This window comes from Oncorhynchus clarkii, unplaced genomic scaffold, assembly GCF_045791955.1.
Source record: "Oncorhynchus clarkii lewisi isolate Uvic-CL-2024 unplaced genomic scaffold, UVic_Ocla_1.0 unplaced_contig_2148_pilon_pilon, whole genome shotgun sequence".
Taxonomy (NCBI): Eukaryota; Metazoa; Chordata; class Actinopteri; order Salmoniformes; family Salmonidae; genus Oncorhynchus; species Oncorhynchus clarkii.
The window spans coordinates 1-58,626 of NW_027258700.1; the positions used below are offsets into that span (position 1 = coordinate 1).

General features: G+C 47.8%; 2 protein-coding genes across 3 annotated transcripts; both read left to right on the forward strand.

The window, feature by feature from the left end:
* Nucleotides 1-585: 585 nt before the first annotated feature.
* LOC139398207 (phosphofurin acidic cluster sorting protein 2-like) lies at nucleotides 586-25,961 on the forward strand (the record flags this gene model as incomplete). Its single annotated transcript, XM_071144330.1, has 16 exons — nucleotides 586-737; nucleotides 2,311-2,374; nucleotides 8,700-8,771; nucleotides 9,852-9,982; nucleotides 11,260-11,392; nucleotides 11,537-11,641; nucleotides 11,862-11,968; nucleotides 12,281-12,435; nucleotides 12,720-12,830; nucleotides 13,135-13,243; nucleotides 21,740-21,782; nucleotides 21,876-21,918; nucleotides 22,256-22,391; nucleotides 24,490-24,710; nucleotides 25,029-25,142; nucleotides 25,386-25,961. Coding segments are annotated over 16 exons (1,815 nt in total), but the record flags the coding sequence as incomplete, so codon positions are not given.
* Nucleotides 25,962-30,687: 4,726 nt separating this feature from the next.
* LOC139398206 (DDB1- and CUL4-associated factor 5-like) lies at nucleotides 30,688-56,435 on the forward strand. Of its 2 annotated transcripts, none has more exons than XM_071144328.1 (10): nucleotides 30,688-31,115; nucleotides 32,526-32,672; nucleotides 38,423-38,459; nucleotides 39,410-39,549; nucleotides 45,236-45,365; nucleotides 45,759-45,972; nucleotides 50,862-50,928; nucleotides 52,481-52,608; nucleotides 54,031-54,177; nucleotides 54,282-56,435. In XM_071144328.1, the coding sequence occupies exons 1-10, from the start codon at nucleotides 30,908-30,910 to the stop codon at nucleotides 55,449-55,451; spliced, it is 2,388 nt and encodes a 795-aa protein (XP_071000429.1). In that variant the 5' UTR covers nucleotides 30,688-30,907; the 3' UTR covers nucleotides 55,452-56,435. The 2 variants fall into 2 exon arrangements, with proteins under 2 accessions (XP_071000429.1, XP_071000430.1); XM_071144329.1 differs by having other exon boundaries at nucleotides 54,291-56,435.
* The last annotated feature ends 2,191 nt before the right edge of the window (nucleotides 56,436-58,626 follow it).

The window sequence follows — 58,626 nt, forward strand, 5'->3', positions numbered from 1 at the left end:
TCTCTCACTCTCTCTCTGACTCTCTATCTCTCTCTCCCCCTCTGACTCTACTCTCTGACTCTCACTCTCTCTCTGACTCTCTATCTCTCTCACTCTCCCCCTCTCTGACTCTCTATCTCTCTCTCTGACTCTCTCTCTGACTCTCTATCTCTACTGACTCTCCCTCTCTCTACTCTGTCTCTCACTCTCTCTCTGACTCTCTACTCTCTACTGACTCTCTATCTCTCTCTCTACTCCTGTCTCTCACTCTCTCTCTGACTCTCTATCTCTACACCTCCCCCTCTCCATCTCTACACCTGTCTCTCACCTCTCTCTCTGACTCTCTCTCTCTACACCTCCCACCTGTCTCTCTCTCTCTCTCTCTCCCTCCCACCTGTCTCTCTCTCTCTGACTCTCTATCTCTACACCTCCCCCTCTCCATCTCCACCCCCCCTCTCCATCTCCACCCCCCCTCTACTTCTCTACCTCCCCACCTGTCTCTCTCCCTCCCTCTCCCTCCCCACCTGTCTCTCTCTCTCTCTCTCTCCCTCCCTCCCACCTGTCTCTCTCTCTCTCTCTGTGCGTGTGTCTCTCTGAATGTTCCAGGTGTTGGACTCGGAGCAGGACCCGGCAGAACCCCCTCCAGAGGTAGAGGAGGATCTGGACCTAGAGAGTCTGGAGTTTGAAAACCCCAGTGACAGTGGACCAGAAGTAGACGATGACGACAGTGTCCTCAGCACCCCAAAACCCAAGCTCAAGTGAGTCGGACTCGTTTTCAGTTTGTACTTACACTATATACAAAGTATGTGGACACCCCTTAAAATTTGTGGATTCGGCTATTTCAGCCACATCCATTGCTGAGAGGTGTATAAAATCGAACACACCGCCATGCAATCTCCATAGACAAATATTGGCAGTAGAATAGCCTTACTGAAGAGCTCAGTGACTTTCAACGTGGCACCGTCATAGGATGCCACCTTTCCAACAAGTCAGTTGGTCAGAATACTGCCCTGCTAGAGCTGCCCCGGCCAACTGTAAGTGCTGTTATCATGAAGTGGAAATGTCTAGGAGCAACAGCGGCTCAGCCACGAAGTGGTAGGCCACACAAGCTCACAGAACGGGACCGGCGTGTGCTGAAGCGCGTAAAAATCATCTGTCCTCGGTTGCAACACTCACTACAGAGTTCCAAACTGCCTCTGGAAGCAACGTCAGCACAAGAACTGTTCATCAGGAGCTTCATGTAATGGATTTCCATGGCAGAGCAGCCGCACACAAGCCTAAGATCACCATGTGCAATGCCAAGCATCGGTTGGAGTGGTGTAAAGCTCGCCGCCATTGGACTCTGGAGCTGTGGAAACTCTCTCTGTGGGTTGATGAATCACGCTTCAACATATGGCAGTCTGACAGAGGAATCTGGGTTTGGTGGATACCAGGAGAACTCTACCTGCACAACTGCTAATTGCCAACTGTAAAGTTTGGTGGAGGAGGAATAAAGGTCTGGAGCTGTTTTTCATGGTTCAGGCCCCTTAGTTCCACTGAAGGGAAATCTTAATGCTACAGCATACAATGACATTCTAGACGATTCTGTGCTTCCAACTTTGTGGCAACAGTTTTAGGAAGGCCGTTTCCTGTTTCAGCATGGCAAGGCCCCCGTGCACAAAGCGAGGTCTGTACAGAAATGGTTTGTCGAGATCGGTGTGGAAGAACTTGACTGGCCTGCACAGAGCCCTGAACTCAACCCCATCAAACACCTTTAGGATGAATTAGAACGCCGACTGTGAGCCAGGCCTTAATGCCCAACATCAGTGCCCAATCTCACTAATACCGTGTGGCTGTATGGGAAACAAGTCCCCGCAGAAATGTTCCTACATCTAATGGAAAGCCTTCCCAGAAGAGTGGAGGTTGTTATAGCAGCAATGTTCCAACATCTAGTGGAAAGCCTTCCCAGAAGAGTGGAGGCTGTTATGACAACAATGTACCAACATCTAGTGGAAAGCCTTCCCAGAAGAGTGGAGACTGTTATAGCAGCAATGTTCCTACATCTACTGGAAAGCCTTCCCAGAAGAGTGGAGGCTGTTATAGCAGCGAAGGGGGGGACCAACTCCATATTGATGCCCATGATTTTGGAAAGAGATGTTCGACAAGCAGGTGTCCACATACTTTTGGTCATGTTGTGTATATGCCTGTGTTTTCAGTTGCTATCACTCAGATTTGTAAGATGCTTTTTTTAAATCAGCTCCAACTGTTACTTTTACAGCATTTAAACATTTATTTTATACATTCATGATGTTTTCACTTGTGTTATTAAAGACATTCTTTTTGTTATTGCAGGCCATATTTCGAGGGCCTTTCTCTCTCCAGTTCTCAGACAGAGATCGGCATCCACACCAGCCCGGTTAGTAACACATAACCACCCAGCCCGGTCCGTAACACAGAACCACCCAGCCCGGTTAGTAACAAGCAGAACCACCCAGCCCGGTTAGTAACAGACAGAACCACCCAGCCCGGTCCGTAACACAGAACCACCCAGCCCGGTTAGTAACAAGCAGAACCACCCAGCCCGGTTAGTAACAGACAGAACCACCCAGCCCGGTTAGTAACACAGAACCACCCAGCCCGGTCCGTAACACAGAACCACCCAGCCCGGTTAGTAACAAACAGAACCACCCAGCCCGGTTAGTAACAAACAGAACCACCCAGCCCGGTTAGTAACAGACAGAACCACCCAGCCCGGTTAGTAACACAGAACCACCCAGCCCGGTCCGTAACACAGAACCACCCAGCCCGGTCCGTAACACAGAACCACCCAGCCCGGTTAGTAACAAACAGAACCACCCAGCCCGGTTAGTAACACAGAACCACCCAGCCCGGTCCGTAACACAGAACCACCCAGCCCGGTTAGTAACAAACAGAACCACCCAGCCCGGTCAGTAACAGACAGAACCACCCAGCCCGGTCAGTAACAGACAGAACCACCCAGCCCGGTTAGTAACAAACAGAACCACCCAGCCCGGTCCGTAACACAGAACCACCCAGCCCGGTCAGTAACACAGAACCACCCACCCCGGTCAGTAACACAGAACCACCCAGCCCGGTCAGTAACAGACAGAACCACCCAGCCCGGTTAGTAACACAGTTCCACCCAGCCCGGTCAGTAACAGACAGAACCACCCAGCCCGGTCCGTAACACAGAACCACCCAGCCCGGTCAGTAACAGACAGAACCACCCAGCCCGGTCAGTAACAGACAACCACCCAGCCCAGTCAGTAACACAGAACCACCCAGCCCAGTCAGTAACACAGAACCACCCAGCCCGGTCAGTAACAGACATAATCACCCAGCCCGGTCAGTAACAGACAGAACCACCCAGCCCGGTCAGTAACAGAGAACCACCCAGCCCGGTCAGTAACAGAGAACCACCCAGCCCGGTCAGTAACAGACAGAACCACCCAGCCCGGTCAGTAACACAGAACCACCCAGCCCGGTCAGTAACAGACAGAACCACCCAGCCTGGTCAGTAACAGAGAACCACCCAGACCAGTCAGTAACAGACAGAACCACCCAGACCAGTCAGTAACAGACAGAACCACCCAGCCCGGTCAGTAACAGACAGAACCACCCAGCCCAGTCAGTAACAGAGAACCACCCAGCCCGGTCAGTAACAGAGAACCACCCAGCCCGGTCAGTAACAGAGAACCACCCAGCCCGGTCAGTAACAGAGAACCACCCAGCCCGGTCAGTAACAGACAGAACCACCCAGCCCGGTCAGTAACACAGAACCACCCAGCCCGGTCAGTAACACAGAACCACCCAGCCCGGTCAGTAACAGAGAACCACCCAGCCCGGTCAGTAACAGACAGAACCACCCAGACCAGTCAGTAACAGACAGAACCACCCAGCCCGGTCAGTAACAGACAGAACCACCCAGCCCGGTCAGTAACACAGAACCAGCCAGCCCAGTCAGTAACACAGAACCACCCAGCCCGGTCAGTAACAGACAGAACCACCCAGCCCGGTCAGTAACACAGAACCAGCCAGCCCAGTCAGTAACACAGAACCACCCAGCCCGGTCAGTAACAGACAGAACCACCCAGCCCGGTCAGTAACAGACAGAACCACCCAGCCCGGTCAGTAACACAGAACCAGCCAGCCCAGTCAGTAACAGACAGAACCACCCAGCCCGGTCAGTAACAGACAGAACCACCCAGCCCGGTCAGTAACACAGAACCAGCCAGCCCAGTCAGTAACACAGAACCACCCAGCCCGGTCAGTAACAGACAGAACCACCCAGCCCGGTCAGTAACACAGAACCAGCCAGCCCAGTCAGTAACACAGAACCACCCAGCCCGGTCAGTAACACAGAACCACCCAGCCCGGTCAGTAACAGACAGAACCACCCAGCCCGGTCAGTAACAGACAGAACCTCCCAGCCCGGTCAGTAACACAGAACCAGCCAGCCCAGTCAGTAACAGACAGAACCACCCAGCCCGGTCAGTAACAGACAGAACCACCCAGCCCGGTCAGTAACACAGAACCAGCCAGCCCAGTCAGTAACACAGAACCACCCAGCCCGGTCAGTAACAGACAGAACCACCCAGCCCGGTCAGTAACAGACAGAACCACCCAGCCCGGTCAGTAACACAGAACCAGCCAGCCCAGTCAGTAACACAGAACCACCCAGCCCGGTCAGTAACACAGAACCACCCAGCCCGGTCAGTAACACAGAACCACCCAGCCCGGTCAGTAACAGACAGAACCACCCAGCCCGGTCAGTAACACAGAACCACCCAGCCCGGTTAGTAACAAGCAGAACCACCCAGCCCGGTCAGTAACAGACAGAACCACCCAGCCCGGTCAGTAACACAGAACCACCCAGCCCAGTCAGTAACACAGAACCACCCAGCCCGGTCAGTAACACAGAACCACCCAGCCCGGTCAGTAACAGACAGAACCACCCAGCCCTGTCAGTAACACAGAACCAGCCATCCCAGTCAGTAACACAGAACCACCCAGCCCGGTCAGTAACACAGAACCACCCAGCCCGGTCAGTAACACAGAACCACCCAGCCCGGTCAGTAACAGACAGAACCACCCAGCCCGGTCAGTAACACAGAACCACCCAGCCCGGTCCGTAACAGACAGAACCACCCAGCCCGGTCAGTAACAGACAGAACCACCCAGCCCGGTCAGTAACACAGAACCACCCAGCCCAGTCAGTAACACAGAACCACCCAGCCCGGTCAGTAACACAGAACCACCCAGCCCGGTCAGTAACAGAGAACCACCCAGCCCGGTCAGTAACAGACAGATCCACCCAGACCAGTCAGTAACAGACAGAACCACCCAGCCCGGTCAGTAACAGACAGAACCACCCAGCCCGGTCAGTAACACAGAACCAGCCAGCCCAGTCAGTAACACAGAACCACCCAGCCCGGTCAGTAACAGACAGAACCACCCAGCCCGGTCAGTAACACAGAACCAGCCAGCCCAGTCAGTAACACAGAACCACCCAGCCCGGTCAGTAACAGACAGAACCACCCAGCCCGGTCAGTAACAGACAGAACCACCCAGCCCGGTCAGTAACAGACAGAACCACCCAGCCCGGTCAGTAACACAGAACCAGCCAGCCCAGTCAGTAACAGACAGAACCACCCAGCCCGGTTAGTAACAAGCAGAACCACCCAGCCCGGTCAGTAACAGACAGAACCACCCAGCCCGGTCAGTAACACAGAACCACCCAGCCCAGTCAGTAACACAGAACCACCCAGCCCGGTCAGTAACACAGAACCACCCAGCCCGGTCAGTAACAGACAGAACCACCCAGCCCGGTCAGTAACACAGAACCAGCCATCCCAGTCAGTAACACAGAACCACCCAGCCCGGTCAGTAACACAGAACCACCCAGCCCGGTCAGTAACACAGAACCACCCAGCCCGGTCAGTAACAGACAGAACCACCCAGCCCGGTCAGTAACACAGAACCACCCAGCCCGGTCAGTAACAGACAGAACCACCCAGCCCGGTCAGTAACAGACAGAACCACCCAGCCCGGTCAGTAACACAGAACCACCCAGCCCAGTCAGTAACACAGAACCACCCAGCCCGGTCAGTAACACAGAACCACCCAGCCCGGTCAGTAACAGAGAACCACCCAGCCCGGTCAGTAACAGACAGAACCACCCAGACCAGTCAGTAACAGACAGAACCACCCAGCCCGGTCAGTAACAGACAGAACCACCCAGCCCGGTCAGTAACACAGAACCAGCCAGCCCAGTCAGTAACACAGAACCACCCAGCCCGGTCAGTAACAGACAGAACCACCCAGCCCGGTCAGTAACACAGAACCAGCCAGCCCAGTCAGTAACACAGAACCACCCAGCCCGGTCAGTAACAGACAGAACCACCCAGCCCGGTCAGTAACAGACAGAACCACCCAGCCCGGTCAGTAACAGACAGAACCACCCAGCCCGGTCAGTAACACAGAACCAGCCAGCCCAGTCAGTAACAGACAGAACCACCCAGCCCGGTCAGTAACAGACAGAACCACCCAGCCCGGTCAGTAACACAGAACCAGCCAGCCCAGTCAGTAACAGACAGAACCACCCAGCCCGGTCAGTAAGAGACAGAACCACCCAGCCGGGTCAGTAACAGACAGAACCACCCAGCCCGGTCAGTAACACAGAACCAGCCAGCCCAGTCAGTAACACAGAACCACCCAGCCCGGTCAGTAACACAGAACCACCCAGCCCGGTCAGTAACACAGAACCACCCAGCCCGGTCAGTAACAGACAGAACCACCCAGCCCGGTCAGTAACACAGAACCACCCAGCCCGGTCCGTAACAGACAGAACCACCCAGCCCGGTCAGTAACAGACAGAACCACCCAGCCCGGTCAGTAACACAGAACCACCCAGCCCAGTCAGTAACACAGAACCACCCAGCCCGGTCAGTAACACAGAACCACCCAGCCCGGTCAGTAACAGACAGAACCACCCAGCCCGGTCAGTAACACAGAACCAGCCATCCCAGTCAGTAACACAGAACCACCCAGCCCGGTCAGTAACACAGAACCACCCAGCCCGGTCAGTAACACAGAACCACCCAGCCCGGTCAGTAACAGACAGAACCACCCAGCCCGGTCAGTAACAGACAGAACCACCCACCCCGGTCAGTAACAGACAGAACCACCCACCCCGGTCAGTAACAGAGAACCACCCAGCCGGGTCAGTAACAGACAGAACCGCCCAGCCCAGTCAGTAACAGACAGAACCGCCCAGCCCGGTCAGTAACAGACAGAACCACCCAGCCCGGTCAGTAACACAGAACCACCCAGCCCGGTCAGTAACACAGAACCACCCAGCCCGGTCAGTAACAGACAGAACCACCCAGCCCGGTCAGTAACAGACAGAACCACCCACCCCGGTCAGTAACAGACAGAACCACCCACCCCGGTCAGTAACAGAGAACCACCCAGCCGGGTCAGTAACAGACAGAACCGCCCAGCCCAGTCAGTAACAGACAGAACCGCCCAGCCCGGTCAGTAACAGACAGAACCACCCAGCCGGGCAGTAACACAGAACCACCCAGCCCGGTCCGTAACACAGAACCACCCAGCCCGGTCAGTAACAGACAGAACCACCCAGCCCAGTCCGTAACACAGAACCACCCAGCCCAGTCAGTAACAGACAGAACCACCCAGCCCAGTCAGTAACAGACAGAACCACCCAGCCCAGTCAGTAACAGAGAACCACCCAGCCCGGTCAGTAACAGAGAACCACCCAGCCCGGTCAGTAACAGAGAACCACCCAGCCCGGTCAGTAACACAGAACCAGCCAGCCCGGTCAGTAACACAGAACCACCCAGCCCGGTCAGTAACACAGAACCACCCAGCCCGGTCAGTAACAGAGAACCACCCAGCCCGGTCAGTAACAGACAGAACCACCCAGCCCGGTCAGTAACAGACAGAACCACCCAGCCCGGTCAGTAACAGACAGAACCACCCAGCCCGGTCAGTAACAGAGAACCACCCAGCCCGGTCAGTAACAGACAGAACCACCCAGCCCGGTCAGTAACAGACAGAACCACCCAGCCCGGTTAGTAACAGACAGAACCACCCAGCCCGGTCAGTAACAGACAGAACCACCCAGCCCGGTCAGTAACAGACAGAACCACCCAGCCCGGTCCGTAACACAGAACCACCCAGCCCGGTCCGTAACAGACAGAACCACCCAGCCCGGTCAGTAACAGACAGAACCACCCAGCCCGGTCAGTAACAGACAGAACCACCCAGCCCGGTCCGTAACACAGAACCACCCAGCCCGGTCAGTAAACCCCATCAGTAATAGGTGGTAACTATTCTCCTTCATTGTTGTCCCTCTGTTCTCCCTCCCTCTGTTCTCCCTCCCTCTGTTCTACCTCCCTCTGTTCTCCCTCCCTCTGTTCTCCCTCCCTCTGTTCACCCTCCCTCTGTTCTCCCTCCCTCTGTTCTCCCTCCCTCTGTTCTCCCTCCCTCTGTTCTCCCTCCCTCTGTTCTCCCTCCCTCTGTTCTCCCTCCCTCTGTTCTCCCTCCCTTTGTTCTCCCTCCCTCTGTTCTCCCTCCCTCTGTTCTCCCTCCCTCTGTTCTCCCTCCCTCTGTTCTCCCTCCCTCTGTTCTCCCTCCCTCTGTTCACCCTCCCTCTGTTCTCCCTCCCTCTGTTCTCCCTCCCTGTGTTCTCCCTCCAGGTGGAACCAGACCCGACTGAGAGCAGCGAGGCCACGTTCCAGGTGGACAGTGTCTCAGAGAAGGGCTCATATGTAGGTATTATGTTATCCTAGAAAACGCTGGTCTTTGTTTTCATTTAAATTCATTTCAATACAACTTTATTTTGTTCCTCAGGGGCAATTAAAGACCCAGTCAGTTTACAAATATCACCCCCTCAGGGGTAATTAAAGACCCAGTCAGTTTACAAATATCACCCCCTCAGGGGCAATTAAAGACCCAGTCAGTTTACAAATATCACCTCCTCAGGGGCAATTAAAGACCCAGTCAGTTTACAAATATCACCCCCTCAGGGGCAATTAAAGACCCAGTCAGTTTACAAATATCACCCCCTCAGGGGCAATTAAAGACCCAGTCAGTTTACAAATATCACCTCCTCAGGGGCAATTAAAGACCCAGTCAGTTTACAAATATCACCCCCTCAGGGGCAATTAAAGACCCAGTCAGTTTACAAATATCACCCCCTCAGGGGCAGTTAAAGACCCAGTCAGTTTACAAATATCACCCCCTCAGGGGCAATTAAAGACCCAGTCAGTTTACAAATATCACCCCCTCAGGGGCAATTAAAGACCCAGTCAGTTTACAAATATCACCTCCTCAGGGGCAATTAAAGACCCAGTCAGTTTACAAATATCACCCCCTCAGGGGCAATTAAAGACCCAGTCAGTTTACAAATATCACCTCCTCAGGGGCAATTAAAGACCCAGTCAGTTTACAAATATCACCCCCTCAGGGGCAATTAAAGACCCAGTCAGTTTACAAATATCACCCCCTCAGGGGCAATTAAAGACCCAGTCAGTTTACAAATATCACCTCCTCAGGGGCAATTAAAGACCCAGTCAGTTTACAAATATCACCCCCTCAGGGGCAATTAAAGACCCAGTCAGTTTACAAATATCACCTCCTCAGGGGCAATTAAAGACCCAGTCAGTTTACAAATATCACCCCCTCAGGGGCAATTAAAGACCCAGTCAGTTTACAAATATCACCCCCTCAGGGGCAATTAAAGACCCAGTCAGTTTACAAATATCAACATGCTCCAAGTATACAGTGTACAAACAGACATCACATCCCCAATACAACACATTGTCCCTGTCTTTGCTCCGTCCCAGCAGGAAGGGCAACCAGAGGCAGTGACCCCCACTACAGAGCTGGAGATGGACAACATGGACACCTTCCTGGAGAAGCTGCCCCCTACTGGCAAGATGAAGAAGACCGAGTCCCTCATCATCCCTTCCAACAGATGGTAAATACTGTCCGACTCTCTCAGTTCATCTTCACGCCATTTCCCACAACGCATCCCGTCTCCTCGCCTCCTCATTGGAGGAGAAAGGTCCATCTTTAAAACCTTCTTCTCCAATGTGTTTTGAAAAGGAAGTGAGAAGACCGGATGCAAGGAATCTGGGAAAGATGAATTGCTGAGTGTCTTCTCAACTTCAGCTTGTTTCCATCCATGGTTCAGTTTGTAGGAAACCAGTCTGCCCATTCAAATGTTGGGAGCATACCCCTTTACCCCTACCTACATGTAAAAATTACCCTCCCCTCCCACCCCCTACCTACATGTAAAAATTACCCTCCCCTCCCACTCCCTACCTACATGTAAAAATTACCCTCCCCTCCCACTCCCTACCTACATGTAAAAATTACCCTCCCCTCCCACTCCCTACCTACATGTAAAAATTACCTTCCCCTCCCACTCCCTACCTACATGTAAAAATTACCCTCCCCTCCCACCCCCTACATGTAAAAATTACCCTCCCCTCCCACTCCCTACCTACATGTAAAAATTACCCTCCCCTCCCACTCCCTACCTACATGTAAAAATTACCCTCCCCTCCCACCCCCTACATGTAAAAATTACCCTCCCCTCCCACTCCCTACCTACATGTAAAAATTACCCTCCCCTCCCACTCCCTACCTACATGTAAAAATTACCCTCCCCTCCCACTCCCTACCTACATGTAAAAATTACCCTCCCCTCCCACTCCCTACCTACATGTAAAAATTACCCTCCCCTCCCACTCCCTACCTACATGTAAAAATTACCCTCCCCTCCCACTCCCTACCTACATGTAAAAATTACCCTCCCCTCCCACTCCCTACCTACATGTAAAAATTACCCTCCCCTCCCACTCCCTACCTACATGTAAAAATTACCCTCCCCTCCCACTCCCTACCTACATGTAAAAATTACCCTCCCCTCCCACTCCCTACCTACATGTAAAAATTACCTCCCCTCCCACTCCCTACCTACATGTAAAAATTACCCTCCCCTCCCACTCCCTACCTACATGTAAAAATTACCTTCCCCTCCCACTCCCTACCTACATGTTAAAATTACCCTCCCCTCCCACCCCCTACATGTTAAAATTACCGCCCCTCTGTCCCATTGTAGTGTCCCACCCCCAACCGCCCTGCTCTGTCCTCATTGTAGTGTCCCACTCCCTACCTCCTACCCTGCATTCCCCTCAAGCTGGCCCTGCTCTGTCCTCATTGTAGTGTGCGTTCTCACGTCTTCCCCAGGCAGGAACCTAAGTTGGCGGGGAGGAGAGGGAGGAGTACATCCCTAAAGGAGCGCCAGCCCAACAGACCACAGAACGAGAGAGCCAACAGCCTGGATAACGAACGCTCCCTCGACACACACTGCCATCTACAGGTAGGAGGAGGAGCAGACTGACCGATCAAGTCAGAATTCCCGAGTCTGTAACTTTAATATATAGATGTTTCTAGTGATTGTGTCTTAGATGTGAGATGAATTTCTTTTCGATGTTCTTCCATAAGTATATTCCCCCTTCCCCAGATCCCCAGGAAGACCGTGTATGACCAGCTGAACCACATCCTGGTGTCTGACCACCAGCTACCTGACAGCATCATCCTCATCAACACATCTGATTGGCAGGGCCAGGTAAGAGACAGGAAATGACATAGACTGAAGTGAAAAACGTTGGGTGACCACTCGTCGTCTCCATGACGACCAAAAGAGCGGTTTTTAAATATATATTTTTTTTTTTACATTTAAACCTTTTCTTTCTCTTTAACAAACACTTATTCTCACATTACATTTCCTCTTTCGGCATCTCTCGTTTTTATATATTCTCTGTTTTCTCTGTTTCTATTCTCTTCAGTATCTGTCAGGCGTTCTCCAGAACCAGCACCTCCCGGTGGTGTGTACCTGTACTACAGCAGACATCCAGGCCGCCTTCAACACCATCGTCTCACGCATACAGAGATTGTAAGCCTCCTCTTTCACATTCTCATTGTAATCATAATAATAATAATAATAATATACACTACTTAGCAGAATGATTTTTCTCCCAAAAAACAACTCACTTGTTCGTACATTATCAGTGTGTGTCTGTGAATCCCTGAAAGACTTGGAACACAACATTGGCGCTGCTAGCAGCGCCACGCACTCTTGTCGTCGTAGTTACCGAGCCGATCCTCTCCCGTACGCGTTATTGATTTAGTATTGTAGCTATAGGTCTTCCGTTACAGGTTGTTAATATGTTTGTCTCCTTGCTGTAACACGATGCTTCCTATGTAGCTGTAACTGTAACAGCCAGACGCCCATCCCCATAAAGATAGCTGTGGCTGGAGCCCAGCACTACCTCGGTGCAGTCCTCAGGCTCTTTGTAGACCACCTCTCTTACAAGACCCCTGATTGGCTGGGCTACATGAGGTTCCTCATCATACCACTAGGTGAGAGATAAGGGGGGGGGGGTGGACAGTCATTCAGACCACACCTTGTAGTTGGAATATAACCAAATGTTTGTTCGTTTTAGGGTTACAAAATTCTCTACAAGTTTCTCTACACTTGTGAGTCATGGGAAAAAAAACCCTGTGAATGTTGTCTGGGGATTTTGCAACCCTAGTTTGTTTTAAAGATAGTATGATACTTTTTTTATTATGCCTTTTACTTCTAGAGAGTTCTTACTTGTCGTTATCAGTGATTTGACGTTTCTCTTCCTTTTGATTGTGGACAGGATCTCACCCAGTCTCCAAGTACCTGGGCACCATCGACTATCGATACAACAGTTTATTCCAGGACACTGCGTGGAGGGACCTCTTTCACAAGCCCGACGCTCCAGTCATAGGTAGGACAGGGTTAAACACACACACACGAGGGTTGCAAAAAATCTCTTTAAGTTTATCGGAAATTCCCAGGTTGGAGGATTCTTGGATTTCCTGCTTGTTTCCCTTTCCAGACGGTATTTCACAACCCTAACACACATCTAAGATGTATCTATACTACATGTGTGTGTGTGTGTGTGTGTGTGTGTGTGTGTGTGTGTGTGTGTGTGTGTGTGTGTGTGTGTGTGTGTGTGTGAGCTGTGGAAAGAATTTACTCTTGAAGACATTAAAACAACCAATCAGTCACTCCTGTCATGTGGTGTACAGTGCAGGAGAGTCCAGATGTGGTTTCCAGGGTAACCCAGTATATGGTCGGGGCCAACGGAGTTCACCAGCTCCCCATCGCTGAGGCCATGCTCACATACAAACAGAAGAGGTAAGAAAGGACACGCACACATACACACGCACACATACACACACACACACACTCACTCACACACTCTCACACACACACACACTCTCACTCTCATTCACACACACACTCACTCTCACTCACACACACTCTCACTCTCACACACACACACACACACACTCTGACTCACACACACACACACACACACCGTGGTGCCATTTAGCTAACTCACAACTTTATAGGCAACATTTATAGAGTGCAAAAGCAGTTATAATCTGGCAGCGGGATTTCATTTGAAACATTTCTTCAACAATGTGGATTATGAAAGATGTGTTTCTCAGTTTACTAAACCGTAGTTAAATATCTGCCTCCTTTTAACATTGGTGAAGAAAAGCTGCAGGTTAAAATCACGCTGACAGATTATCATGAGGGTTTAAGGTATTTTTTCGGCACAAATTTTTGCAGTATGAAAATGCATCCCTTTGTGTTTAACTGCTTAATTAACAGCTAATAGCATTCCTGATAAGTGTTATAATAATTAATAGCATTCCTGATAAGTGTTATAATCATTAATAGCATTCCTGATAAGTGCTATAATAATTAATAGCATTCCTGATAAGTGTTATAATCATTAATAGCATTCCTGATAAGTGTTATAATAATTAATAGCATTCCTGATAAGTGTTATAATAATTAATAGCATTCCTGGTGTTATAATAATTAATAGCATTCCTGATAAGTGTTATAATAATTAATAGCATTCCTGATAAGTGTTATAATAATTAATAGCATTCCTGAAAAGTGTTATAATAATTAATAGCATTCCTGATAAGTGCTATAATAATTAATAGCATTCCTGATAAGTGTTATAATAATTAATAGCATTCCTGGTGTTATAATAATTAATAGCATTCCTGATAAGTGTTATAATAATTCATAGCATTAATGATAAGTGTTATAATAATTAATAGCATTCCTGGTGTTATAATAATTAATAGCATTCCTGATAAGTGTTATGATAATTAATAGCATTAATGCTAAGTGTTTTAATAATTCATAGCATTCACATTCAGCATTCATATATTGTCCACTTCATTTCAGTCAAGGGGAGGAATTTTTACTTGTCAAATGCGTCTTCTGAAAATGTTTGGGGATTAGACCGAGTCCCAAGAATACCCCTCTTACGTGCCTTTAGCCTATGTTCAGTTTGAGAAGGAGAGCGTTGAGGAGGACGGAGGTGTTTGAAAAGGAGAGCGTTGAGGAGGACGGAGGTGTTTGAGAAGGAGCGCATTGAGGAGGATGGAGGTGTTTGAGAAGGAGAGCGTTAAGATGAGGAGGACCGGAGGTGTTTGAGAAGGAGAGCGTTAAGATGAGGAGGACCGGAGGTGTTTGAGAAGGAGAGCGTTGAGGAGGACGGAGGTGTTTGAGAAGGAGAGCGTTGAGGAGGACCGGAGGTGTTTGAGAAGGAGAGCGTTGAGGAGGACGGAGGTGTTTGAGAAGGAGCGCATTGAGGAGGATGGAGGTGTTTGAGAAGGAGAGCGTTAAGATGAGGAGGACAGGAGGTGTTTGCGAAGGAGAGCGTTGAGGAGGACGGAGGTGTTTGAGAAGGAGAGCGTTGAGGAGGACGGAGGTGTTTGAGAAGGAGAGCGTTGAGGAGGACGGAGGTGTTTGAGAAGGAGAGCGTTGAAGAGGACGGAGGTGTTTGAGAAGGAGAGCGTTGAGGAGGACGGAGGTGTTTGAGAAGGAGAGCGTTGAGGAGGATGGAGGTGTTTGAGAAGGAGAGCGTTGAGGAGGACGGAGGTGTTTGAGAAGGAGAGCGTTAAGATGAGAAGGACGGAGGTGTTTGAGAAGGAGAGGGTTGAGATGAGGAGGACCGGAGGTGTTTGAGAAGGAGAGCGTTGAGGAGGACGGAGGTGTTTGAGAAGGAGAGCGTTGAGGAGGACGGAGGTGTTTGAGAAGGAGAGCGTTGAGGAGGACGGAGGTGTTTGAGAAGGAGAGCGTTAAGATGAGAAGGACGGAGGTGTTTGAGAAGGAGAGGGTTAAGATGAGGAGGACGGAGGTGTTTGAGAAGGAGAGCGTTAAGATGAGGACCGGAGGTGTTTGCGAAGGAGAGCGTTGAGGAGGACGGAGGTGTTTGAGAAGGAGAGCGTTGAGGAGGACGGAGGTGTTTGAGAAGGAGAGCGTTGAGGAGGATGGAGGTGTTTGAGAAGGAGAGCGTTAAGATGAGAAGGACGGAGGTGTTTGAGAAGGAGAGGGTTGAGATGAGGAGGACCGGAGGTGTTTGAGAAGGAGAGGGTTGAGGAGGACGGAGGTGTTTGAGAAGGAGAGCGTTGAGGAGGACGGAGGTGTTTGAGAAGGAGAGCGTTGAGGAGGACGGAGGTGTTTGAGAAGGAGAGCGTTAAGATGAGAAGGACGGAGGTGTTTGAGAAGGAGAGGGTTAAGATGAGGAGGACGGAGGTGTTTGAGAAGGAGAGCGTTGAGATGAGGACGGAGGTGTTTGCGAAGGAGAGCGTTGAGGAGGACGGAGGTGTTTGAGAAGGAGAGCGTTGAGGAGGACGGAGGTGTTTGAGAAGGAGAGCGTTAAGATGAGAAGGACGGAGGTGTTTGAGAAGGAGAGGGTTGAGATGAGGAGGACCGGAGGTGTTTGAGAAGGAGAGGGTTGAGGAGGACGGAGGTGTTTGAGAAGGAGAGCGTTGAGGAGGATGGAGGTGTTTGAGAAGGAGAGCGTTGAGGAGGACGGAGGTGTTTGAGAAGGAGAGCGTTAAGATGAGGAGGACGGAGGTGTTTGAGAAGGAGAGGGTTGAGATGAGGAGGACCGGAGGTGTTTGAGAAGGAGAGCGTTGAGGAGGACGGAGGTGTTTGAGAAGGAGAGCGTTAAGATGAGGAGGACCGGAGGTGTTTGAGAAGGAGAGCGTTGAGGAGGACGGAGGTGTTTGAGAAGGAGAGCGTTGAGGAGGACGGAGGTGTTTGAGAAGGAGAGCGTTAAGGAGGACGGAGGTGTTTGAGAAGGAGAGCGTTGAGGAGGACGGAGGTGTTTGAGAAGGAGAGCGTTAAGATGAGGAGGACCGGAGGTGTTTGAGAAGGAGAGCGTTGAGGAGGACGGAGGTGTTTGAGAAGGAGAGCGTTGAGGACGGAGGTGTTTGAGAAGGAGAGCGTTAAGATGAGGAGGACCGGAGGTGTTTGAGAAGGAGAGCGTTAAGATGAGGAGGACCGGAGGTGTTTGAGAAGGAGAGCGTTGAGGAGGATGGAGGTGTTTGAGAAGGAGAGCGTTGAAGAGGACGGAGGTGTTTGAGAAGGAGAGCGTTGAGGAGGACAGGAGGTGTTTGAGAAGGAGAGCGTTGAGGAGGACGGAGGTGTTTGAGAAGGAGAGCGTTGAGGAGGACGGAGGTGTTTGAGAAGGAGAGCGTTGAGGACGACAGGAGGTGTTTGAGAAGGAGAGCGTTGAGGAGGATGGAGGTGTTTGAGAAGGAGAGCGTTAAGATGAGGACCGGAGGTGTTTGAGAAGGAGAGCGTTGAGGAGGATGGAGGTGTTTGAGAAGGAGAGCGTTGAGGAGGATGGAGGTGTTTGAGAAGGAGAGCGTTGAGTACGGAGGTGTTTGAGAAGGAGAGCGTTGAGGAGGACAGGAGGTGTTTGAGAAGGAGAGCGTTGAGGAGGACGGAGGTGTTTGAGAAGGAGAGCGTTGAGGAGGACAGGAGGTGTTTGAGAAGGAGAGCGTTAAGATGAGGAGGTGAACTTTGTTAGCTTGCTACTACTATAATAGATTGTTATTCAAAAATAACACGTTTCATACCCATGATGCATTTAGGCACAACCAATCAGAAATGACCAGCTCGTGATGCTGAATGTAGGCACAACCAATCAGAAATGACCAGCTCGTGATGCTGAATGTAGACAAATTTGAGCAGGTGTAATTCAACGGTCTTCATTTTAAATTAGAGACTTTACTAAAACAACAAGAGGTCTTTGTTGGAGCCTATTTCTTCCTATTTTAAGAAATAAGAGAGGTACCTGTTTGACAGACACAAATCAGGCTATAGGCTGTTATCGATAGGATTTATCGGCCAATTCCTCTACCCACAATGCGCTCTTTAAATAGCCTGCCTCCGTGTCAGTGTCAGACTTCTGGAAGTACCATGCTCAGATTCCTAATGATGTCTCAGATTTCATTATTTGCAAACAAGACACACTGATTTGGCATTAGTGGAAATATAAGACAAAAACACAGGTCTCTCTGTCCATTCTTAGCCTGTAATTTTGGTCATTTGTGTGGTATTGAAAAAGATATGTAAAATGATGTAGAATTGCATGACATTTTTATAAAATAAAAATGCTCTCAGACCCCGCACATAAGATTCATGCAATGCGTTTACTCTAAAGGAGATGTTTCCACCCCTATTCTTGTCCACGGTGGTCTGTGAACCCACAACCTTCTGGCTCGCAGCCCTGTGCACTATAAAAATTCCTGCGTTGCCATGTAATGCTTACAGGACGAAGAACAGTTTCTAAAAACTGCATATCTAACGCTCTGGTCTGTCCAAGAAGTGAGGGTAGACATGTTGGTAGACAAAATGGAAGACATGTTTTCTGTTATCCACTATTATTTTGGGTATAAGGGTCACTTGTTTCAGGTAGGGTTTAGGTCAAATATACAGTGTATCACAAAAGTGAGTACACCCCTCACATTTTTTGTCAATATTTGAGTATATCTTTTCATGTGACAACACTGAAGAAATGACACTTTGCTACAATGTAAAGTAGTGAGTGTACAGCTTGTATAACAGTGTAAATTTGCTGTCCCCTCAAAATGACTCAACCATTAATGTCTAAACCGCTGGCCACAAAAGTGAGTACACCCCTAAGTGAAAATGTCCAAATTAGGCCCAATTAGCCATTTTTCCTCCCCGGTGTCATGTGACTCGTTAGTGTTACAAGGTCTCAGGTGTGAATGTGAATATTAGTAAGTCATATATTATATGATCCATTTTCATTTCAGGGAAGTCCGAGGTCCATGTAACTCTCATTATAAACAGTTCCCTTACTGGAATGGTAGCGATCCTACAGATTACTCGTCTGTCTGTCTTGTCTGTCTGTCTGTCTTGTCTGTCTGTCTGTCTGTCTCTCTCTGTCTCTCTCTCTGTCTCTCTCTCTGTCTCTCTCTCTCTGTGTCTCTCTCTCTCTCTCCTTGCTTTCTGTGTAACCTGGCCTGACCAGGTTACACAGCTAACAGTAGTTCTGGGGCCTGACCAGGTTACACAGCTAACATTAGTGGTTGGGGCCTGGCCAGGTTACATAGCTAACAGTAGTGGTTGGGGCCTGACCAGGTTACACAGCTAACAGTAGTGGTTGGGGCCTGACCAGGTTACACAGCTCACAGTAGTGGTTGGGGCCTGACCAGGTTACACAGCTAACTGTAGTGGTTGTAGTTCTGGGGCCTGACCAGGTTACACAGCTAACAGTAGTTCTGGGGCCTGACCAGGTTACACAGCTAACTGGTCAGTCTGGGCCCTGACCAGGTTACACAGCTAACAGTAGTGGTTGGGGCCTGAACAGGTTACACAGCTAACAGTAGTTCTGGGGCCTGACCAGGTTACACAGCTAACTGGTCAGTCTGGGCCCTGACCAGGTTACACAGCTCACAGTAGTGGTTGGGGCCTGACCAGGTTACACAGCTAACAGTAGTTCTGGGGCCTGACCAGGTTACACAGCTCACTGGTCAGTCTGGGCCCTGACCAGGTTACACAGCTAACAGTAGTTCTGGGCCCTGACCAGGTTACACAGCTCACTGGTCAGTCTGGGCCCTGACCAGGTTACACAGCTCACTGGTCAGTCTGGGCCCTGACCAGGTTACACAGCTCACTGGTCAGTCTGGGCCCTGACCAGGTTACACAGCTCACTGGTCAGTCTGGGCCCTGACCAGGTTACACAGCTCACTGGTCAGTCTGGGCCCTGACCAGGTTACACAGCTAACAGTAGTGGTTGGGGCCTGACCAGGTTACACAGCTAACAGTAGTGGTTGGGGCCTGACCAGGTTACACAGCTAACAGTAGTGGTTGGGGCCTGACCAGGTTACACAGCTAACAGTAGTGGTTGGGGCCTGACCAGGTTACACAGCTAACTGTAGTGGTTGGGGGCCCTGACCAGGTTACACAGCTCACTGGTCAGTCTGGCCAATCTGCAGCGACAAGGCCGTTGTCCTTCCTGTAGGACTGGCTGGGTATCGGGGCTGTGTGGCAGATGTGCCAACGAAGACCCCTTGACTAACTGTGATGTTTTCTCAGCCTGAATGAGGGATACTGCAGTCGTGGAATGGTTGGTTGTCTGGTTGTGAAGGACAGTCTGTGAAAGGGTTGTCACAAACAGACCTGCCCGTAGATCTTTCCAACAGCAATGTTTTTTTCTCGTAATTTTGATTGTGGTGTATAGTACTGCAGGTCATATCCTACACATTGCTTTATATTCCTTCGGATGTCAGGTAGGAGGATATTAACTATGGACGGTTGGCATTGATTCCGGTCTGGCCACAACATGTGTAACTGAAATACTGGGGCGGCAGGTATCCTAGTGGTTAGATCGTTGGGCCAGTAACCGAAAGGTCGCTAGATCGAATCCCCGAGCTGACAAGGTAAAAAAAAAGTCTGTCGTTCTGCCCCCTGAACAAGGCAGTTTACCCCACCGATCCTGTTATTGTAAATAATAATTTGTTCTTAACTGACTTGCCTAGTTAAAAGGTTACATAAAGATTAAAAATTAAATGTATTTAGGTGCCCCCCCCTCCCCCTCCAGGCATTATTATATACTGTTTGAGTTTAGGGGGTGCCCTCCCCCTCCAGGCATTATTATATACTGTTTGAGTTTAGGGGGTGCCCCCCCCCTCCCCCTCCAGGCATTATTATATACTGTTTGAGTTTAGGGGGTGCCCCCCCCCCCTCCCCCTCCAGGCATTATTATATACTGTTTGAGTTTAGGGGGTGCCCCCCCCCCCCTCCCCCTCCAGGCATTATTATATACTGTTTGAGTTTAGGGGGTGCCCCCCCCCCCTCCCCCTCCAGGCATTATTATATACTGTTTGAGTTTAGGGGGTGCCCCCCCCCCCTCCCCCTCCAGGCATTATTATATACTGTTTGAGTTTAGGGGGTGCCCCCCCCCCCTCCCCCTCCAGGCATTATTATATTCTGTTTGAGTTTAGGGGGTGCCCCCCCCTCCCCCTCCAGGCATTATTATATACTGTTTGAGTTTAGGGGTGCCCCCCCTTCTCCCTCCCCCTCCCGGCATTATTATATACTGTTTGAGTTTAGGGGGTGCCCCCCCCTCCCCCTCCAGGCATTATTATTTACTGTTTGTGTTTATGGGGTGCCCCCCCTTCTCCCTCCCCCTCCCGGCATTATTATATACTGTTCGAGTTTAGGGGGTGCCCCCCCCTCCCCCTCCAGGCATTATTATATACTGTTTGAGTTTAGGGGGTGCCCCCCCCCTCCCCCTCCAGGCATTATTATATACTGTTCGAGTTTAGGGGGTGCCCCCCCCCTCCCCCTCCAGGCATTATTATATACTGTTCGAGTTTAGGGGGTGCCCCCCCCCTCCCCCTCCAGGCATTATTATATACTGTTCGAGTTTAGGGGGGGCCCCCCCCTCCCCCTCCAGGCATTATTATATACAGTTTGAGTTTAGGGGGGGCCCCCCCCCTCCCCCTCCAGGCATCATTATATACAGTTTGAGTTTAGGGGGTGCCCCCCCTCCCCCTCCAGGCATTATTATATACAGTTTGAGTTTAGGGGGTGCCCCCCCCCCCCTCCCCCTCCAGGCATTATTATATACAGTTTGAGTTTAGGGGGTGCCCCCCCCCTCCCCCTCCAGGCATTATTATATACAGTTTGAGTTTAGGGGGTGCCCCCCCTCCCCCTCCAGGCATTATTATATACAGTTTGAGTTTAGGGGGTGCCCCCCCCCCCCCTCCCCCTCCAGGCATCATTATATACAGTTTGAGTTTAGGGGGTGCCCCCCCCCTCCCCCTCCAGGCATTATTATATACAGTTTGAGTTTAGGGGGTGCCCCCCCCTCCCCCTCCAGGCATTATTATATATTGTTTGAGTTTAGGGGGTGCCCCCCCTCCCCCTCCAGGCATTATTATATACAGTTTGAGTTTAGGGGGTGCCCCCCCCTCCCCCTCCAGGCATTATTATATACAGTTTGAGTTTAGGGGGTGTGTCACAATAGCGATCAGTTTTGCAGTAAAATATTTTTACACAAACATCCATTTCATAAAATGGGAGACATAAGAGATGTGAAAAAAGCAAGGTTGTTCTACCTCAGATAGGGGTGTCTCAACAACTGAAGCCCTTTCTTGAGGATTGGCCACTAGCCTACTACCCATCATGGGGTTGTTAAAGCCTCTGGTCTCAGTAGATAAGACACGAGACAATCCCCTCCTCCATCCTGATAGGTTGGAACTTCTACACATGCTCACTCTGTGCCTGTGCCCCCCCCCCCCCCCCCTGTCTGTCTGTCCCCTGGTACTACAGCCCAGACGAGGACTCTTGTCAGAAGTTCATCCCCTTTATCGGGGTAAGTGGCTTTTCCCTAAAGGATACGTCCTTATCCTTGAACCTGATCGTTGTGTCCATACTTTTCACCCTGACCTCTGACCTCCCTCCCCAGATGGTGAATGTTGGACTGGTGGAACAGTCATCAGCAACATCAGGTTAGTCGTGAGGTGTGGGGGGTTTTCACGCTAATATATAATAAAGTAACCAATGCCATATGTACCAACAACATGCTGTTGTACGCACTGCTTTCATGTCAAGTTTAGGGGACAAAGACAACTTTTTGGATGTGATACTGTAGTTACACAGTACTTATAGGGGTGATTTCCTGAGCACCAATTAAACCTAATCCTTGTATATTTAATCTAGGTGTAGGTTTACTCTGTGTCCAGGCATCTGACCCCTAATCCTAATCTGTCAGTCTATCACTTGTTGTAATTGTACCCTCTGTCTATTGTGTAGCCCGATGATGATAATCCCTGTGTATTTTGTCAGGTGACTCAGACGATGCAGCTCCCATGGCGACAGCCCTCCTCTCCTTCACCCCTCCTCAGGTGTCCCCCGCCCTGAAGGAAGCCACGCCCACCCCTCCCTCCTCCCCCTCTGTCAACACAAGCTTCAGCTCATACAGGTACAGCTAACACACAGACACAACACCTGGTTCAGGTGTACAGGTACAGCTAACACACAGACACAACACCTGGTTCAGGTGTACAGCTAACACACAGACAAAACCTGGTTCAGGTGTACAGCTAACACACAGACACAACACCTGGTTCAGCTCATACAGGTACAGCTAACACACAGACACAACACCTGGTTCAGGTGTACAGGTACAGCTAACACACAGACACAACACCTGGTTCAGGTGTACAGGTACAGCTAACACACAGACACAACACCTGGTTCAGGTGTACAGGTACAGCTAACACACAGACACAACACCTGGTTCAGGTGTACAGGTACAGCTAACACACAGACACAACACCTGGTTCAGCTGTACAGGTACAGCTAACACACAGACACAACACCTGGTTCAGCTGTACAGGTACAGCTAACACACAGACACAACACCTGGTTCAGCTGTACAGGTACAGCTAACACACAGACACAACACCTGGTTCAGGTGTACAGGTACAGCTAACACACAGACACAACACCTGGTTCAGGTGTACAGCTAACACACAGACACAACACCTGGTTCAGGTGTACAGGTACAGCTAACACACAGACACAACACCTGGTTCAGGTGTACAGCTAACACACAGACACAACACCTGGTTCAGGGTACAGGTACAGCTAACACACAGACACAACACCTGGTTCAGGTGTACAGGTACAGCTAACACACAGACACAACACCTGGTTCAGCTGTACAGGTACAGCTAACACACAGACACAACACCTGGTTCAGCTGTACAGGTACAGCTAACACAGACACAACACCTGGTTCAGGTGTACAGCTAACACACAGACACAACACCTGGTTCAGGTGTACAGGTACAGCTAACACACAGACACAACACCTGGTTCAGGTGTACAGCTAACACACAGACACAACACCTGGTTCAGGTGTACAGGTACAGCTAACACACGGGCACAACACCTGGTTCAGCTGTACAGGTACAGCTAACACACAGACACAACACCTGGTTCAGCTGTACAGGTACAGCTAACACACAGACACAACACCTGGTTCAGCTGTACAGGTACAGCTAACACACAGACACAACACCTGGTTCAGGTGTACAGGTACAGCTAACACACAGACACAACACCTGGTTCAGGTGTACAGCTAACACACAGACACAACACCTGGTTCAGGTGTACAGGTACAGCTAACACACAGACACAACACCTGGTTCAGGTGTACAGCTAACACACAGACACAACACCTGGTTCAGGTGTACAGGTACAGCTAACACACAGACACAACACCTGGTTCAGGTGTACAGGTACAGCTAACACACAGACACAACACCTGGTTCAGCTGTACAGGTACAGCTAACACACAGACACAACACCTGGTTCAGCTGTACAGGTACAGCTAACACAGACACAACACCTGGTTCAGGTGTACAGCTAACACACAGACACAACACCTGGTTCAGGTGTACAGGTACAGCTAACACACAGACACAACACCTGGTTCAGGTGTACAGCTAACACACAGACACAACACCTGGTTCAGGTGTACAGGTACAGCTAACACACGGGCACAACACCTGGTTCAGCTCATACAGGTACAGCTAACACACAGACACAACACCTGGTTCAGCTGTACAGGTACAGCTAACACACAGACACAACACCTGGTTCAGCTGTACAGCTAACACACAGACACAACACCTGGTTCAGGTGTACAGGTACAGCTAACACACAGACACAACATCTGGTTCAGCTCATACAGGTACAGCTAACACACAGACACAACACCTGGTTCAGGTGTACAGGTACAGCTAACACACAGACACAACACCTGGTTCAGCTCATACAGGTACAGCTAACACACAGACACAACACCTGGTTCAGGTGTACAGGTACAGCTAACACCTGGACACAGGTACATCATCACGACTCCTTCTTGAGGAGTAGAGAAGGTAACTGTCTGGGGGTTTAATAGACTGATTATGGCTTCCATATTGTTCATTTAGCTAACATTTGATTTTCTAACTTTTTCATCTCGTACTATTCTCTTCATGTCTCTCTTCCTCTGCTGGGTATTGTAGTTCTCCCCAGGGGGAGCTGATGGGACTACAGGTGGACTACTGGGTGGCTCCCTCCCCGGCTGACAGGAAGAGAGACGTGGAGAAAAGGGACTCGTCCTCCTCTAAGAACACTCTGAAGTGTACGTTCCGCTCGCTGCAGGTCAGCAGGCTCCCCCAGGCCGGGGCCCAGCCACAGCCCGCCATGTCCATGACCGTGGTCATGAAGGAGAAGAACAAGAAGGGTGAGGGCACATTTTAAAATGGTTATATTGTATCTTTATGAAGTTCTGCTGCACTCACAGACGTTACTAGTGTCGGGTCTCTCTGTAACACTCCCTTTAATGAATGGACTCACTCCTGTATATATTATTATCCTGATAGTGAAGCTATTGGAAAGACCGAAATGTAAAGCCTAAATCCTAAAACTTGAGTTTAGGCCGAATTCCTAACTTTGCTAAAAACTTGTCCGTCGACATCGTTGATTGTGATGATTAGCGTTTTCCTTTATGACATCATAAAGTTAGGAATCCTGACTCTTCAGTTCTCTCTCTCCTTCTCAGTAATATTCCTGCCAAAGAAGACTAAAGACAAGGATGTGGAGTCTAAGAGCCAGGTGATCGATGGCATCAGTCGACTGATCTGCACTGCCAAGCACCAGCAGACCATGCTGAGGGGTAAGACTCCTCATCTCTGGACACGAAGACCGCCAACTCTCTTGTTACATTAGTGTGGGTTTACATCTGTCTGGCTGTAAGACCATCTTGTCTTTTAACAGATGCTTATCTGATCCAGGTATTACATCGATAATCATGAACTAGGTTTAGTATAACAATTTGTAAATTGTAAGGTAATTTCATTGTGTGATTTGGGATTATTTCTAGATGATTTTTTATTTTGAATCTGTTATTTTCTTCCAGTGCTGATTGACGGCGTGGAGTGGAACGACGTTAAGTTTTTCCAGTTGGCGGCACAGTGGTCGTCACACGTCAAACATTTCCCCATCGGGATCTTTGAACACAGTAAAGGGCCTTACTGACAAGCGACGCGTTGCCATAGTAGCGGGCAACCGTTACCATAGAGACTCATCTGGAACGGAGGACAACGTCCCCTCCCTCATGTGCCAATAGCTTTTATAATAGCCGAACCCCCTCCCGCACATCTTAGACTGGTCCCAGATCTGTCTGTGCTCTTTCCAACTCCTATGGTCAATTGTCAAACCCAACGTTGGCACGGCAGCACAAACAGATCTGGGACCAGGCAACACACATCTGCCCACCCCACTGTCTTAATTTAAGACCCAGATGTACCTATTGTTTACACTTCTGTGTTTGTTGTTGTGTTTATTCTAAAAGTTACCAAGGCGTCGGCTGTCATAAGGAGATTTGTTTCTCACCAAGTTTTTAAAAAATCCTGCTGATTTTCTATACACAAAGCCGAGCGGAAACCTAATTAAATAAATAGTTTGAAAAAACTCCTCTATAACTAGTAACATTTCGCCCCCCCCCCCGCTTTTTTCTAATGTGGCAAAAGATAGATTGTTTCAAACACTTTGCCAGGCACAATTTAACAAGATAACTTTGCGACCGAAAGGCCCTGAAACAATGGAAGATGGACAACACATAAAAGAGGAAGTGGTCTGGATCCTGGACTGAAACCATTCTAGAACACCCCGAGTCCTGGGGTGTATTCATTAGGAACCAAACAGAAGCAAACATAATGGGAAACGGGAAAGGAACCTACCTGAATTTGTCCGAAATAAAACTATTTTGTTGCTAAATGTTTTCCCGTTGCACTGCGGGTTTGCTACACTGTGCACTAATGAATACTCCCCTAAGGACAGTGACTCCTGTTGTTGTAGCGGGTCACTGAGACCCTTCTGCACTCATCGGAAGAAGACTGACATGTACAATAGACTTACTGTAGCCTGAAATACAGACCTGTTCTGTGCTATTATTCCACTCTTTTTTTCCTTCCTTTTAAAACTCTGTGTCATATGTTTGGCAATGACAAGGAGTGGAATGATGGCACAAACAGACTGGTACCCAGGCTACAATGTGCTGTATATGTCCCGCACATCCAATCAATTATATGTAAACACAAATCATAATTGAGATGGAACTGACCCTGCACTAACTAATGGTTGGTGCATCTCTCTCTCTCTCACTTTCCTTTTTCACCTTCCCTTCTTTTGAAAGGGAGCCGTGGGTGTGCCACCGGCAGACATAACATATCATCGGTCCCGTCCTCGTACCCTAAATCTCTTTATCTCACATCAACCACACGTCTTCTAGGCGGAATACTAGACAGACTGCAGCTCACTCATTACCTGCTACCAGAGCCCACGTGTGTCGCTAGAGAGTTTGGGAACGTTGTCGTTTCTGCCGTTGGTGCGTTTTACACGACACGTCAACGTTCTATAGCGGCCATGTTAGCTCCTCCGTTTAACGTTACACATATAGCAGCCATGTTAGCTCCTCCGTTTAACGTTACACATATAGCGGCCATGTTAGCTCCTCCGTTTAACGTTACACATATAGCGGCCATGTTAGCTCCCCCGTTTAACGGTACACATATAGCGACCATGTTAGCTCCTCCGTTTAACGGTACACATATAGCAGCCATGTTAGCTCCCCCGTTTAACGGTACACATATAGTGGCCATGTTAGCTCCTCCGTTTAACGTTACACATATAGCGGCCATGTTAGCTCCCCCGTTTAACGGTACACATATAGCGGCCATGTTAGCTCCTCCGTTTAACGTTACACATATAGCGGCCATGTTAGCTCCCCCGTTTAACGTTACACATATAGCAGCCATGTTAGCTCCTCCGTTTAACGTTACACATATAGCGGCCATGTTAGCTCCTCCGTTTAACGTTACACATATAGCGGCCATGTTAGCTCCCCCGTTTAACGTTACACATATAGCGGCCATGTTAGCTCCCCCGTTTAACGTTACACATATAGCAGCCATGTTAGCTCCTCCGTTTAACGTTACACATATAGCAGCCATGTTAGCTCCTCCGTTTAACGGTACACATATAGCAGCCATGTTAGCTCCCCCGTTTAACGTTACACACGGAATATTTAAATAATGTAACTGAATGTGTAGGATTAGAACAATATTCCACATTGTAAAAGCCCAGCTTCTCTAAACGCAGAACATTTGGACCTCTTGACTTTTTCCACATTTTTTGTTGTTGTTAGGTTACAGCCTTATTCCTTCAATTTCATGGCTTGTTTTTTTTTTTTTTGCTCTGACATGCCCTGTCAACTGTGGGACCTTATATAGACAGGTGGGTGCCTTTCCAAATCATGTCCAATTAATTGAATTTACCACAGGTGGACTCCAATCAAATTGTAGAAAGATCTCAAGGATGATCAATGGAAACAGGATGCACCTGAGCTCAATTTCAAGTCTCATATTAAAGGGTCTGAATACTTATTTACATAAGGTGTCTGTTTTTACATTTTTATAAATTAGCAAACATTTATTTAATAAAACTACATTTTTAAAACTGTTCTCGCTTTGTCATTATGGGGTATTGTGTGTAGATTGCTGAGGATTTTAATTTATTTAAGGCTGTAACGTAACAAAATGTGGAAAAAGTCAAGGGGTCTGAATACTTTCCGAAGGCACTGTATATGACTCTGTTTAGTTTGCTACTTACCTGCGCCTTATGATAACCTACTACTACTACTACTACTTAATGAAAGAAGATGGGGTGGGACTACGTGAACTTGTCCAATAAGAAACTTGTTCGCAACCGTGTACCACTAATGAATACACCACTGATGCCAACTAGCTGTAGCTCACAAAGGCACATAGACAGGCATTGTAATCTGTCATATTTCTGAGCTGAACAGACATTTAAAAAAAAGAAAGTATGGCTAATTTAAATGTGTGCATTAAAGCCATACAATAAAACTGCACTACATTGTTGTGTAAGATCAGATCGTCCTTATTTTTGCTTGATCTCTCAGATTCCACTCTGTAAAACACTGGTGCTATTTCAATTCTTATTTAAAAACAGCCAGACACCCTAATATTACAGAAGTTAGAGAAGCTTTAAACTATAGCAACCAAATGACTCCTTATCTATTGAAGTATCATCAACCAATCCTTATGTCTAAAAAAAATAATAATGTTACTAGTTATTACAATCCTTGGTGATATTTTGTCAAAACACTTTGAAATACATTATAGCCTACTGTTGTAGTAGCTATTTCATTGTGTGCCTAAAATGTAACCATTACCAATATTATTTCTTCTTGACATACAGAAGTATCCCCCGTTTTGATACATCGGTGAAATACTTACCCAGGGTTGGAAGTGTGGCTGTAATAAACTGACCTAAAGATCTTTTTAGTAGGTTGATGCCAGGTATCCATTCTTGCCAAGTTGAGGTTCTCTGGCTACCCCCTCCCCCACCCCCCCACCCCTACACAGTTATACCAAGGAGAGAAATGTATTATTCCAAATAGTCTATAACTCCTATGGTATACAGTGGCTACGTCCCAATTATCTCTCCTTCCTCCTGACTACTCCCCACAAATCTAAACCCGTTGTATTGGTGGAGGCATGGGTCGTTAGAGGGAGTGTACATATGCCAGTCATTTCTTTTTCCAATTTATGAATGGAAGTGAACACCTGCACATTTCTAGAGAAAGGAGATATTGGGATGCACACCGTGCTCCCTTCACAGTGGGGTAAATCATTTTGCTTTGTGAAGCCTCAAAGGCTTCATGTTGAACTGGCAACGCTTGTATTTCTTTCTTTGGCAAAAAGTATTTTAAGTTGTGTTATAAATATGGTCCTGTTTATCTTGGGGAAAATGGATTGTAATGAATGGAAGGTTCCCCTATTAAAATTGTTTTTTATTTAAAGACTACCACTGTAATCCCAATGTCGGGAATAAAAAAAACTAGACTAAAATGTGTGCTTTTGATTTATTTATTTAAATGTGATATGAATCTTTAATGTTTTTTTTTTGTTGCTGCAAATTCAATTGACAATAATGTTTAATTTATTATGGTAAGCCAACTTTCCCAAATGTGATATCATTTTTTAAAAAGTGAAGTGTATGGTTCAAGTGAGGAATTATATAGGCGTATTATTTGGGAGGCTAATTGTCTTGAATGGGTCGGCTGGCGTGTTACGACGTTCTGAGAGGCGGATCTAGGATTTTGAAGCGGGCAGAATCGCATTAGGTGAAACCAAGTTTGTTCTCAGGACAAGCCTGGTTGTAGCTATTGTAGGTGTGTTCGAGTCGTCAGGGACAAATTTGACATTAACTACCTATAGAATGTTCCTCTTTCTAAACCTGCTCCGAAAATGTACTTCTGTTAGTCAAAACCGGAAGACCTGCCCTGAGAGCAGGTGTGATTAGCCACCAATGCGATATATTGACTATCGTAAAAGTTAATGAAAACAAATGTGCTTGTGTCTTCATTTAAGGTTAGGCTAGCCCGATATGTACTCTTCCTTCGGGATTTTGGCAATGAGGTCCTTTGTCTACTTCCCCATAGTCAAATTAACTCATGGATACCATTTGTATGTCTCTGCGTGCGATTTGAAGGAAGTTGACAAAGTCTATGAGTATCTGACACGTCGTCATAGTGCTAACGCTAGTTAGCATTGGGTCACGGAAATACCTCTAACTTCCTCCATACTGGACAGGAAGTAGATACAGGTCCAAGGTCCATATGTTATATTCAGATGTAGACTGGCTCTGGCAGCCAAATACATTATCGAAACATTAATCGAGTCACAATTGCGACACGGTTCTAGAAACAAAGTCCTTTACTTTCATATCACATCAAAATAATTTCACAAATAGTGTTTTAACCAGCTTTATCGCTGTTGCAGCCGACACTATTTTTCAGTGACAACCCGTTTCTTGGCGGCCTTCCGTTACTACACACAGGTGTTTGGCAGCATGCTAGATAGTACAGGTGGTCCCTTTGTAACATAAAGATGAGACGGTGTGGGAACCCAAATAAATAAATAAATAAATAAAAATTTGTTGGCAATTATTATTTCTCCCCGATATGAAAGATTTAAGATCCTACGCTTCGAAAAATGTTTAAGGTCACATTTTAAGAATATAAATGGTATAGGCGGGGTTTATGACTGTGGTAACTAGTGACGACCGAAGGGGAGCGGAACAGGAAGCTGAACCGGAAGTGACTACACGGAAACGGCACTGCTGCTAACAACGACAACAGCATCACGCTCGGGGATATCTCCCTTCTCCTTAACGTAGGTTAGAGACAGACAGATTGCATATATGAACTTGGAAACATGTACAATTTCCGGGGTAATGAAGCGCACTATCGGGTAAAGTTAAAGTGCACAAGTTGGTGAGGAATTGCAAGCTATCTTTCTGCTGTGTTTTAGCTAAGCAGGCTAACTAGCTAGCTAACGGCTCCAGGAAAAAATGAAGGAGGTGAAGGGTTGTGGTATGCGGTCCTCTGTGGGCTTTCTGTCTCAGAGAAGGCTTTTCGGGAACCCGCTGATGAAGGAAGAATTTCAGAGACTCCGGTTGGCAGGATGCACAAGCCTTTACAAGAAAGATATGCTGGGACATTTCGGGTGTGTAAACGCCATAGAGTTTTCCAACAATGGAGGGGAATACCTTGTGTCCGGTAAGTTGGTGAATTGACCATCACTAGTTATGGAAGTTGCTATCCGAGCAGCTTGTGTGTTGACAGATTCCTTGCTGACTAGCTAGCACGTCAGATATCAAGCTTAGTTGGTTAGGACGGCGAATATGCACATTTTGCCTGTTTCCCTGTTCTGTTTCCCTGTTCCCTGTACTTTCCCTGTTCATCTATTGTCAACATGCCAAATGGTAAATTATGACCAGGAAAAAAAGACTGGCATGTACAGGCCAAGCCTGCATGCGTAAAACTAACAATCATTTTGGCTAACTACTAGCAAATAAAACCTAACGTTAGCTAGGTTAGCATGTTATCCAGCTGACAAGCTAACGTTACCTCAACATTACATATAGGGTTGATTTTCATAACTGGCAATTGACACCCCCCCCCCCAAAAAAATAATAATAAATTAGCTAAGATACCCTATTTGTGGACAAATCACCCTGATTTTAATTCTTTAGTCAATTCCCAGTTTACCTATGCCTACACATAACTTGTTTTTTAAAAGTTACATAACAAAATTATGGACAAAATTAAACAGGCCTATTTATACTGAAGCAAAATATAGACGTAACATGTAAAGTGTTGGTCCCATGTTTCATGGGCTGAAATTTTGTGCACAAATTTGTTTTACATTCCGGCCTCCCGGGTGGCGCAGAGGTTAAGGGCTGCAGCGCCAGCTGTGCCACCAGAGACTCTGTGTTCTCCCAGAGTCAATTATGCGCGAACTCTGGGTTAGGGCCTATAAATTGACTGATTTCTGTAACTCTGTAAAATCTTTGAAATAGTTGCATGTTGTGTTTTATACATTTATTCCGTGTGTATAGACACTGCATTTGGAAAGTATTCAGACCTCTTGACTTTTCCCAAATTTTGTTACATTACAGCCTTATTCTAAAATGGATTAAATAAATGGATTTCATTATCAATCTACACACAAAGCAAAAACAGGTTTTTAGAAATGTTTTGCAAATTTTATAAGAAATTAAAAACGAATACCTTATAAGTATTCAGACCCTTCGTGAAGGTCAGCCAATTTGAACAATTTCAAGGACTTTGAAAGTTAAAGTGCAGTTGCAAAAACCATCTAGCGTTATGATGAAACTGGCTCTCGTGAGGAACACCACAGGAAAGGAAGACCCAGAGTTACCTCTGCTTCAGAGGATAAATTCATTAGTTACCAGCTTCAGAAATCGGGCAAATAACTGCACCTCAGATTGGAGCCCAAATAAATGCTTCACAGAGTTCAAGTAACAGGCACATCTCAATGTCAACTGTTTAGAGTCGAATGTGTTTCTCTACTGGTGGGCCTTGCAAGAGTAATAACCCCAGACCAAACCACGAGTTTGTTTTTACTGGTTTTGTTTACTGTGGATGTGTCTTCCCTATCTACAGGAGGGGATGACCGCAGAGTGCTGCTGTGGGATATGGAGAGAGTCCTCCATGCTCGCTCGGCCAAGCCTCTCATACTGAAGGGAGAACACCTCTCCAACATCTTCTGCCTGGCCTTCGACAGCACCAACAAGAGGGTGTTCTCTGGGGGTGAGACAAAATAAAATTGGCCGTTTTGATTTAGTTCTGAGCACGGGATGGTCGGAGTAAGTCCAAATCAAAGTATGCGAAACGGACCACGTAGGGCACAACGCAACGTTTCTTGAAATCAATCTCGGTCATTATTTGAGCTGAAGTGAGAGAGAATAAACTCTCCATATTATACCATATATTATACCATATACCATATTTTGCCTGATTTTAAATATTTTAGCTTGCTAAGTTAATAAACACATACTGTGTTAACTTAGATTATTATGATTCACATGGCTGATACTTCTGAAGTAAAACCATCGCTTTGTGTATATCTTGTTTTGTCTCTATTTTTGCCATTGTCCTGGCTGGAGGAAGGTTCAGTGAATGGTGCTGCTCGGCCTGAGGTAATATAGTAGGGGGAGTGCTGCTCGGTGTGAGGTAATATAGTAGGGGGAGTGCTGCTCAGCGTGAGGTAATATAGTAGGGGGAGTGCTGCTCGGCGTGAGGTAATATAGTAGGGGGAGTCCTGCTCAGCGTGAGGTAATACAGTAGGGGGAGTGCTGCTCAGCCTGAGGTAATATAGTAGGGGGAGTGCTGCTCAGCGTGAGGTAATACAGTAGGGGGAGTGCTGCTCAGCGTGAGGTAATACAGTAGGGGAGTGCTGAGGTAATTTAGTAGGGGAGTGCTGCTCAGCGTGAGGTAATACAGTAGGGGGAGTGCTGCTCAGCCTGAGGTAATATAGTAGGGGGAGTGCTGCTCAGCGTGAGGTAATACAGTAGGGGGAGTGCTGCTCAGCGTGAGGTAATACAGTAGGGGAGTGCTGAGGTAATACAGTAGGGGAGTGCTGAGGTAATACAGTAGAGGGAGTGCTGCTCAGCGTGAGGTAATACATTAGGGGAGTGCTGAGGGTAGGGGGAGTGCTGCTCAGCGTGAGGTAATAGGGGGACAGTAGTAGGGGAGTGCTGGAGCAGCATTAGGGGAGTGCTGAGGTAATACAGTAGGGGAGTGCTGCTCAGCGTGAGGTAATACAGTAGAGGGAGTGCTGCTCAGCGTGAGGTAGGGAGAGTGCTGCTCAGCGTGAGGTAATAGGGGGAGAGCAGCGTGAGGCAGTAGGGGAGTGCTGAGGTAATACAGTAGGGGAGTGCTGCTCAGCGTGAGGTAATACAGTAGTAGGGGAGTGCTGCTCAGCGTGAGGTAATACAGTAGGGGGAGTGCTGCTCAGCGTGAGGTAATACAGTAGGGGGAGTGCTGCAGCGTGAGGTAATACAGTAGGGAGAGTGCTGCTCAGCGTGAGGTAATAAAGTAGGGGGAGGAGCAGCGTGAGGTAATACAGTAGGGGAGTGCTGCTCAGCGTGAGGTAATACAGTAGGGGTAGTGCTGCTCAGCTGTGAGGTAATACAGTAGGGGGAGTGCTGCTCAGCGTGAGGTAATACAGTAGGGGGAGTGCTGCTCAGCGTGAGGTAATACAGTAGGGGGAGTGCTGCTCAGCGTGAGGTAATACAGTAGGGGGAGTGCTGCTGCGTGAGGTAATACAGTAGGGGAGTGCTGCTCAGCGTGAGGTAATACAGTAGGGGAGTGCTGCTCAGCGTGAGGTAATAGGGGGAGTGCTGCTCAGCGTGAGGTAATACATAAGGGGACAGTAGGGGGAGGGAGTGCTGCTCAGCGTGAGGTAATACAGTAGGGGGAGTGCTGTTCAGCGTGAGGTAATACAGTAGTGGGAGTGCTGCTCAGCGTGAGGTAATACAGTAGGGGAGTGCTGCTCAGCGTGAGGTAATACCGTAGGGGAGTGCTGCTCAGCGTGAGGTAATACAGTAGGGGAGTGCTGCTCAGCGTGAGGTAATACAGTAGGGGGAGTGCTGCTCAGCGTGAGGTAATACAGTAGGGGAGTGCTGCTAGCGTGAGGTAATACAGTAGGGGAGTGCTGCTCAGCGTGAGGTAATAAGGTAATAGGGGGAGTGCTGCTCAGCGTGAGGTAATACAGTAGAGGGAGTGCTGGTCAGCGTGAGGTAATACAGTAGGGGGAGTGCTGTTCAGCGTGAGGTAATACAGTAGTGGGAGTGCTGCTCAGCGTGAGGTAATACAGTAGGGGAGTGCTGCTCAGCGTGAGGTAATACAGTAGGGGAGTGCTGCTCAGCGTGAGGTAATACAGTAGGGGAGTGCTGCTCAGCGTGAGGTAGTAGGGGATACAGTAGTAATACAGTAGGGGAGTGCTGCTCAGCGTGAGGTAATACAGTAGGGGAGTGCTGGGAGTGCTGCTCAGCGTGAGGTAATACAGTAGGGGAGTGCTGCTCAGCGTGAGGTAATACAGTAGGGGAGCGTGAGGTAATACCGTAGGGGGAGTGCTGCTCAGCGTGAGGTAATACAGTAGGGGAGTGCTGCTCAGCGTGAGGTAATACAGTAGGGGAGTGCTGAGGTAATTCAGTAGGGGAGTGCTGCTCAGCGTGAGGTAATACAGTAGAGGGAGTGCTGCTCAGCGTGAGGTAATACAGTAGGGGAGTGCTGAGGTAATTCAGTAGGGGAGTGCTGCTCAGCGTGAGGTAATACAGTAGGGGAGTGCTGCTCAGCGTGAGGTAATACAGTAGGGGAGTGCTGAGGTAATTTAGTAGGGGAGTGCTGCTCAGCGTGAGGTAATACCGTAGGGGGAGTGCTGCTCAGCGTGAGGTAATACAGTAGGGGGAGTGCTGCTCAGCGTGAGGTAATACAGTAGGGGGAGTGCTGCTCAGCGTGAGGTAATACCGTAGGGGGAGTGCTGCTCAGTGTGAGGTAATACAGTAGGGGGAGTGCTGCTCAGCGTGAGGTAATACAGTAGGGGAGTGCTGAGGTAATATAGTAGGGGGAGTGCTGCTCAGCGTGAGGTAATACAGTAGGGGAGTGCTGAGGTAATATAGTAGAGGGAGCGCTGCTCAGCGTGAGGTAATACAGTAGGGGAGTGCTGCTCAGCGTGAGGTAATACAGTAGGGGAGTGCTGAGGTAATACAGTAGGGGAGTTCTGCTCAGCGTGAGGTAATACAGTAGGGGAGTGCTGCTCAGCGTGAGGTAATACATTAGAGTGATTCTCTAATGTCATGTTTTATGCGTTCTCCACACACTCGTCCTCCCGGGAAACGTAATCAAGAGAATGCATTCGGAGCATGAGTGTGGAACACAATACTATGCATCTTGATAAACACCCACCGTAGGAGTTCAGACACAGTTTTAGATCATGGTTTGACAGGCTTTGTGGTGGCGACTACTGGTTCATCTACCACTATGGGAGTTCTAGTGGTTCACTTCATATTAGTTTGTAGAGGGCTCGAGTTAGCTGACATCAGCTGTTTATATAAATTGATATGTTGTTTTTCAGAAATCACACCGTTCCTTTATAAGGACTGGTTGGTAGCAGCATACAGTACATAACACATTCATAATAATTTGTCAGTACGTGTCAACAACCTAAATTTATTAGGTACGACCGTCTAGTTCACTCCTCCCTTGTACTTGATTGATGAGTTAAGGTCACTGTAAGGAACTCCCATCACCTGGTTGTCTAGGTCTTAATTGGTAAAAACAAAAACCTGCAGACACCAGGCCCTCCATGGAATGAGTTTAACACCTCTACTCTACTGGGCTGTGGTCTAGGGACTGAACAGGAGACTCAAGTAAATTCAACTCGCTGTCTTGTTCCAGTCAATGTTTTTCCACTCCCCAATTGTCCAGTGTTGGTGATCACTTGCCTACTGGAGACGCTTCTCATTGTTTTTAGCTGATAGGAGTGGAGCCCGGTGTTGGCCGGTCTGCTGCTGTAGCCCGGTGTTGGCCGGTCTGCTGCTATAGCCCGGTGTTGGTCGGTCTGCTGCTATAGCCCGGTGTTGGCCGGTCTGCTGCTATAGCCCGGTGTTGGTCGGTCTGCTGCTATAGCCCGGTGTTGGCCCGTCTGCTGCTATAGCCCGGTGTTGGTCGGTCTGCTGCTGTAGCCCGGTCCGGTGTTGGTCGGCCTGCTGCTGTAGCCCGGTCCGGTGTTGGTCGGTCTGCTGCTATAGCCCGGTGTTGGTCGGTCTGCTGCTATAGCCCGGTGTTGGTCGGTCTGCTGCTATAGCCCGGTGTTGGTCGGTCTGCTGCTATAGCCCGGTGTTGGTCGGTCTGCTGCTATAGCCCGGTGTTGGTCGGTCTGCTGCTATAGCCCGGTGTTGGCCGGTCTGCTGCTGTAGCCCGGTGTTGGCCGGTCTGCTGCTGTAGCCTGGTGTTGGTCGGTCTGCTGCTGTAGCCCGGTGTTGGTCGGTCTGCTGCTATAGCCCGGTGTTGGCCGGTCTGCTGCTGTAGCCCGGTGTTGGTCGGTCTGCTGCTGTAGCCCGGTGTTGGTCGGTCTGCTGCTGTAGCCCGGTGTTGGCCGGTCTGCTGCTGTAGCCCGGTGTTGGTCGGTCTGCTGCTATAGCCCGGTGTTGGCCGGTCTGCTGCTGTAGCCCGGTGTTGGCCGGTCTGCTACTGTAGCCCGGTGTTGGTCGGTCTGCTGCTATAGCCCGGTGTTGGTCGGTCTGCTGCTATAGCCCGGTGTTGGCCGGTCTGCTGCTGTAGCCTGGTGTTGGCCGGTCTGCTGCTGTAGCCCGGTGTTGGTCGGTCTGCTGCTATAGCCCGGTGTTGGCCGGTCTGCTGCTGTAGCCCGGTGTTGGTCGGTCTGCTGCTGTAGCCCGGTGTTGGTCGGTCTGCTGCTGTAGCCCGGTGTTGGCCGGTCTGCTGCTGTAGCCCGGTGTTGGTCGGTCTGCTGCTATAGCCCGGTGTTGGTCGGTCTGCTGCTATAGCCCGGTGTTGGTCGGTCTGCTGCTATAGCCCGGTGTTGGTCGGTCTGTTGCTGTGCTTTAGCCCGTCTGTGACAAGGACTGACGAGTTGTGCGTTCCGAGATGTTCTGCAAACCACTATTCTACTGCACCGTTATTTGTCTGTTTCTGGCCCGCCTGTTTTAACTTGCACAATTTTTGCTATTCTCCTTCGACCTCTCTCTTCGCCCACAGGACTGCCGCTGACTGTAGGATTTTTGTCGCACCATTCTCTGTAAACACTAGACACCGGTGTGCCCGAGAAACTGGAACCGACGATTATACAATGCTCAGGTCACTCATTTTGCCCCCACTCAATCGGAACAGTAGCTGAATGCCTTGATGCCTGTCTGCCTGCTTTTTATATAGGAAACCACAGCGACGTGACTCACTGTCTGTAGAAGGGATCCATTTTTTAAAAACTGGGGTGGTGTACCTAATAAACTGGCCTGGGTGTATTTGTTTTGTCACCGTAGTATCACTTATACTGCAATGAAAAAACATGCAGTTGTTGCCCTAAGCATGTCATACGTTCTTATGTGCTTCTGTTTTGGTTATGAATGGGGTATGAAGTCCTTATCTAGGTATCCTTCAACTAAAGTGTTCTAGTTAAGCAATAAGGCACAACCGTGTGTGGTATATGGCCGATATACCACGGCTAAGGGCTGTTCTTAGGCACGACGCAACGTGGAGTGCCTGGATACAGCCCTTAGCAGTGGTATATTGACCATATACCATAAACCCCCGAGGTGCCTTACTGCTATTATAAACTGTTTACCAATGTAATTAGAGCAGTAAAAATACACGTTTTGTCATACCTGTGGTATACGGTCAGCTATACCACGGGTGTCAGCCAATCATCATTCAGGGATCGAACCATCCAGTTTATAATATTTAGATTTAGTGTTCTATGGGTCGACCCGTAGCCTGATTTTCATGTGTTAATTTGTGGTCTGTTGTGTCTCTTTCTCAAGGTAACGACGAACAGGTCATCCTTCATGATGTAGAGCAGTGAGTATATTATCAGTCTTCATCAGTGTGTACTTACACTGGAATCTGTCTTCTGCCTCTCGTTCCACCCCATCTCCTTGTATGTACCTGCCTCTCGTTCCACCCCATCTCCTTGTATGTATCTGCCTCTCGTTCCACCCCATCTCCTTGTATGTACCTGCTTCTCGTTCCACCCCATCTCCTTGTATGTACCTGCCTCTCGTTCCACCCCATCTCCTTGTATGTACCTGCCTCTCGTTCCACCCCATCTCCTTGTATGTACCTGCCTCTCGTTCCACCCCATCTCATTGTACCTGCCTCTCATCATCTGCATCATCATAAGTGAGGCTTCATTCTAAGTGGTAGGTCAGTATAGACACGTGGCTTCATTCTAAGTGGTAGGTCAGTATAGACACGTGGCTTCATTCTAAGTGGTAGGTCAGTATAGACACGTGGCTTCATTCTAAGTGGTAGGTCAGTATAGACACGTGGCTTCATTCTAAGTGGTAGGTTAGTTGTAATTAATGTGGGCATTGGGACATAGTCTGAAACCACATTTAGATAACACATACCACCTCATCTGCAGTGTATTTGGAAAGTATTCATACACCTGGACTTTATCCACATTTTGTTACGTTACAGCCTTATTCTAAAATGTATAAAATCTTTTTTTTCCCCCTCTCATCAATCTACACACAAGACCCCATAATGACAAAGCAAAAACAGGTTTTTAGAAATGTTTGCAAATGTATTAAAAAAAAACTGATATCACATTTGTCATTTTGGGGGTCTTGTGTGTAGATTTGAGGCAATAAAAAATGATTAAACCCATTTTAGAATAAGGCTGTAACGTAACAAAGTGGAATAGGTGAAGGGGTCTGAATAGTTTCCCGAATTCACTGTAGGCCTATCAGGGGAAATATTGACTTTGCTGTTATACATTAAGTCGCTGAATTCTGTTTCCCCTCCAGAGGCGAGACTCTGAACGTGTTCCTTCACGACGATGCGGTGTACGGCCTGTCAGTCAGCCCCGTTAACGACAACGTGTTCGCCAGCTCCTCGGACGACGGACGGGTCCTCATCTGGGACACACGGCAGCCGCCACACGGAGGTACTTAACGTGCATGCGTACATACATATACGGAGGTAACAATACACTTAGCAACAATTTAAATTTTTTTTTTTTTACTGAGTTACAGGAAATCTGTCAATTTTTAAAATAAATTCATTAGACCCTAATCTACGGATTTCACGACTGGGCAGGGGCTCAGCCATGGGTGGGGCCTGGGAGGGCATAGGCCCACCCACTCACCACTATACACGCCAGCTACTACAGCAACTGAAATGACTGCAAAACTTAGCAAAGAACTGCAGTTAGTTTCGGAATGGGTAGCAAGGAATAACTAAATATAGTCCTAAATATTTCCAAAACTAAAAGCATTTTATTTAGGACAAATCATTCACTAAACCCTAAACCTCAACTACATCTCGTAATGAATAATATGGAAAATGAGCAAGTTGAGGTAACTAAACTGTATGGAGTAACCCTGGATTGTAAACTGTCATGGTCAAAACATACTGATACAACAGTAGCTAAGATGGGGAGAAGTCTGTCTATAATAAAGCGCTGCTCTGCCTTCTTAACAGCACTATCAACAAGGCAGGTCCTATAGGACCTAGTTTCTACCTTCTTAACAACACTATCAACAAGGCAGGTCCTACAGGCCCTAGTTTCTACCTTCTTAACAACACTATCAACAAGGCAGGTCCTACAGGCCCTAGTTTCTACCTTCTTAACAACACTATCAACAAGGCAGGTCCTACAGGCCCTAGTTTCTACCTTCTTAACAACACTATCAACAAGGCAGGTCCTACAGGCCCTAGTTTCTACCTTCTTAACAACACTATCAACAAGGCAGGTCCTACAGGCCCTAGTTTCTACCTTCTTAACAACACTATCAACAAGGCAGGTCCTACAGGTCCTAGTTTCTACCTTCTTAACAACACTATCAACAAGGCCAGTCCTACAGGCCCTAGTTTCTACCTTCTTAACAACACTATCAACAAGGCAGGTCCTACAGGCCCTAGTTTCTACCTTCTTAACAACACTATCAACAAGGCAGGTCCTACAGGCCCTAGTTTCTACCTTCTTAACAACACTATCAACAAGGCAGGTCCTACAGGCCCTAGTTTCTACCTCCTTAACAGCACTATCAACAAGGCAGGTCCTACAGGCCCTAGTTTCTACCTTCTTAACAACACTATCAACAAGGCAGGTCCTACAGGCCCTAGTTTCTACCTTCTTAACATCACTATCAACAAGGCAGGTCCTACAGGCCCTAGTTTCTACCTCCTTATTAACAACACTATCAACAAGGGCAGGTCCTACAGGCCCTAGTTTCTACCTTCTTAATATTATCAACAAGGCAGGTCCTACAGGCCCTAGTTTTGTCATAGCTATCCTATTGTTCAGTTGTGTGGTGCCACAAAGAGGGAATACGGAAAATTGCAGTTGTCTCAGAACAGGGTAGTACGGCTGGCCCTTGGATGTGCACAGAGAGCTAACATTAATGACATGGATGTCAATCTCTCATGGCTCACAGTGGAAGAGAGATTGACTTCCTCACTACTTGTTTTTGTAAGAAGTGTTGACAAGCTGAAGGTACCGAGCTGTCTGTTTAAACTACTAGCACACAGCTCAGACACCCATTCATACCCCACAAGACATGACACCACTGGTCTTTTCACAGTCCCCAAGTCCAGAACAGACTATGGGAGGCGCACAGTACTACATAGAGCCATGACTAGATGGAACTCTATTCCACAGTACTACATAGAGCCATGACTAGATGGAACTCTATTCCACAGTACTACATAGAGCCATGGCTACATGGAACTCTATTCCACAGTACTACATAGAGCCATGACTACATGGAACTCTCTCCACAGTACTACATAGAGCCATGACTACATGGAACTCTATTCCACAGTACTACATAGAGCCATGGCTACATGGAACTCTATTCCACAGTACTACATAGAGCCATGACTACATGGAACTCTATTCCACAGTACTACATAGAGCCATGACTACATGGAACTCTATTCCACAGAACTACATAGAGCCATGACTACATGGAACTCTGTTCCACAGTACTACATAGAGCCATGACTACATGGAACTCTATTCCACAGTACTACATAGAGCCATGACTACATGGAACTCTATTCCACAGAACTACATAGAGCCATGACTACATGGAACTCTATTCCACAGTACTACATAGAGCCATGACTACATGGAACTCTATTCCACAGAACTACATAGAGCCATGACTACATGGAACTCTATTCCACAGTACTACATAGAGCCATGACTACATGGAACTCTATTCCACAGAACTACATAGAACCATGACTACATGGAACTCTATTCCACAGTACTACATAGAGCCATGACTACATGGAACTCTATTCCACAGTACTACATAGAGCCATGACTACATGGAACTCTATTCCACAGAACTACATAGAGCCATGACTACATGGAACTCTATTCCACAGTACTACATAGAGCCATGACTACATGGAACTCTATTCCACAGAACTACATAGAACCATGACTACATGGAACTCTATTCCACAGTACTACATAGAACTCTATTCCACAGAACCATGACTACATGGAACTCTATTCCACAGTACTACATAGAGCCATGACTACATGGAACTCTATTCCACAGAACTACATAGACTACATGGACCTCTATTCCACAGACTACATGGAACTCTATTCCACAGAACTACATAGAGCCATGACTACATGGAACTCTATTCCACAGAACTACATAGAGCCATGACTACATGGAACTCTATTCCACAGTACTACATAGAGTCATGACTACATGGAACTCTATTCCACAGTACTACATAGAGCCATGACTACATGGAACTCTATTCCACAGAACTACATAGAGCCATGACTACATGGAACTCTATTCCACAGAACTACATAGAGCCATGACTACATGGAACTCTATTCCACAGTACTACATAGAGCCATGGCTACATAGAACTCTATTCCACAGAACTACATAGAGACATGACTACATGGAACTCTATTCCACAGAACTACATAGAGACATGACTACATGGAACTCTATTCCACAGTACTACAGAGAGCCATGACTACATGGAACTCTATTCCACAGTACTACATAGAGCCATGACTACATGGAACTCTATTCCACAGTACTACAGAGAGCCATGACTACACAGAATTCTATTCCACAGTACTACATAGAGCCATGACTACATGGAACTCTATTCCACAGAACTACATAGAGCCATGACTACATGGAACTCTATTCCACAGAACTACATAGAACCATGACTACATGGAACTCTATTCCACAGTACTACATAGAGCCATGACTAGATGGTACTATATTCCACAGTACTACATAGAGCCATGACTACATGGAACTCTATTCCACAGTACTACATAGAGCCATGACTACATGGAACTCTATTCCACAGAACTACATAGAGCCATGACTACATGGAACTCTATTCCACAGTACTACATAGAGCCATGACTACATGGAACTCTATTCCACAGTACTACATAGAGCCATGACTACATGGAACTCTATTCCACAGTACTACATAGAGCCATGACTACATGGAACTCTATTCCACAGTACTACATAGACTACAGCCATCCACAGACATACATGGAACTCTATTCCACAGTACTACATACATGGAACTCTATTCCACAGAACTACATAGAGCCACTACATGGAACTCTATTCCACAGTACTACATAGAGCCATGACTACATGGAACTCTATTCCACAGTACTACATAGAGCCATGACTACATGGAACTCTATTCCACAGAACTACATAGAGCCATGACTACATGGAACTCTATTCCACAGTACTACAGAGAGCCATGACTACATGGAACTCTATTCCACAGAACTACATAGAGCCATGACTACACGGAACTCTATTCCACAGTACTACAGAGAGCCATGACTACATGGAACTCTATTCCACAGTACTACATAGAGCCATGGCTACATGGAACTCTATTCCACAGTACTACATAGAGCCATGACTACATGGAACTCTATTCCACAGTACTACATAGAGCCATGACTACATGGAACTCTATTCCACAGAACTACATAGAGCCATGACTACATGGAACTCTATTCCACAGTACTACATAGAGCCATGACTACATGGAACTCTATTCCACAGTACTACATAGAGCCATGACTACATGGAACTCTATTCCACAGTACTACATAGAGCCATGACTACATGGAACTCTATTCCACAGTACTACATAGAGCCATGACTACACGGAACTCTATTCCACAGTACTACATAGAGCCATGACTACATGGAACTCTATTCCACAGTACTACATAGAGCCATGACTACATGGAACTCTATTCCACAGAACTACATAGAGCCATGACTACACGGAACTCTATTCCACAGTACTACAGAGAGCCATGACTACATGGAACTCTATTCCACAGAACTACATAGAGCCATGACTACACGGAACTCTATTCCACAGTACTACAGAGAGCCATGACTACATGGAACTCTATTCCACAGTACTACATAGAGCCATGACTACATGGAACTCTATTCCACAGTACTACAGAGAGCCATGACTACATGGAACTCTATTCCACAGAACTACATAGAGCCATGACTACACGGAACTCTATTCCACAGAACTACATAGAGCCATGACTACACGGAACTCTATTCCACAGTACTACAGAGAGCCATGACTACATGGAACTCTATTCCACAGTACTACATAGAGCCATGGCTACATGGAACTCTATTCCACAGTACTACATATAGCCATGACTACATGGAACTCTATTCCACATCAGGTAACTGATGCAAGAAGTCAAATCAGATTTAAAAAAAACTGTGACAAACATAGGCACAGACACGTGCATACACACACACACGATAACATACGCACTATACACACACACACACACACACACACTTACACATATATGTTGTGTTGTAGATATGTGGTAGTGGAGTATGGGCCTGAGGGCACACACTTAATGTTTTGTGAAATCTGTTATGTATGTATTGTAATGTTTTTATAATTGTATAAACTGCCTTAATTCTGCTGGACCCCAGGAAGAGCAGCTAGTGCCTTGGCAGCAGCTAATGGGGATCCATAATAAATACTTGGGAGACTGGCCCACCCACTGGGGAGCAAGGCCCAGCCAATCAGAATTAGTTTTTCCCCACAAAAGGGCTTTATTACTGTGGCATTGTGTTGTGTGACAAAACTGCAGTGGCCTTTTATTGTCGCCCCCCCCCCGCCCAGCACAAGGTGCACCTGTGTAATGATCATGCTGTTTAATCAGCTTCTTGATAGGCCACACCTGTCAGAGTGGATGGATTTTCTTAGCAAAGGAGAAAGGCTCAATAACAAGGATGTGAACAAATTTGTGCACAAAATTTGAGAGAAATAAGCTTTTTGTGTGTACGGAACATTTCTGGGATCTTTTATTTCAGCTCATTAAACATGGGACCAACACTTAACATGTTAGTTGACCTGCCTAGTTTAAATAAAGGTTGCATAAATAGAAAATGTTCATGTTGCATTTTTATGTTTTTGTAAAGTATTTTTCAGTGTATTACTGTGTATATAAAACCTATTGCGATAGGCCTACACCTGATCAATAACCATGTCACCAGAGTTAAATCCATATCTTTCCCTGTGTGTTTCAGAGCCCTTTTGTCTGGCCAACTACCCGTCAGCCTTCCACAGTGTGATGTTCAACCCGGCAGAGCCCCGACTGCTGGCTACAGCCAACTCCAAGGAAGGGGTGGGGCTGTGGGACATCCGCAAGCCTCGCACGTGAGAGCTTCTGTTAACCGTCACACTCGGAACTCTCAGGCTGTAATCCAGCATCTGTTTTACCCAATTTGTCCACCAGAGGGCACTGTTTATTTATTTATTATTTAATTCACCAATTTCTTAACATTGCTTCTATTCTGACCATATAAGATTGAAACTGCCTCTAAATGTAATCAGACATAAGGACCCTCCATTTATTTGTCTCCTCTTGATCTACACCGTCTGTCAATCACTCTTATTTTATAAAGGCCCTTTTTACATCAGCGGCTGTCAGTGCTTTAACAAACAGCAAAGCAGTGGCCAGGAAAAACTCCCCTTTGAAGGAAGAAACCTAGAGAGGAACACGACTCCTGCTCTTCCTTCCTAATCCACCTCTCTCTCCGTCTCTCCCAGTTCTCTGCTGCGGTACGGCGGTAGCATGTCCCTGCAGAGTGCCATGTCGGTGCGTTTTAACAGCGCAGGGACCCAGCTCCTGGCTCTGCGTCGCAGGCTACCCCCGGTCCTCTACGAGCTACACTCTCGCCTACCCAGCTTCCAGTTCGACAACCAGGGCTACTTCAACTCCTGTACCATGAAGAGCTGCTGCTTTGCTGGAGACAAGGATCAGGTGAGCCCTTGAGGCTATGGATGGCATCCCAAATGGCACGCTGTTCCCTACATAGTGCACTCCCTACAGCTTGTAGAGCCCTGTAGACCCTGGTCAAAAGTAGTGCACTATATAGGGAATAAGGACTAAAGTAGTGCACTATATAGGGTCTAAAGGAGTGCACTATATAGGGAATAGGGTCTAAAGGAGTGCACTATATAGGGTCTAAAGGAGTGCACTATATAGGGAATAGGGTCTAAAGGAGTGCACTATATAGGTTCTAAAGGAGTGCACTATATAGGGTCTAAAGTAGTGCACTATATAGGGTCTAGAGTAGTGCACTATATAGGGAATAGGGTCTAAAGGAGTGCACTATATAGGGAATAGGGACTAAAGTAGTGCACTATATAGTGTCTAAAGGAGTGCACTATATTGGGAATAGGGTCTAAAGGAGTGCACTATATAGGGTCTAATGGAGTGCACTATATAGGGTCTGGAGTAGTGCACTATATAGGGAATAGGGTCTGAAGGAGTGCACTATATAGGCAATAGGGTCTGAAGGAGTGCACTATATAGGGTCTGGAGTAGTGCACTATATAGGGAATAGGGTCTAGAGTAGTGCACTATATATGGAATAGGGTCTAATGGAGTGCACTATATAGGGTCTAATGGAGTGCACTATATAGGGTCTAAAGGAGTGCACTATATAGGGAATAGGGTCTAAAGGAGTGCACTATATAGGGTCTAATGGAGTGCACTATATAGGGAATAGGGTCTAAAGGAGTGCACTATATAGGGTCTGAAGTAGTGCACTATATAGGGAATAGGGTCTAAAGGAGTGCACTATATAGGGAATAGGGTCTAGAGTAGTGCACTATATAGGGAATAGGGTCTAAAGTAGTGCACTATATAGGGAATAGGGTCTAAAGTAGTGCACTATATAGGGAATAGGGTCTAAAGTAGTGCACTATATAGGGAATAGGGTCTAACGGAGTGCACTATATAGGGAATAGGGTGCCCTCTGGGAAGCAACCTTTGTGACCATCTCAAAGCTTTCTGTTTTCCAACAGCACTGTTGCTCAGTGTCCACCGGTCATGCTCCATCACTCTCCTTCTTGGTCAAATAGCCCTTACACAGCCCGGAGGTGTGTTGGGTCATTGTCCTGTTGAAAAACAAATGATACTCCCACTAAGCCCAAACCAGATGGGATGGCGTATCGCTGCAGAATGCTGTGGTAGCCATGCTGGTTAAGTGTGCCTTTGAGTTCTAAATAAATCACTGACCGTATCACCAGCAAAGCACCATCGCACCACCACCTCCATGCTTCACAGTGGGGGTTAGAAGCAAAAATCTCAAATCAGACCAAAGGACAGATTTCTACCGATCTAATGTCCAAGTCTCTTCTTCTTATTGGTGTCCTCTAGTAGTGGTTTCTTTGCAGCAGTTCTTTGGGCTGCAATTTCTGAGGTTGGTAACTCTGATGAACTTATCCTCTGCAGCAGAGGTAACTCTGGGTCTTCCTTTCCTGTGGCGGTCCTCATGAGAGCCAGTTTCATCAAAGCACTTGATCATTTTTTTTGGGACTGCACTTGAAGAAACTTTCAAAGTTCTTGAAATTTCCCGTATTGACTGACCTTCATGTCTTAACGTAATGATGGACTGTCGTTTCTCTTTGCTTATTGGAGCTGTTCTTGCCATAATATGGACTTGGTCTTTTACCAAATAGGGCTATCTTCTGTATACCCACCCCTACCTTATTGGTTGAGAGAATGCAAAGAGTGTGCAAAGCTGTCATCAAGGCAAAGGGTGGCTACTTTGACGAATCTCAACTATAAAATATATGTTTATTTAACACTTCTTTTTTTGGGTTACTACATGACTCCATATGTGTTATTTCATAGTTCTAGTTAATTCTACAATGTAATAAATAGTAAAAAATAAAGAAAAACTCTATAATGAGTAGGTGTCAACTTTTGACTGGTACTGTATCTACCAATTAGCAGAGACACTTCCAGTACAGTGTGTGGATGTGATCCCTGTGGGACTTTGACCTTCAACCTTTTGCGTCGCTAGGTAACACTCGTACTATCTAAACTACAGACCGTTCTGTTATGGGGCATACCTAAAGTCGACGTCCCAATTTTTCTTGTGTGTGTGTTCTCTTTCTCTTTCTATTCTGGGAAGAGAGAGAGAGAGAGAGAGAGAGAGTCTGTTAAAGAGAGGCTTCCCCACAGAGACATTTATAAAGTTGGGTTTTCCTGAAGGAACTCTGCAGTAGGCTCAAGGGATCCGTCTCAAATGGTACCCTGTTCCCTATGCCGTGCACTACATTTGACCTTAGCCCTTTTATCTAGTTGGGGAGGTCGTCCAGAGGGCAACGGTGAAAGTTGAAGACTTTTTATTGAGGCTCTTCAGTCTCCTTCTAGTGATGAACACAGAAGCCCTGTAATCTCTAGCCAAAACTCTTCCCTCAGCTCCTCCCCAAACCTGGTTTGCATCCCCCTATTCCTCACATAGTGTCCCTGGCTCTGGTCAAAAGTAGGGCACTATGTAAGGAATAGGATGCAATTTGGCACTAGCCCCCCTCCCCCTCATATGAGACATGATATCACTCTGAAACCATGTCTAGTTTATGTTCACAATTGGCTGCGGTGCTGTCAGGGGAGACCTTCGCTGCAGAAGAAGACCCTTCTAGAATAACAGAACCGTGCTGCAGCCGGCTGGAATCTACCAGTGGCGTGTGAGACCAGAGTTACACGAAGCGCGAGGGAGAAGTTAGATCTTGTGGGGGAGGAGGTGATGTAGAATGCCTGCAGCTACATTCACTAGTGCTTTCTCTCTTCTGTGCGGACTGGCCCCTGACTACTTGTTGTCAAGGTGACGATGTTGCTTAGAGACGACAAAAGGCTTGTGCCGGTTATGGTTACAATTCTATTCGTGTGTCCTGGGGTTCCCCTCCCAGGTGTCACCGCGGGCCTCCCAATGACCCTAGTGGTGTCACCGCGGGCCTCCCAATGACCCTAGTGGTGTCACCGCGGGCCTCCCAATGACCCTAGTGGTGTCACCGCGGGCCTCCCAATGACCCTAGTGGTGTCACCGCGGGCCTCCCAATGACCCTAGTGGTGTCACCGCAGGCCTCCCAATGACCCTAGTGGTGTCACCGCAGGCCTCCCAATGACCCTAGTGATGTCACCGCGGGCCTCTTAATGACCCTAGTGATGTCACTGGTTAGTAGATTATGACCCCAGTGATGTTAGTAGATAATGACCCCAGTGATGTCACTAGTTAGTAGATAATGACCCCAGTGATGTCACTAGTTAGTAGATAATGACCCCAGTGATGTCACTAGTTAGTAGATAATGACCCCAATGATGTCACTAGTTAGTAGATAATGGCCCCAGTGATGTCACTAGTTAGTAGATAATGACCCCAATGATGTCACTAGTTAGTAGATAATGACCCCAGTGATGTCACTAGTTAGGAGATAATGACCCCAGTGATGTCACTAGTTAGGAGATAATGACCCCAGTGATGTCACTAGTAGGAGATAATGACCCCAGTGATGTCACTAGTTAGTAGATAATGACCCCAGTGATGTCACTAGTTAGTAGATAATGACCCCAGTGATGTCACTAGTAGTAGATAATGACCCCAGTGATGTCACTAGTTAGTAGATAATGACCCCAGTGATGTCACTAGTTAGGAGATAATGACCCCAGTGATGTCACTAGTTAGGAGATAATGACCCCAGTGATGTCACTAGTTAGGAGATAATGACCCCAGTGATGTCACTAGTTAGTAGATAATGACCCCAGTGATGTCACTAGTTAGTAGATAATGACCCCAGTGATGTCACTAGTTAGTAGATAATGACCCCAGTGATGTCACTAGTTAGTAGATAATGACCCCAGTGATGTCACTAGTTAGGAGATAATGACCCCAGTGATGTCACTAGTTAGTAGATAATGACCCCAGTGATGTTAGTAGATAATGACCCCAGTGATGTCACTAGTTAGTAGATAATGACCCCAGTGATGTCACTAGTTAGTAGACAATGACCCCAGTGAGTGAGTGAGACAAATAGCACCCTGTTCCCTCCCATAGCTCACTACCCTGGTCCAAAGTAGTGCACTATAACTGGAATAGGTTGCCATTTGAGGTGCATTCTTTGGATCATTTTGGATCATTCTTCTCTTCTGGCTTCATTGGCTCGGCTCCTCGTTGCCTGGCAACAGACACCACACATATTTCTGCTCAGTGTGTTTTTTGGAGAAGTGTACACCTCATCTCAAATTCTATCTTCCCTCGGAGAAGAGATTTGTCATAAATTCTTCTGTCTCCGTATTGTAACTGCGCTGCCTGTTTTGGTGTTTCTCCAACTGGATCCTTGGAAGTTTTTTTTTTAAAATAAATGTAAAAATGGCAATTATTTTCCCCTAAAGGACTTAGATTCATAAAGCGTTAAGAGTGCTGATCTAGGATCACATCTTGTCTGTGTAATCTTTTTTTCATTGTGATCTAAAATACAAACCTAAACTGATCCTAGATCAGCAGTCTTATTCAGGGAGGCTCTTTATGAATACTCAAAATGGACTGGCTGTGCTGTTTTAAAGTTTAGATGTTCCCTGACTATCTTCTCAAGCTCTTTGTTTTGGAGGATTAATTGTTGATCACAAGCTTCTCTTTTCTTTTTGTTGGTATCAACATAAACGGAGAACATCGTGTTCAACATCGTGATGTGTTTTTTATAGAGGACGTTGTCTTACAAGGAGTCCCAAATCCAACCCTATTCCCTATGTAGTCCACTACTTTTGTCAGCAGGGCTCTGGACTAAAGAAGTGCACTGCATAGGGAATAGGGTGGCATTTTGAGATGCCTCTATGTTAATCTCTCTGTTGTCTTCCTCCAGTACGTCTTGTCTGGATCAGATGACTTCAACCTTTACATGTGGAGAATCCCAAAGGATCCTGAAGCAGGTGTGTGTGTGTGTGTGTGTGTGTGTGTGTGTGTGTGTGTGTGTGTGTGTGTGTGTGTGTGTGTGTGTGTGTGTGTGTGTGTGTGTGTGTGTGTGTGTGTGTGTGTGTGTGTGTTTCAATCTTATATGTGTAAATAGCTAAGTTTCTGTACAATTTGTGACAGATGAAACAATATGCACATTTCCCCACCAGGGAGGTTTACAGTAAACAAACTTTATTTTGTGGATAAAAGGCTTTGCGTGATAACTTCGTCCCCATAAAAATGACTTTTGCTGTTATATTCTCATGTTAAATTACTCAAAGTTTACTTCAATATGACGGTTATTATATCAATATTTGTGCATAATAAGTTTTACCGGACACAAACAGATCCCTCCACGTCGAAACGGGAGGACCAGACCAACTCTCTAACCACTAGGCTCCGAGTCGTAGCGGGAGGACCAGACCAACTCTCTAACCACTAGGCCCCGAGTCGTAGCGGGAGGACCAGACCAACTCTCTAACCACTAGGCCCCGAGTCGTAGCGGGAGGACCAGACCAACTCTCTAACCACTAGGCCCCGAGTCGTAGCGGGAGGACCAGACCAACTCTCTAACCACTAGGCCCCGAGTCGTAGCGGGAGGACCAGACCAACTCTCTAACCACTAGGCCCCGAGTCGTAGCGGGAGGACCAGACCAACTCTCTAACCACTAGGCCCCGAGTCGTAGCGGGAGGACCAGACCAACTCTCTAACCACTAGGCCCCGAGTCGTAGCGGGAGGACCAGACCAACTCTCTAACCACTAGGCCCCGAGTCGTAGCGGGAGGACCAGACCAACTCTCTAACCACTAGGCCCCGAGTCGTAGCGGGAGGACCAGACCAACTCTCTAACCACTAGGCCCCGAGTCGTAGCGGGAGGACCAGACCAACTCTCTAACCACTAGGCCCCGAGTCGTAGCGGGAGGACCAGACCAACTCTCTAACCACTAGGCCCCGAGTCGTAGCGGGAGGACCAGACCAACTCTCTAACCACTAGGCCCCGAGTCGTAGCGGGAGGACCAGACCAACTCTCTAACCACTAGGCCCCGAGTCGTAGCGGGAGGACCAGACCAACTCTCTAACCACTAGGCCCCGAGTCGTAGCGGGAGGACCAGACCAACTCTCTAACCACTAGGCCCCGAGTCGTAGCGGGAGGACCAGACCAACTCTCTAACCACTAGGCTCCGAGTCGTAGCGGGAGAACCAGACCAACTCTCTAACCACTAGGCTCCGAGTCGTAGCGGGAGGACCAGACCAACTCTCTAACCACTAGGCTCCGAGTCGTAGCGGGAGGACCAGACAACATATCGTCGCATGACTCAAAGTTTACTTCATTATGACGGTTATTATATCAATATTTTACCGGACACAAACAGATCCCTCCACGTCGAAACTAACACATTTGTCTTGTCGAACATTTCATGTTTCAGTCGTTTTCTCTATACGTTGGGTAATTCATCCTCATGAAATGGTTGGATGGAAACATGGTTACAGATGACACGTCTCTATTACTCTGTCTCTCTCCCTTCCCAGGAGGCCCGGGGCGTGTGGTCAACGGAGCGTCCATGGTCCTGAAGGGGCACCGTTCCATCGTGAACCAAGTCCGGTTCAACCCCAGCACCAATATGATCTGCTCCTCCGGGGTCGAGAAGGTCATCAAGGTCAGTAGTTAAGTCGTAGATTATTATTATTATTATTATTTATATACAGTTTTAATAATCATTCAAATCACAGGTCATGACTTGATACAATGATTTGGTTCATCAGTGGTTCATGAAATCATCAGTGACATATCCACATCATGAACATCAATTGATTACATCGTCGTGATTTTAAAGTTCATCAGTTCGGTTGTTTGAGTACTTTTTAAAAAAATGCACAGAATATTGAAGGTAATTGTTCTTTGCAAGAAAAGGAGAAACCGCCTGGGTGCTCACCGTGCCATCAGAATCATTATCTCAGCTCCCTCGACTCCTAAACCCTCTGAAAGAGTAACGGTAGTAACTCATTCCTCACTTGGTGGTTTCCCATCCTGTATGACTCAGGTCTTCAGTCATGATAACTCACTGTCCCTCGTGAATCACGGGGCCTGAGGTGAAGACAGACGACTCATCTCCTTCGCCATCTGTCCCCTTTTGACAAGCTTGTCGAAGGAAGATGTCGGTTCATCATCATAACGCGCTCTGCTACAGCGGCTCTAGGTCTCCTCTCCCGCAGCGGCTCTAGGTCTCCTCTCCCGCAGCGGCTCTAGGTCTCCTCTCCCGCAGCGGCTCTAGGTCTCCTCTCCCGCAGCGGCTCTAGGTCTCCTCTCCCGCAGCGGCTCTAGGTCTCCTCTCCCGCAGCGGCTCTAGGTCTCCTCTCCCGCAGCGGCTCTAGGTCTCCTCTCCCGCAGCTGCTCTAGGTCTCCTCTCCCGCAGCGGCTCTAGGTCTCCTCTCCCACAGCGGCTTTAGTTCTCCTCCTACAGCGGCTCTAGGTCTCCTCTCCTACAGCGGCTCTAGGTCTCCTCTCCCGCAGCGGCTCTAGGTCTCCTCTCCCACAGCAGCTCTAGTTCTCCTCTCCTACAGCGGCTCTAGTTCTCCTCCTACAGCGGCTCTAGGTCTCCTCTCCTACAGCGGCTCTAGGTCTCCTCTCCTACAGCGGCTCTAGGTCTCCTCTCCCGCAGCGGCTCTAGGTCTCCTCTCCCACAGCGGCTCTAGGTCTCCTCTCCCACAGCGGCTCTAGTTCTCCTCTCCTACAGCGGCTCTAGGTCTCCTCTCCCACAGCGGCTCTAGGTCTCCTCTCCCGCAGCGGCTCTAGGTCTCCTCTCCCACAGCGGCTCTAGGTCTCCTCTCCCGCAGCGGCTCTAGGTCTCCTCTCCCGCAGCGGCTCTAGGTCTCCTCTCCCGCAGCGGCTCTAGGTCTCCTCTCCCGCAGCGGCTCTAGGTCTCCTCTCCTACAGCGGCTCTAGGTCTCCTCTCCTACAGCGGCTCTAGGTCTCCTCTCCTACAGCGGCTCTAGTTCTGTACCAGAAGTTTGAAAGCTGATACAGGCTTTCTAAACCTGACCTCTGCCTCGTTTCTCCTCGTCTCCCCCCCCCCCCCCAGGCGTGGAGCCCCTACCAGCAGACAGAGAGTCTGGGCGACCTGGATGGTTGTGTGGAGAATAAGTCCAGGAGTCTGTACAGCCATGAGGAGTATATCAGCCTGGTGCTGAACAGCGGCAGCGGCCTGAGGCACGACTACGTCTCACAGGTAACACACACACACACACACACACACACACACACACACACACACACACACACACTCTAGGGGATGAATTGAAGTACTATTGCATCTTTCTCATGTCATCTCAGTCCATCCAGGAGGATCCTCGTATGATGGCCTTCTTTGACTCTCTGGTTCGTCGGGAGATCGAGGGCTGGAGTTCGGACTCAGACAGTGACCTGAGTGAGGGGGCCATCCTCCAGCTCCACGCCAGGGGACGACGCTCCACGCGGGCTGTAGGAGACGGCGCCGGGGTCCTGGTTGGTGCTGCTTCACCTGTACATCCCGCTGCTGCTATGGGCGACTCGGACCGCTCCTCCTCATCCTCATTGGCTGCACCCGAGGCCTTGGGGGCGGAGCCGCTGCTGCCCAGGAGTCGTCAGCGACATCACCAGTCTGCGTTCTTATTGGACCTGGTGGGAGAGGACTCTGATTCCTCTGGGTTCTGGCTGGATCCCATGCCACGCCCCAGCCCCCGAGACAACTCCACCCTCTCCAGCCCCACATCCTCCCCCGCTGGGGCCTCCTCCAGCTCCTCCACCACCTCCTCCACCAGCTCTGAGGACGAGGAGCGTCGCAGGGTCAGCACCAGGCAACGCAACGCCGCACGGAGGCGCCGCATGCACTTCCCCTGCAGGCCCAGTGGAGGGCGCCCCGAGTCCGCCCTGGCCCTGTACCCCGGGGGTGTCGACTCCTGCTCCTACCCCAAGATCTCCATGGATGAGGCCTCATCCTCCTCCGCATCCTCCACGGAGCTGCAGCAGGGCCGGGACTCGGTCCAGATCGGACCCCACAGAAGGAGCTCGAAAACGGGGAGATGTGCCAGCAATTCGGGCAGACATACCGGTTCCAGCCCTGCAGTGTCTCTGGACAGCCAAGACGACCTTCTCATCACCTCTCAGGACACCCTGCAGCAGAGGACCGAGTCCCGGGAGGGAGGGGTGACGGGGGCTGCTTTAGAGAGGATGGACAACAGTATCTGGGTCTCCTCTTCCTCCAGACATCACCACAGCCCCCACCAGACTGAGATGACTGAAGTGCCAGTAGACCGTCTGGCTCCAGACCGGTTTGCGTCCCCAGATTCCAGGGGGGAGAGGGAGGCCTTGGCGGGGAAACAAACAGACACTAGGAACCAGGAAGAGGCAGGGCTGTCTTCTCAGAGAGGCCAGGCCCCGACCCAGGGGGCGATAAAACGGACTCACCTGGGGTCAGGAGGTCAAGGGTCAGGGGAGGGGTTAGAGAAGAAGTTGAAGAGATGATGATGACGCCTGTCGTGGGAAGGTGATCATTTGGTGAATGACTGATGTTGTCCCACATTACCCTATTCCCCGTAGCTCTCCAACCTCTCCTCTGGGACGTTGCACAACATCGTTGTAGCCCTGAACGACCTCATCTGATTCACCTTGTCAAGGGTTTCAGGGTTAGTTGACTAGTTAAATCAGGTCTGCTAGCTCTGGTATAGATTAAATACATGGAACAACTGAGGGGTCCCAGAGGAGAGGTCTGAGTAACACTGGCCCATGGAACAACTGAGGGGTCCCAGTAACACTGGCCCATGGAACAACTTTGGGGTCCCAGTAACACTGGCCCATGGAACAACTGGGGGGGTCCCAGAGGAGAGGTCTGAGAAACACTACTTTTCACCAGGAGCCAATGGTAGTATACTATGTAAGGGAAGGGGGGCCATTTTGGATTCAACCTGAGACTCTGGTTTTCTTTTGTGTTCTTACAGTCCAGTTTCTTGGTTTGGTGACCCTAAAAAGGATGTCGCAATTTATCATTTTTGCGCCATTGGGACATGTATTCTGCTAAGAGCAGAACACAGTGGCTATGAAGGCTTGGCTCTGTCTGTCAATCAGAACATACTGGATAATGATTGGTCCAATATTACTGGGGCAGCAATGCATTCTGGAACTTCTAGAAATTGTCATCACTTCTGAGGTCAAACCATAGATGACATTAAATATCACAAGATCCCAAAATATGTAATAACATTGACAATGGTATTGTAAATGCACTACTAGTTAGTCATTTAGTCTTAAGGCAGAACTTGTATTTTTGTTGAATTAAAAAAAATAAAAATAATAATAAGGCCGGTTTAGTTTTTTTGTTGTTGAAGAAAGCAGGTCTGGTTCAGGACTAAAGGCTTTGAGTCATTTAGAGTTTTCAGTGAGATTCTTGGTGAAGTGTCAGCATTTCTGTGGCTAATCTGTTGTTGCCATGCAAACAGCTGGCTGATCTGTTGTTGCCATGCAAACGGCTGAGTGGCGGCATTTTATAAAAAATAAATAGTTTCAGTGTTCAGGATGATAATTGTTTCTCGTCTCTCTCGTCCTCATCCAAACCCCTCTGTCTCCAGCAGCACATGTTTTATTCTGGTTTATTTATTCAATTAAAGAATCATTCATTGTCTGGTTACACTGATGCCATTTCTGAGATGTTTTTCCTCTCCGTTTTATAAGGATTTTTAAAATCAATTTACAATGATGAAAATCGCATTTTACTCTCACCTTTCAAGACACCCAAAGGATACTTTGAATTAAATAGCAAATTGAAACAATAATCGACGTACATTGTCTTTTAGTGTACCATTCCATTTCTCTAATTGAAAAGAGATTGTATAATGTTTCCGAACCGCACAGTACCAAGTCACCATGGCAACGCAGCTTCAACACTGCAGTGAAAGAAATGTGACCCTGAACAGACCACAGACTGGAGAATACAGAACACAGAATACAGAACACAGACTGGAGAATACAGAACAGAACACAGACTGGAGAATACAGAACACAACACAGACTGGAGAATACAGAACACAGACTGGAGAATACAGAACACAGAATACAGAACACAGACTGGAGAATACAGAACACAGACTGGAGAATACAGAACACAGACTGGAGAATACAGAACACAGAACACAGACTGGAGAATACAGAACACAGACTAGAGAATAAAGAACACAGAATACAGAACACAGACTGGAGAATACAGAACACAGACTGGAGAATACAGAACACAGAATACAGAACACAGACTGGAGAATACAGAACACAGACTGGAGAACACAGAACACAGACTGGAGAATACAGAACACAGACTAGAGAATAAAGAACACAGAATACAGAACACAGACTGGAGAATACAGAACACAGAATACAGACTGGAGAATACAGAACACAGAACACAGACTGGAGAATACAGAACACAGAACACAGACTGGAGAATACAGAACACAGACTGGAGAATACAGAACACAGAACACAGACTAGAGAATAAAGAACACAGAATACAGAACACAGACTGGAGAATACAGAACACAGACTGGAGAATACAGAACACAGACTGGAGAATACAGAACACAGACCACAGACTGGAGAATACAGAACACAGACCAAACCAATCTATAGACTGGCGAATACAGACCAAACCAATCTATAGACTGGAGAATACAGAACACAGACCAAACCAATCTATAGACTGGAGAATACAGACCAAACCAATCTATAGACTGGAGAATACAGACCAAACCAATCTATAGACTGGAGAATACAGATCAAACCAATCTATAGTCTGGAGAATACAGACCAAACCAATCTATGGACTGGAGAACACAGAACACAGACTGGAGAACACAGAACACAGACTGGAGAATACAGAACACAGACTGGTGAATACAGAACACAGAACACAGACTGGAGAATACAGAACACAGACTGGAGAATACAGAACACAGAACACAGACTGGAGAATACAGAACACAGAACACAGACCAAACCAATCTATGGACTGGAGAATACAGACCAAACCAATCTATGGACTGGAGAATAAAGAACACATACCAAACCAATCTATGGACTGGAGAATACAGAACACAGAACACAGACCAAACCAATCTATGGACTGGAGAACACAGAACACAGACTGGAGAATACAGAACACAGAACACAGACTGGAGAATACAGAACACAGAACACAGACTGGAGAATACAGAACACAGACTGGAGAATACAGAACACAGAACACAGACTGGAGAATACAGAACACAGAACACAGACTGGAGAATACAGAACACAGACTGGAGAATACAGAACACAGACCAAACCAATCTATAGACTAGAGAATACAGAATACAGACCAAACCAATCTATAGTCTGGAGAATACAGAACACAGACTGGAGAATACAGAACACAGACCACACCAATCTATAGACTGGAGAATACAGAATACAGACCAAACCAATCTATAGACTGGAGAATACAGACCACACCAATCTATAGACTGGAGAATACAGAACACAGACCAAATCAATCTATAGACTGGAGAATACAGAACACAGACTGGAGAACACAGAACACAGACCAAACCAATCTATAGACTGGAGAATACAGACCAAACCAATCTATAGTCTGGAGAATACAGAACACAGACTA

What these genes read in the sequence shown, in the direction of transcription:
- LOC139398206 (XM_071144328.1), top strand. Translation starts at nt 30,908, where the DNA reads ATGAAGGAGGTGAAGGGTTGTGGTATGCGGTCCTCTGTGGGCTTTCTG. An exon ending in AGGGGAATACCTTGTGTCCG is followed by an intron (nt 31,116 to 32,525) that starts GTAAGTTGGTGA and finishes CCCTATCTACAG; the next exon opens with GAGGGGATGACCGCAGAGTG. An exon ending in ATCCTTCATGATGTAGAGCA is followed by an intron (nt 38,460 to 39,409) that starts GTGAGTATATTA and finishes TTTCCCCTCCAG; the next exon opens with AGGCGAGACTCTGAACGTGT.